Below are 72089 nucleotides of genomic sequence, written 5' to 3' on the forward strand. Positions count from 1 at the left end.
TGGGACGAGCAAGGAGTAGGGTATGGTATTTAGCATAACTGTTTGGCAAATCTAGCGAATGCGAAATGAATCTATGTTTGAAAAAAATAAGACATATAACTAGGGTCTGTAACAGCTTAACCTCTGATTTCCTTACCAATGTTACTGTATTTTAGATAAAGGTAAAGAGGAGGTTGAAACAAAAAAGGGGGATCAATGGTCGCTGCCATTGGCAGGTTATCATAAAGTAAACCCGGATGGTTGCTGGAAGAGTACTGACGTGGCTAGTGGTGGGTGTCTTATCTGCCGTGATGATGGCAACTAGTACGTTGGATATTTCTTCAAATTCCCAGCACATGCAGAGCTAATGGTACTAAAAAAAGATCTGGAGCTGGCTAAAGAATTTGGTATCAAGAAGCTTCAGGGTTGAGATGGATGCCAAAATCGTTTTACAAATGATTAAGGAAGTTGAAGACTATAAACTACACACACTTGGCATGCTAATTCAAGAGGTAACTTTGCTGCTCCCTTAGTATGATGATGTACACCTCCTTCATGTCAAGAGAACAACTAGCCTAGTGACTCATAAGCTTGCTAAGTATGGACTGAAGATGTCGGACCATCAACAACCCATGTTGTACCTCCAATGTTTGTTAGGGAAGATTTGCAAAAAGACTTAATGGGTGTTACAGTCTTGGATGGATAATGGATCTTTGCAGACTTTGTTCTTTTGTTAAACTAAACAAGAAGATATTTTGGTATTTTGGGTTTTGGTTAGCGATGCTAGCTTGCTTTATTTGTAGTACTTTGGTTTTCATGGCGATTATATCACTTGCTATGACTGTTGTCATGAACTTTATTATCGGTTAATTTAAGTCCTTTTTCGGTTCTTAAAAAATATTTAACGCAAGTTTAGTTGAGAGAAAATGATTGCAAAAAAAAAAGCTTAGTTTCGACTTTCGAGCAAATATAAAGTAAAAGCATGAGCATGTTTGAGAGAACCGAAGAGCGCGAAAGAAAGAAATTATCAGGTTCATTAGAGAAGTTCAAAGAAAAGAAGAGATAGCGTGGTGATTTTAAAGTGAGAGGGGAGGGGAGCGAGGTGCAGCAAGAGGAAGAAGAGGGGAGTGAACGAAAGAGAAGAGAAGTGTAGCAAACAAGAGAAGAAAGGAGGTGAAGGTTGCGCATGCGATGACTGGAGGAGGTGAGGTGTGGTACAATGGCTGATTTCCGGCGAGGCGCTGATTCAGAGAAGGAGGGAGAAGCACAGTCAAGGGAGGAGAACAGAGAATGGAGATAAAAAATTTTGTACAGATTTCCAAATTTAAGATAGATACTAGGTGAGAAATCAAGTGAAATATTTGAGGCTTTAACTACGGTAGGATTTATATACATTAAATATAGTGGCCCCAAACAGCGGTAAACAAAGGACAATCTGGAATTAAATTATTCTTGTAAGGTTCTCTTTGTCCAAACAATAGGCTTCATACAAAAAGACTCAAATCATGAAAAATAATATGTAATTTTCCTATGCGGAATACATGAATAACAAAAGACAATGAAGGGAGTATGTTTTTGTAAGCTGGCTGATAGATGTGCCGCACACCTAACAAAGATAATTTCTAACTAATCCTCCTGACTATGTAGTACGTAAGTCAAGATCGAATCTACAGAGACAAACGATATCAAACACTAGATATCTTGACTCAATCTAACTAAACACGTGACAAACAACAATGGTGAAAAATGAGGCTAGACTAATAATAAGACTAAACTATTCAACTAACAATAATACATGAGATAACTCAATTAATAAAGGCATCTAAAATAAATTACCCACTAGCAATACATGAATAGTTTTCATCCCAATAAACACAATTAATTGTCAAAAAAGAGTAATGCACCCTAAAAAATAACAAAAACCTATCCTGAGTACCTATGGCTACTCTAATTAAGCAATCATACCTATTTTCATGGAATCATGAAAGAAACAGACATGAAACATGGCTTTAGAAAAAATGATACTAATCATATCTACTTATTTCCATAGAGAAATTCATACTCTTGATTGAATAAAAAAATCCATCTCGATTCAATTCCCATTGGAAAATAAAACATAAATAATCAATTCAATATCACATATCCCTAGTATCATGATGAAAATAAACACAAATCAATCAAGTATGGAGAATTAATCACATTAAATTGGGATGAGGGGGAATTCATGCATCAAACATTATTAGGGTTCAACCTAACCCTAGATTATATAACTACTCACACACTCATAATTGACCTAACAAAAAAATTGTGGAATAAAAAAAAAAAGATACAACAATAAATAGAGAGAAAAGAATTACAAAAACTAAGTCTTTTCCTTGAATAAAATCGATCCAAAGTAGCCAACAAGTAGATCTCAAAGTTCAATAATGGAGTTTTTGCTCTCAAAGCTCTCTAAAAACTGATGAATAAAACCTAAGTATTGTAATAGTACTTCTATAAGGGTATTTATAGTTTCCTAAATTAATAAAACAACTTAATTAAATCATGTCGGAAAGTAGATCGACACGGACGTGTCAAATATGACATGAAGGTATCGACCTGCTAGTACAAAACAGTCGCATGAACAAAACACTACTGGTTCCGGAAAAATTGGGCAACATAGACGTGTCACATATGACACGGACGGGAAATTTACAATCAGGAAGTATTATGACTTCTGGAGAAACAGGTGAGACGGGAGTGTAAAAACTGTCACAGACGTGTTGCCTTGACAATTTGCTTCCAGAAGCTACTGCTTGGCATCCAGCAAAACAACTCTAACTTGTCAAATATGACACACCCGTGTTCACCTCCTTCAACACATGTTCATGTCAAAAAGCTAACTCCAACACCCCATAAGAGATTAAAAATGTTCAATTAACCTAAAAAGTAACTCAAAAACAAGAAAACACCTCGTGAAATGACATGGAACTAGATATAGCCAAAAGAAAGCAAGAATTAGTCCTAAATTCTCTAAACTAAGCTAAATGAGACATCAAAATGCATGTAAATTATAAACTCTTATATACTTATCAAACTTCCCTAAGCTATATAAACGCTTGCCCTCAGGCAATTCAAGATAAGATGTAGGGAAAAGCAAGATAAAGCTCCTCAAGCATAATACACAACAGGGTTCTCAAGTCAATCTTCAATGTGAAAAACGAATCATGAAGGGAATAGGCACGAAACTATTCAATCCAATTCCTAAATCTCACAATTGCGACTCGATAACCTATCTTACCATTTTGTTCCTACAAGCTTGCCTTGAAACATTCATGTTAAGTCTCAATTTAGTCGTACACACAACTAATGTACATGAAAGTGGTACATCACTCAAGACTCAATTTAATTGACCCTACTCTACCATAAGCTTGCATATTTTCTCACTCCCCACTGTCATAGAACATAACTACATGCAAACAATTATGAGCACTTTGAATAAGGTTGTAATGAAGGCTCAAGGCATGGATGTGCAAAATTCGGGGAAAGTGGTGTTCATAGGGGAAAGTGAAACCTTTCTAGCACCTTTGACATCACTTTTAAGACTTGAAACCCAAACACACCAAGTTGCACTTCATTTTTGCAATTATCAAACCAAAACGCCTCAAATGAAAACTCCAAGTCCCTTTTCTTATAAACTAGAAACAAGTCACAATCTTTCTTTTTCATTTTTTTTACATATGGATACACACACACACACACACACACACACATCAATGGGAGTTTCACAAAGTAACTATGAGGATATGAACTAAGGATTAGATCATACCAAACACAAAAACAACCTCCAATGTCACACATCAGCCTCCTCAAAATACCTTCACAATTCCGTCGGTAGGACAAAGTAATAGGCAAGAGATGTGGTTACTAAAAAAGATAAGCTTAGGCTCACAAGGATGACAAAATAAGGAAATCGATATAGGTAGCATTAGATTATGTAGCTTGAAAATAGCAGTTGTCTGAATCAAATCCAATGCATAAGCAAGTCAAACTAGTCTCAAGGATAATCAATGTAAGTTCTAGAGAATAGTAGCCAAAGAAGAGCATCATACATGAAGAGAAGGACTAATAGATGTTAGTCCAATTGGCTTAAAGGTCCTCACTAGGTAGATATTTGGCTGTCAATCATAGTGAAGTCTCCCTTAGGAGGATCAAACCATCTTACCACAAAAAAATTGAATCACAACAAGCAAGGAGGGATAAAAAATAGTTCAGAGTCATTCAAGTCATGCTAGGACTCTAAATAAAGAAGAACATGGAAATAAGACTAGACTAGTGTCTACTATTAGTAGAGACGAACCCTAATTGCATCCTAGAATGTAAAAATCTAGCACGACAAAATCCTAAAATGCCTAAAATGCACAAGAAATGGAAAGTAAATTATCTCCCCAAGTTAGCATATCACAATGTCCTTAATGTGACAAGGAGATGGGAAATACCAGAACTACTAGGAGGCCATCGAACATGGCTAGTCTAATTTTGGAAATAGAATGGAAACCCTGAAACTCAAATACCATCAACAACAAAGATTGAAATGGGAATCAACATCAAGATTGTAAATGGGGATCAACATCAAGGTTAGATTGGGTGTGATTTTGGAAATCATACCTTAGAGACTAGACCTCCAAACGCAAGTCACTAAAACCACACTATAAGGAGGCTAGCTGCTTCTCCATAGAAGAGGAGGATGAGCAAGTAACATCAGTGGGAATGGGAGTGGTGTCACCGGGATGCTCATCCATGGGATCCCCATGGGGGTCAGCTACAGGTTGTCACTCAAAATTAGGCTGGAAAACTCAGTTCTCAAGATGTTAGATAACAGTCGCATCCTGGTTGGGAAGATAGGTATATGGTCGATGACTGACCAACCAAATATACCAAGAGACGTTATCTTGCTCTTAATCTAATGTATAGCTCAAAGAGAGCTTAAATTAAGACGCGACTCTCTAGGAACAGTTGCCAAGCCAGAGAGATCATTTCCAAGATACAAAGCAAGAATAATAATATACCCTCAATAGTACTCTCCCCATTACCTTTTCTCACATCATCTAAATGGTCCATAAGCAACATACCATGAACAAGACGACAATCACCCTTAATCAGATGCCACATCAAATGCAGTTCATGCAAAGAAACAACAAAAAAGCTTTCCTCCGGGAAATATAGTACTAATAAGTAGGCGGTGAACATAATGAAAGTTGGGGTTAACAATCCCGGTGGGCTTAGAAGACAGGGTGTCATAAGCAAATCGGGAGGTAAGGAGGCGCCAGAAGTGCCCTACATTAAATCGCGGGAATAAGAATGTTAATTCGGACTAATGGACTTGGCTCTATGTCCAACAAAAGCTTTGATGACTTGCCAAATAGAAAGGGAATGGTCATTGCCCATCATCTGAAATTAAATCTTCCTAGGGGACTTATCCGTCGCTTGATGGACATGTAGGGCGGGGAGAATTCATAAGTCAAACAGGAGTAGGTCGGCGCATGAAGGTTTAGCCAATTATCCAACTCATAGAGTGTAATAAATGTCTGACATCATTCTCAATTCAAAGGGCTTCTGCAACAGTTGGGTCAAAGAAATAGGGTAGGCCTAAGGCGTTGGAGTAAGATATAGACGTAGTTTTGCATGTATTCTTGGTTCGTGAAGGCAATGCCATATGAGTCAACAACGGGTGGAGCAAAAGGGGGGAGGGTGGTGGAGGTGGTGGGGAGCGATTTCGAAGATTGGTGGTGGATGTGTTCCATGGTTTATTTATCCTAGGACCCATTGTGAAACCGTGACACAACAATCATATGAAAGCAACCCAACAACACATAATAAGCGAAGGACAAGTAAACACAATTTGACCACAAAACCTAATATCAAGCCACAAGGATCACCAAAGAGTAAATTCGAAACTACACAAGGTAGTGAGGAAAAAGGGATGTTACCAACAATATCGTGGGAGTAAATCCCGCAATTAACTTTCCTTGATTCCAATGTGTGTGAATGAAGTGGATTGAATGACCAAGGTGCTTCAATTTACTTCATATAATTTTTCCCCAAAATCCTTTCTAGGGTTTGAAGAAGGATGTTAGAAGAGAAGTGGAGATTTTCAATGGAGTAGAATAGAGATGTGATAAAGAGGAATGAAGGAGAAAGTTGGGAAAATTGGTGAAGAGAGAGATAGGAGGAAACAATGGAGTATTGAGGAGAGATGGAGGAGGGTTCAAAAGAGAGAGAAGGGTCGAAAATTAATAGGGCAAGAGAGAAATGAAAAATTGGGCGACCGCGTATAAGTCGACACAGACGTGTTCCCCTACTGTTGCACTTGCAATAGCTACTGCCTCCATAATTTGTGAGCGACACAAATGTGTCTAAACTGACACGTTAGTGCAGACCTAAAGCAGCACAAATCATAAAAACAATTATTTTTTATTATTAGAAAAATAGACTATGAAATTTAAAATCATAAACTAAAGTAAAATGGAAAAGAAAAACAGAGATGGATGAGTGAAAGAGAGAATTAGGTTGTCTCGCCAAAAGCGCTAGTTCTTAAGGTCATTAGCTCGTCCTCCTCAATTATCAATCTGATGAAGGGATGGAGAGTATGATCTCAACTCTCTCACCAATGGTATCTCTAGGTTTATAATGTTTCAATATGTGGCCATTTACCTTGAAAGTGCCATCTTGTCAGTTCCATAATTTCACTGAACCACAGGGGTAAACCTTACAAACCTTGAATGAACCAGACTGTCATAAACGAAGTTTACCATGGAATAACTTTAGTCGAGAATTAAGAAAGACAACTAAATCTCCTTCCTTGGAATCTCTTCTCACAATGCCCTTGTCATGCCGTCTTTTAGTATTCTCCTTATACAATCCAGAAATCTTATAAGCATCAAGGCGAAGTTCATCAAGCTTATTGAGTTGAAGGAATCTCTTCTCACCCACTGTTTAAGAATCGAAATTGAGTCTCTTAATATCCTAAAACGCAGAGTGCTCTAACTGAAAAAAAAAGATGACATGTTTTACCATAAACTAGGAGATAAGAAATGGTGCCAATGGGGGTTTTGAAAGCTGTTCTATAAGCTGAAAGTGCAACCGTCTTCTCTAAGATGGTTTTAATCTCACGGTTGGAAATCTCCACTCAGCCACTACTTTGTGGGTGATAGGAAAGTCCCACCCTATGGTGCACATATTACTTCTTAAGCATGTATAACTTCAAATTTCTTCTACAAAAAAGTTTACCTACATCACTAATCAAAACCCGTGAAATGCCAAAGTGAGGAAAAATAGTTTTCTTGAAGAATCTACTAATCACACGAGCATCATTAGTGGGAGAAGCAAGGGCCTCCACCCATTTAGAGACATAGTGTATAGCAACCAAAATTATTTGTTCCCATAAGAAGAAGGGATGGCCCCATAAAATCCACGCCCCAAATTAAACATCAAATATCTCAACTTCAGGATGGTGTTGAGAGGCATATCATTCTTACAGGAAATATTACCCGTCCTTTGACATCCATCATAAGAATGAACATAATGGTGAACATCCTTAAACAGAGTAGGCCAATAGAAACTGTACTGAAGAATTTTTGATGAAGTTTTATTGGTACTAGCATGGCCTCCACAAGGTAAATCATGGCAATCAGAGATAATAAGTAGTATCTTATTTTTGGAGATACACCTTCTAATTCTGCCATCTGCACAAGATTTGTAAAGAAATGGATCATCCCAAAAATTATCTCCTCACCTCCTTGAAGAATTTTATCTTTTGCTGCAATGAGTAGCCTTGAGGAATAGTGTTGCTAGCCAAATAATTGCCTATATCAGCATATCATGGGATATCGTAATGGCTAAAGCTATAAGTTGCTCATAAGGAAAGGTACCATCAATCGGAAGATCCTCATCACCTTCACTATCAAGGACAAGTCGAGAAAGATTGTCAACAACAACATTTTTGGTCCCTTCTTGTCCCGAATCACGAAGTCAAATTCTTGTAGCAAGAAAAATCATTGAATCAAGTGGGTATTAGCATCTTTCTTGGTCATCAAATAATTTAGTGCTGCACGATTTGTGTGAATTATCACTTTTGATCCCACCACATAGGATCAAAACTTGTTCGTAGCATGCACCACTGCTAGCAATTCCTGCTCAGTTGTGCCATAGTTCATCTTGGTCAGAGTAAGAGTCTCGTTTGTGTAGTAGATCCCATGGTTTTTCCATCCTTTAATAGACCCAAGACTGCCCCCACTATACAGTTACGAGCATCGCATATAAGAGAGATTCTAGTCAGGTGATTGAATTATAGGGGTAGAGATGAAAGATTCTTTTATCCTATGAAAAGCCTCAGTACAAGCATCAATAAACACAAAAGGGTCATATTGGTCTAAAAGTTCAGTTAGAGCTCGAGCATTTTTTTATAATCTTTTATAAAATGGTGGTAGAACCCGCATGACCAAGAATACTTCTTCCTTCTTTAACATAATTAGAAGGAAGTAAATGCTCAATGACCTCTATCTTTGCTATGTAGACTTTAACGCCCCGATGAGAAATAATATGACCCAAAACAACTCCCAGTTGCACCATGTAATGACATTTTTCCCAATTGAGAATTAATCAACTTCTTGAGAACCTTTTGTAATTTAGCAAGGCAAACATCAAAGGATGTTCCATAAACGAAGAAGTCATCCATAAACACTTCCATAGAGTTCTTAATAAGACGTAAAAGAATTGCCATCATGCAACGTTGAAAAATGGCAGAAGCATTACATAATTCAAATGGCATCATTCAATATGCAAAGGTGCCACAAGGACATCTAAAAGTATTATTTTCCTGGTCACTTTGATGAATATGAATCTGAAACAATCGTAATATCCATCCAACCAACAGTAAAAGGAATGTTTTGCCAACCTTTCCAACATTTGATCAATGAAATGGAGGGGAAAATAATTTTTGCAAGTGGCCTTATTCAGTCTCCTAAAATGAATATAGTTCATGTGCCCCCCTATCAGAGTACTAGTTGGAATTTTCTCACCTTTTTCAGTCTTGATAACAGTCATGCCTCCTTCCTTTGGGACTACTTGTACGGGGCTAATCCAATTACTATCAGAGATATGGTAGATTATACCTGCATCAAGCAATTGAAGAACCTCTTTCTTGACTACTTCCTTCGTATTTGGATTACGTCGTCGTTAATATTCTATAGAACAAGCATGTTCGTCCTTAAGAATGATTTTATGCATGCAAAATGAGGAATTAATACCCTTAATATCATCATTGGTGTAACCAATGATATTTTTATATTTCCTCAAAACAACAAGTAGTTTTTCATTTTGAATGTCATGAAGCTCAACAATAATAATAATAGGGTAAGTGTCATTGGGACCCATAAATACATATTTCAAATTAAAGGTAAGAGTTTTAATTCTAACTTAGGAGGCATAGTACTCTCCTTGGTTTCAAAAACAGCCAATTGAAAAGCTATAGTCATACGTCTAATCCTCCAAGTAACTAACAAACTCAATATCTCCTTGATAGGCTTTCCAAATTCAATAGCTCGTGTCTCCTATAGAAGTTTCTTGCATTCTTTGGTCTCCTAATCTTCCTCATCAGCACTACCCATCAATACCGTTTGTAATGAATCATCAAGTTGCAAACCGAAGGCCTTGGCTTCTATCACCTTGTTAAAGGCACCCATTCTATAAATGGTTTCTCCCATTGAAGGAGAATTCATGGAGCTGGCGAGTGTGTACTGCATCTTCTTATCACGCACTTCAAAAAGGTCATCTCACCCTTATTCATGTCAATTATGGCTCCAACAGTGGAAAAAAGGGTCTCCCACTCTATAAATATGTGTGGGTTTCAATTCACCCAGGTTGAGTTTCTTGCAAATTGATGAAAGCATGAGACTTACACTAGCCCCAAGATCACACAAAGCATTCTTCTTAGCAACATCACCAAGTTTGAATAGCTGCCTGGATCTTCTAGCTTCTCTAAAAGCTTGTTCTGCAAAATAGCACTACACTCAGCTGTTAGTAAAACAGTGACATTCTCTTCATTCTTTTATTAGAGAGCATGTCTTTAAAAAACTTAGCGTAAGAAAGCATCTCAGAAATAGCATCCAAGAAAGGGATGTTTATGTGCAGGAAACTTCTTCTACTTCTTTTCATGTTTTTCATGTGCTAATCTTTAAGGGAACGGAACAGGTGGCTTATATGGTTCAACAAGGATCGCAGTGGGTTCCTTTTCCTTAGTCTTCTTAGCTTCATCTTCCAACATCTTCTCACCATGACCTTCTTCACTCAACTTTGTAACCTTTTATGCGTTTTTCTTTTTTTGCTGAGTCAGCTTCTCTATAGGCTCTTGTAATTTTTTACCACTCATCAACGTGATGGCATAGATATGCCCCTTAGGATTTGGTTTAGTTTGCCCATGAAGTTGGCATGAAGGTTTAGAGAAATGACTAATTGGATGGGCAAGTTGGGTCAGTTGATTCTCCATCAACTTATTATGAGTATTCATTTGTTGGAGAAAGTTGCTGAAGAATTCATTTTTCTTTGCTTGATATTGAACTTGATTTGCTTGACAAGAAGCTAGATTTTCATAATTATCTAAAGAGTAGATCTAGAGGATGATGAGGAAGGGTTGAAGGTGATCTTTGTTGAAAGCCAAGTGGTGGGGTAATTTATGTGTGGAGGTCGAGGCTGATTATTTTTATAGGAGACATTTGGATGATTCATCCAAAATGGGTTATATGTGTTTGAGTATGAGTTGTTTTGTGGTCTTATTTATGTGTTTAGGAGGGCATTGACTTGCTCAAATATCACCCCCATGGTGTTGTATTGACACTCATTCAATGAGTGATCCAACACTTCAAATATCTCATAAACATGTCATATAGGTCCGCTACTCAATAAGTCAACCTTAGTTGCCAAAACTTGCACAATGCTAGTCAAAGTAGCAATAGCATCAACCTCATACTTACCTCCTCTTTTAAGGATACATGAGATAAACTCCAGTCATTCAAATAATTTTTGGCAGCCATACCATCCAACAATATCTTAGCAGCTTCCGGAGTTTTTGCCATGAATGTATCGCCAGATGCGGCATCAATAGAGCTTCGAACATCATGCTTCAAACCATTATAGAGTGTTTGAATCAATAACCAATCGGGAATACCATGGTGTGGGAACTGTCTCTATAAAGCCTTTCTGCCTCATAAAGATACTCCAATTCATGTTGTTGAAGACCAGACATGTCATTTCTGAATTTTGAAGTTCTCATAGGAGGGAAGTATTTTTCGAGAAAACCTTTTGTCAGTTTTGGCCATGTGGCGATCTTTCTCACCTCTTCATCTTACAACCGTATTTTGCTTCATTCTTAAGAGAAAAAGAAAAAGCACAATATCAAATCAAGTCATTAGAAACATTTGTCAGTTTCAATGCATTACATCTCTCTAAAAATTTAGCCAAATGATCAGTAGGGCTCTCTTTTGGTGTTCCCAGATAAGAGTCATGTGAAATGAACTGAATAAATCTTGGCTTGAGCTTGAAGTGTGTTGCAGTGGTGGTTGGCCTGGTAATAGTGGTGGTTGTCTCATCGGGCATAACATATTCCCATAGAGACTTTGGTGTTTCGTCTCCCATTATTGGTTGTTGTTGTTGTTGTTGTTGTTTTTCCCTTTGGCCTCCTAATAATAATAATACTTATAAAAAAGGCCGGATTTTGTAGTTTCCTAAATCAATAGAAAAACTTAATTAAATTCTGTCGGAAAGCAGAACGACATTAACGTGTCGACGTCATATTACCAAACAATCGCATGAGCAAAACACTACTAGTGACATAAAAATAGGGCAACACAGAATGACACGGACGTGTTGACCTGTAAAACTGCAATCATGGAGTATTATGACTTCTGGAAAACGAGTGACTCGGATGTGTCAAAAATAACATGGACGTATTACCTTGAAAACATGCTTCTAGCAGATACTGCTTGAGATCCAGCAAAACAACACGGACGTGTCATATCATCCGTGTTCACCTGTTTCAGCACATGTTCATGCCCAAAAGCTAACCTCACTCCCCACAAGTGATTGAAGATGTCCGATTCACTTGAAAAGTAAGTCAAACACCACAAAACATCGCGAAGTGACATGTAACTAGAAAGAGCCAAAAGGATGCAAGAATTAGTCCTAAATGCTCTAAACTAAGTTAAATGAAACTTAAAAATGTATCTAAATTATGAACTATTATCGACTTATTATCACCGACCTATATATTATGCTTCTCTACCTTATCTTATATGCTTGTGTACTCCTGCCTATACATTGGTTATAAATACACTAGTCTTATATGTATGTGATGCGTGAGAAATCATATAAAGTATTACCTAAAAGCATAATAGTTTATTGGATGAGGAGGAAGAACCATTATTTTGTTTAGAGTTTGCATTTTCTTTTCATTTAAATATTGTAAATTTTGTGGAGCAATTGATCATGGAGATAGAATTATGCCAATGAATTAGGAATTAAAAAAAAAAAAGTAAAGTTAATATTGTTGATTTTGAAAGTTAATGATTCCACTTGAAGTAGACACTTTATTTGTATATATGTTTGTGGGTTTGTGTTTTTTTTTTTTTTTTTTTTGAAGTAAAGTTGTGATGCTTTTTATAAGTACTTGGTGAATCCCCTTCTCTTTCCTTATAGAATAGAAATAGGATTGTCTTGCGGTTTCATTTGGTGTACTATACGTGACATAAATCAAACCAGATAACAATAATATGGTTTCACATCTAACCTAATCAATTTACCACTCATACTAGTTCATATCTAATTAAAGACTTCAAATAAAGTCAATATTATATCTTTCCAAAGATTAGAAGAAGGGTGAAGAGATAGAACTAATAGTTTATTTGGGGTTTTTTGTAATTTTTTTTAAAAAACATTAAAAACTGCAAAGTTCTGTGCAACTATTAATTATGAGAGGGAGTTGTGCCATTGAATTAGAGATAATGTTTTTTTTAAAAAAAGTAAGTTGATAATGTTGATTTTGAAAGTCAATGTTTCCACATTAAGTAGTTAGTTTATTTCTGATTTCGTATTGTTTTAGTTTAGTTGAGATATTGTTTTTTCATGAGGCTATTGTGTTCCCCATCTCTTCCTTTATAAAATTAAGATGATATAAAATAAGTTTAATAAGTTAGTCTTGCACGCCTCAAGTACGTGTGGAAATTTTGTTGTTTGGTATCCACACAAATACCTTCATTATCTTCCAAGTTGGTTTTACCTAACCATGAGCCACAAATGGATTCAAAACTGTGTTGCTACCCACCAACCTTTCCTTCAATGTGCTATTAAAAGACTAATACATCTTTGGTTTAGATTTTCCATAACAGGATTCTAAGGGAGGCAAAGGGTTAGTTCTCATTGCAACAACTTGGCTCTTAGTGCCATTATATGTTTAGTTTCCATCACTTCCATAGTACAGCTAGTATATTCTATATATTATATATTATATATTATTTGAAACTTGTAACAGGTGAACGTCTAGTTATCTCTTCAATTACTTACCCAAAAACATGCTCGGTTACAAACAATTTTTGCAGCTAGCTCTTTGTTTATACTTCCTCCCTATTATGCAATACTTGTCATTTTTACTTTTTTATATATATTTTTTTTTTTTGACATCGAAGTAACATACAAGAAGTAAAACAGACTCCTACGATCCTAAAGTTGAAAAATTATTGTTTCGACACCAATATGCTAATTTACGCGCCTCAACAACTTGTAGACTCGACACCTTACTCAAGAAACACGACAAGAAACTACTTGCTTTCAAAGATAATCTTTCAAGAGTCCAGCGGATGGTGATGTCATTAAGACTGTTTGTTCGTAAAGCTTGAACCAAAGCATGGGACGAGGTGCAAAGCTTAACGCTGTTGTAGCCCGTGTCACTAGCCCAGGATAAAGCGCGAAGGCAGGCCAACGCTTCTGTTTGAACGGAAGACGCGGAATAGCAGAAAGCACCATGTTGTATAGTGGTACCATTGTCTCCCATGATGGTTTTCCAGGCGATTCCATGCCGATAATTCCCTTGAAACTTAGTGCCTGCAACATAAATTATTAGTGAAAAAGCACTATCATGTTGTTGTCCCATGTGCACACCTTGATACCCCGGCGGGTAGCCCGGATCAAGGGGATTTCGGGTAGGATCATACTTTTTTATATTAATGCAACAGTTCATACATAAAAAAAATTATTAACACAATATCTAACTTTCGACTCTCTACTAAATCTCCATGTCAAATGCAAATATTGTAATAATTTTGTAGTGAAATATATAATTTTAAAAAACCCAGCCTGCCAGCACTAACCATATAATGATATATATATATAAATTACAAATATAGGAAGATGACATAATTTTGAAAAAGCTAAGAGTTATGTTATTTTGGATGCCCAAAAAGGAAAAAACAAAAAGTCGTTGAGTATTGTAGACACATAATCGTGTTTCGCCATTCAAGAGTCCAATGATAAAACATACCGCGGTATTAGTTGGCGTGGCCTAATGGAAGAACAATTCGAATAACCAGGCATGTTGTGCTTTGAAATAATATTCTAAATTCCAATGAATTATCCATGATGATTAATTGTAAATTAAGCCTATAAAAAGAATTAAGTCCATTTTTAAGAGCTCAATTTAATATTTATTGATTAAATAAATATTTTCATAAATGATTTTATTATCTTTAATAAATACTTAGAGCATAAATCATATTTTGCATCCCGTAAAATTCAATATCCAGATTTTTAAGGATAAAATAGTATCATCAAAGCACATGTTTTGATTATACTGGAATATGCACCGAATGCGGCGGCCGCGCTAAGCGTGCCACATGCGTCCAACGCATTAGCCAGAACTCGTCAGGCTCGCCAATGAGCGCCTGAGTCCTGCGCCTGATGCACGTGTTGTGAGACCGCAAATTTATTTTCTATCCTTTTAAATATGGGTTTACACATGTTCAAACCTTATTGGGCAGACCACGTCAGGTCAACCAATCACCGCCTGATGCATGGACCTGCCCTGCCACGTCAGACTCCACCTGCCGTAGTAGGTGCGTGCGGCGCAGTTTCTCGCTGCCTATAAATACGTGCTCATTCCCGAATCAAACACGGCTTTTCATTACGAGTATTATTTTACGAGCACAAAATACTTACGATTTCTAATTCCTGATCATACTACGATCCTGGTTCCACAATTGATCCGCCTGAAATCGTTGAAGTTGACTAGGTCAAAGCTAGATCCGAAGAGCTCATATTTCTCGATGAATGGTGATTAGCTTCCTTGCATCATGTGCAAGTTTATCAAAATCGTATCACACGATATCTCAAGAGGGAGGTCAAACCTTGAAACATTAGAGTGGGTATCTTAATGCTCAAGGCATTAAGGAAAATCGTGTTAGATTTCTGAGGTAAATTTAGAGCTACCTAGGCTGGTCCATATATTGTCCAAATAATCCTATATGGAGGTGCAACCCAACTTATTGACATGACCGACACTAAATTTCACAATCTAATCAATCTTTTTTTTTTTCTTTTTGGCAATTCAAAATTTTTATTGACTACCAAAAAAATATGGTAAGGGGTACAACCAATCTGCAATATCACCCACTGTATAATAAGCTCTACAAAATGGGAAGCACCAACTATAGAACATTCTCTACATGGAGGCAAACAAACTGCCTACAAGCCAAAAAAATAGGATTTAGTAAAGTAACAACTTCCTGTCATCCTCTGTACATGAACAAGCAACCTGGAAAAGGATATCCTTCACAACCTGACTGCTAGCTACTGTTCTCCCATTGAAAATCTTGTTATTTCTCTTTTTCCAAACAGCATATACTATTTTAGTAAAGCACATGGTATATAGTCTAGTAGTTCTAGTGCTACCCCTATCTTTGGCAATGGCATTGCTACACTTCTTCTCAAAAGTACTCCCCTGACCTACGTAAGTACAAGCTAAAAACAGGAGTTGGATGGTCTCATCTGCACTATCACACAGGCTAGAAATTATTCTACAAGGAACATTCCAGGTGGTCAATATGTGAGTTGTAGCAAGTCTATTCTATAAGGCCAGCCACAGAATAAACTTGCTAATTGGAGTAGCCTGATTGTTACAAATCAGCCTCTTCCAATTAACCCTTTGATTATCTCCTTGAAGAAGCTTATAAGCTTGTTTGATACTGAATTTTCCATCCTTAGTGATGGCATTCCAATCACCCAGATCATTCAACAGCCCTCTACTGTCAATAATCTTCCTGAGCAACCAAGAAGAGTTATTATTGATGTTCACAGTAGAGTAGTTTAGCCTTTTGATGGAGTAAGCATTCACCCATTTAACCCACAGTCTATCAGATTTGAAGGCAATAACCTATAGTAACTTGAGCATAGCTGCTTTGTTCCAAAGAGCCATGTTGATTAAGTTCCAACCTCCACAAGATTTTGGATCATAGAGCTTATTCAAAGCTACATGAGTTTTTTTTACTCTATAGTGTTGGTTGTCCACAAATATCTTCTACAAATGTCTTCAACATCCTTGATGACTTTCTTTGAGAAAGGGAAGATATGTCCCCAGTAGTTTGCACACTATTAAGAATACTCCTTACGAGTTGGAGTCAACCTGCATAGGAGAGCAGCTTGGCCACCCATCCTTGAGGCCTAGAGGTGATTCTCTCAATCAAAGGTTTACATTGTGAATAATTGAGCTTTTTAGCATTTAAAGTTATCCCTATATACCTAAATGGTAGTGTGCCAATGTTCATATTGTAGGCCTCTACTAGATTTGTTGCTTCTTCATAAGTAACACCAAATAGATATATGTTACTCTTCTCAAGACTAGAATGATGCCCTGATGCAGCAGAAAATTTCTCAAAAGCTTGAAAGATTTTAGTGACTGAGATGTGATCTTCTCTAGAGAAAAGAAATAGGTCATCAACAAAGATCAAGTGAGTGAGCTGCAATCTTTCACACTTAGGATGTAAATTGAACTCAGGATTGGCTTGAAGTTCTCCCAAACATACGCTTAAATACTCCATGCATAAGGCAAAGAAAAAGGGGGATAGAGGGTCTCCTTGTCTCAGTCCTTTCTTGGCATTGAAGGGTGTAGAGGGTTTACCATTGACTAGAATAGAATAGTACAGTTCACACTTTGAACACGGGTCATGACCCAATCATTGAATTTAATAGGAAACCCAAGGTCCCCTAGCATACTATATAGGAATGGCCACTAAACGGAATCATAGGCCTTCTTGATGTCAACTTTAACGCAGCATCTAGGAGACGTTCCTTTCCTAGTGTAGCCCCTTATCAACTCGGTGGCGAGCAGAATGTTATCTGAAATGTGCCTGTTAGGCATAAAACCAGTTTGTGAATCAACAACCACTTCATGAATGACCCCCCTGTAGTCTATTTTTAATAATCTTAAAAAAAAATTATAAATGACCGTACAACATGCTATAGGTCTGGAATCCGTAGCTCGTACTGCATTTTCCACTTTGGGTATTAGAGTGATGGTTGTAGCATTGAGAGGCTTGTGTAGAATAGATCTATCAAAGAATTCTCGCACTGCTCCACATATATCTTCTTTAATTACATTCCAACTTTTCTTTAAAAAATAGGAGTTGAAGCCATCAATTCCACGTGCCTTAGCATCATTAATATTTGCCAAAGCACTATCAATTTCATGCACAGTGATAGGCTGAATCAACAGAGAACATGCTTCATGACTAAGCCTGAGCCCTGATCTTATAGTTTGCAAATCAATGGCATGAAGAACTGGAGCAATGGTACCAAGGAGGTTTTTATAAAACCCCACCAGCTCACCTTGCACATCATCAGGCTTTGTTAACACCTCATCCTGCTCAGTTTATAGAAGAATAATGATGTTCTTTACTTTCCTTACTTTTGATGTATAAATAAAGCTTAGAATTGGTGTCCCCATGAGCAATCCAATCAATCCTTAATTTCTACTTCAATATAATATTATCTAGTCCAGCCCAATGTCTAAATTGGTTATAATACTCCCTTTCTTTAGTTTGTAACTGATCATTATGATGAATATCAGGGTGAGCTTGCACTTGGATTAGCTTTTGTCTGTATCCTTCAGCTTTTTAACCAAGCTTTAAAGAAAGAGCTTGCATGAAGTTCTTTAACTGCTTTTTTTTACAGCCATTAACTTATTACATAGCTTCTGCATCTGGTATTACCCTGTTGTTGAGTGCTATTATGCACTTACAATATCCAAGAAATGATCATATTGAGTTAAAATATTATGAAATTCAAAAGGCCTACCTCCTCCAGTGTCATGACATTCAAAATCAACCAGGAGGGGGGAGTGATCTAACACCTCACTAGGTAGATATTGAACAATAATTTCAGAATATTTATGCTCCAGACATCATTCACATAAGCACTGTCAATTCTACTAGACACTATGTCTGCTCCAATACTATTATTAGACCATGAATAAAACAACCAACTATTAGGAGCTTTCATGACATGCCCTTCCATAATGAAATTATTAAGATCTTGGGTTTCACTCTCTGTAACTGGGGAGCCATTAATTCTATCCTGAGCATGAGCAACAGCATTGAAGTCCTCTATGATAATAAGGGGTTGACTACAGTCAGTAGTAAACTGCAGTAGTTCTTGCCAAAGAGTCTTTCTATCTTGTATGGTGCGAAGCCCATACACAACAACTATGTGAAATTGAATGCTACCGGCCATATTTTCAACATTCATGATTATAATTTTCTCAGACTTAGACATAACTTGAGCTTTAACTTCACCTAGTTTCCATCCAAACCAAATCCTTCCCCTAGGAGAATGATAATTATTGTCCTCCCACTGCCAGGCCAAACCAAATTGTTTCCTAGCTTTAGCCACATTATTGCTCCTAACTCTTGTGTCATATGAGCAACACAACTGATGCCATGTTTATTTAAGAACGTTTTAACCTCTTTTTGTTTTATAGGATCATTAAGTCCTCTAACATTCCATGTAGCCACTAACATCAAGACAAATAAGGGTTAGATCCCTTAGCACTCCTAGACATACCCAAGTTTTGACCACTATGATGAAGGCTAGCAGCTCTAGCAGTTTGAAAAGCAATTTGTTTCCCCTTATCCTTGGATTTCCTAGTAACCACTTTCTAGGATCCTTCCTCCTCATTATCATGGGTGTAAGTATGAATTACATTACTAGGGATAGCCACAGGTGTAATCTCTCTACTTAGATCTACTACAATACTAGGATCGCCAGTTACCCCGGCATCTACTAGTATTGTAGGATCACCAGTAGGATCTTTTGGACTGCAACATCTCCTTCACCTGATACCTATTGAGCTTTTGGCACCCATTTTTGCACCAGTTTGGGCAAAGGTTTGGGCCTACCCATATTGGTCTCACAATCATGTCCCACCTTGAGGCATTTTCCACAATATGGAGGCAAACAATCATAGATAACTTTCTGAGTGAAAGTAGTACCATAGGCTCCTCTATATGCATTTCATTAGGAACCCTCTTAGTTACATCCATCTCAATAAGAACCCGAGCAAAAGATACTCGAAGAGCCTTCGAGGTACATTCATCTGCATAAATTGGCACCCCTAGCAGACTACCAAACCTACTAACGGAATCATTACTCCAGCAATGTATTGGAAGATTAGGGAATTTTACCCAAATGGGTACTATCTTCAACACTTCACTGTGAATATTGAATAGGTGACCATTGCTTCACTATAATAGGTTCCCAAAAAAAAAAAAATGTGGTCCAGCAAACAGAATAGCATCTCGTTCAATCCTAGAGTCCAACTTAACAACAAAATAGCCCTCTTCATGCTTAAAAATTTTGAGACTTTGAAGATACATTCCACTGTGCTTTTATATAGGATATCATAGCTGTTAATGTAGGGTTTTGCCTAAACATAGAATATGAGTGAGTTAATCCATATATAGCTTAGCTTAAACACTTCAACTTTATCAACTTTAGCAACAGGGTGGCTATCCAACAAGGTCGGAGTAATAAATTTGAGACCCATACCTTTTGCAGAGATTTTACTCTATGCTGTGAAGAGCTTCTATTTCTGCATCGCAACATTTTCCACCGATTTGGGGATCAAATTTGATGGTTGAGTTTCTGGGTTTTCAGCTTCATTTGGAGTTAGTATTCCATTGGGATTGTCACTAACACTTACTTTTTTTACCCTCTCATTAATTCGAGACTCTTCCCCAGGCTTTTCTCGTCCCAGAGAACTTTACATCGACCCCGTCGTCTTCTCTTTTCGTCCCATGGAAATCTGGGCAGCGCACATTAGAATATCACCTTAACATGCGCCTTGAGAGCTCAACGAGTATATTATTTCGAGGAAAATTGAATTGTTGGAGGGAAATGTAAATATCTAATCAATCTTGATCAACTCAAGATATTTATGTGTAATACACAACCAATTCCTGGATTGGTAAAAAGTAATCGAATTCTTTAGCATGAACTATGTGCGGCCTGATTCATATTTGGATACGTAGGCCACCTTATTCAAGGTTCAGTCCTTTCAATAATTAAAACCCCCTTCGGTACATGGTACATCCGAGTCTAAACTTAACTTGTTAAAATAGATGAGCTAAGTTCATTAACCTACCCGTAACGCTTAGCACATCACAGTACTCCAAACACATATCAGTTGTGACAAGCGCAGTGCAGTGCGCTCGACACATCCTATCGCATCTAGCGCACTGTCATGCAATACAATTGTTCTTCTGGCATTTGCTACGATGGTTAAAGTGCATCAATATATATTTTTGCAACATAGATAGGCTGACTTCGGTGTAAATAAAAATAAATTTGTTTTTATTAATAGAATTTTTTAACAAGAATAATACAAACTTTTGTCCGTTCTCTCGTAATATTACAAACTTTTAATAATACAAACTTTTGATCAAAAATTCCTGCAGTAGGGGGTTAGGGGAGGAGGTAGAAAGAAGAAAGATCATTTTGTAATTTCTTTTTAACCTGTTTTACCGATTACAAGTCAACTTCAGCTACTAGAGGTATTTTCATGTAAAGCTTGTATTATTGCGAAAGAACAGGCAAAAATTGTATTATTGTAGTTAAAAAATCCTTATAATATTGTTGAATAAAAATAATAACATCAAACATAAGTTATAATTATTATAACATTACTATGTGGCAGGCAAGCCTTATTAAAAGTAATAAATTAACATTAAAACAATAGCTTTAGTCTAGGAGACATTGTTGCAACTAATCCTTCTTTTCTTTACCCTTCTTAGCTTCTCACGCTTCCTTTCCTTGGGCAGAAGTTTTTCCCTTTTCCATTTGTAGCTTTAGTCTAGGAATCTTCCTCTTTTCCCATACTACCATCGTTAATTTCTCTTTGCACATAGGAGCGACTTTCTGTCGAGATGTCTTTTCAATGTCAGTCCTTTCCCTAATGATTACCCCTGCCAAGCGTAGTCTTCTCTTTGTCGATGCTACCCATGGCTCCAGTCTCTCCTGTACTGGTATTACCTTTGGCCCTAAATGACCCTTTACCGAAAACGTTTTCGCAATAGGTTTTTGGTCATTCTTCTTTGTAGATGTGTTTACATCTGGCTTTTTCCTCCTATCATTCCCAGTCCTCAAAGTTTTCACCACCGTACGTGGAGTAAACTTCCATTTTTTGGCCACTTTCAGCAGATTCCTTACCCCGTCATCTCCTTCCTCATTGCAGGGTCCTGCGTCAGCATCCATGGTATATAACTGTTTGACACCTTCTCCGATTCTAGTCTCTCCTGCGTATACTATATGAGAAGCTCTCCCTAATATTTCTCGCACTTCCTAATCCTACTCCAGGTTAGACCATATATCTTGGGAGCAATAGTGTCCTCCACAGGAATTAGTTGGCGGTAACCATAGTGTGTAACCGCCCGCACTTCCGAGCTGCTAGCTAATCACACTTAAGATACGCTAATTATAATTAACGCTTAATCACCTCGAATTATATTTACTTGCAGCGGAACCATAACCTAAAGAACGATCCTATACCTATGGGTCAGGGCCCACAACATAATAACTTCAAAACCAATACGTGATTTATAATACTTTACTCGAAATCCCAAAACAATACAATACTTAATATCAAATGAGAACTTAATATTCAACAATTATATGCTAAATATAACTTCGAATCTCTAATTTAATTTCCATCTCTTAACTGAAAACTCTTTCTCTTGATTCATCCAGAAATCCGAACATACACCTACAAATTACAGACGAAAATACAAAACAAAAACAAAACTAAAATAAGCGAAAAACTCAGTAACTTTACTTCAGCCCGTCAAAATGGTTTTTGTTCGTAAAAATTTTCATATCAGAAACAAATTTGGTAATTGTTCGAAAATAATTCATCTTTTAATTATATCGCTCGCATAGCTCAATTACTTAACACAAATCGCTAGCAAGTACAGGCTTATAACATAACATAACATAATATTCGACCTTATCTGGTCTTAACTCATATACGAATCATTTTACTCCACCTGTACCTTGCCCACTATTCATCTCAGTTCATAAACTAAGCCAGCTAAAACAATTTTGAAATCATTTTTACATTATCTTACTCAAATCATATTTCTTAAATATAATAATATCCGAACAATTCCAATAACATAACAAAGTCATATATATATATATATTCACAAATTCATACATGAAGATGCATCTATAACCATGGCCATGACTATAATTGATAATACGATATCAAAAATACAACAAACACACACGGGCATTTAAATAAATTCTGCTGAACATAAAGGTTACCTCAAACCCAAGAACAATTATATGCAATCTCCATGAACATTTATGATAATCTTGATCTTCAACTCCAACTCGAACTCCAACATAGTTCACCCAACACAATAACATAATGAACAACCATTCTTCAAATAGATCATAATCAATCTTAAACCTTATGAGCTAATTATGATTTTCTAAATGATACCAACAATTTTCACTATAATTAGATCAACAATTTCAATCACTCATACTTTTAAAGCTCTTCTTTGGACTATTATAACTTATATATACCACCCATGCCATAATCTAATTCAATTCATCAATCTTCATGATAACTCAATTCACAGAGACATGACTTCCTCCTAAAATCTGATTCTGTAAACTAACTTAACAAAAGATCTAAATTTTTATTTCAAAGTTGTAAAACTTATCTCAATGTACTAATCAAGGAGTAAAGGATAATTTTTTATCTGTAGAAATTGATTTTGCTAATCAACACAAGATTTATAATTCAAAGACTAGTACAATTCCATAAATAATTAAACATATATAAACCAGAATTTAATTCAGAAATAAGAGTAATACCTTCCCAAGAAATTAGAACACACAAAGCTTAATAAGAAGGACAACATCGACAGAATTCTGATGATTGAGAATGAATGGATCACCAGCGAATCCGACGAAGCTACAACGGCAACGACGGTGTCGGAACACCAACCGGACAACAACAGCAATACCGAAGCAGAGGAGAGAGAAAATTGGACTTAAAGAACAACCAACAACAGTAACACCGAATAGCAGCAACAAAATACAGAGGAGAGAGAAAATCCAGCAACACCATTAGAAAAGTAGACGCAAGAACCACGGCGGCAGCGTCAGCCGTGGTGGCCAAGAAATTCAAGCGAGAGGAAGGACTGAGTTTGAAAAATGTGGAGGACAACGAAGAATGGGTTTAGAATGAAGGAGTTGGGGTTTTTTTATTTTGTGAAAGAAGACATAAGAACTTGACAAGTAAACACATTAGTGTCCACTCCTTGTTAAGCCACGAAAGATATAAAGGAAATGGGTTTTCTTTTTTTTTTCTTTTCCTTGTTTTTTTATTTTTCAAAATATAACTTAAACCCATATTCTATTTAGACATTAAATTTTACCTTTTTCAAAGATGTTTTACAATAGTTCCACATACAATTAAGGTAATAAAATATAATTATCTTTTAATGAAACCTGCTTAAAAATACGGTTGTTACATAGTGTCTCACTACCCTCGAAGGAAAATAGTAAGGCAGGGTGTACAGGCTACACAACTTCACATAAGAAGAATCTTCATGACATCCTACCATAGAGTCAATCCTTCACCATGGGACTACCCATCTAATGCTAAGTTCCTCATCCCCAAAGAAAAGGCTCTAGTCTTCAATAGATTTCTTAGCCAAAATCTTCTTCCTACCAATGAACCCCTTTTTGTTATACCACTCCATGTTCTTTGGAGGATCAATCCGCCTCAAGTGCTTTATCAGCCAGATCTACATCAACAAATACAATAGTATTTTATTATTGCTTCCTCGCGAGTAATGCAAATACAACATTATATTATTATAGCTTCTTAACGAGTAATAATACACATATAACACTATTTTATTATTGCTTCCTAAGGAGTAATAATACACCTACAACACTATTTTATTATTCCTTCATACAGAGTAATGATATATGCAACATTGCTTTCCAACAAGTAATATCAAATACGACCTACTTCATATGCGCCCGACGCGATATGTCGCATCCAGCGCACGATGATGTTCGATCTTTTTGTCATTTTATTTGTTTTTTTCTCGGGGTTTGAAGACCATAATTCCATTATTCGATCTCGATATATTATTAAAACAAATTACAAGGTATTATAACTTCACGTAAAGTCATAATATGTCCAATCATACATGGAAAATTATATTCGTTAGTGCAACACTAACAAATTAGTTTTACTTTCAATAGTAGGGGGCTCCCTGAAAATTGCCCTTTTGGATCTTTATTCACAACATCTAGACCAATAATCATCTCCCCTACACAAAGTAGCATTGGTGTCCGCCCTACCTACAGTTGCCTCGCTACAATAATCAGGGAAGAAAAGCCAGCACCAGTATTCACATGCACAAATAGAAAACGACTAAGCAGGCATATTACCAATACCCACATGCAATATGTCTACCTAGACTTGTCAGTATAGGACTATAAACTGCTGCTAGTTTGGTTAAATTCACCCGCCTCCCATACACTATTTCCGATTGCGATTCATCTTTCATTTTTATATATTGCTCAAAATTACTAAAGAAATAATCATCCAAATTAGGGACACATGGTAATTGACTACGAGGCCAATCTATTATGGCACCAAATTTCTCGAGGAAAATAGTCAATTTATGATTCCCAAAGGAAAAAAAATGATGGATAATATCCTAGAAATTCACAGCTGTATAAAGGAAATTATAATCCAGTCTGTAAACCTTAGGGATGCCAGCACATACAGGTGTCCCTTTTCCAGTTCTTGTTTCTCCGTATTGGTCAGCGCAAACAGCGACCCACTCAACATTGGTTCGAACGCCACAAAGAAGAGTAAAATGTTTGCAGGGAAGTATTGTAGAGAAAAAATTATGGCGGGAAATAATACTAACTCCCATAATCCATTCTAATTTTGTAGAATTACCTTCGAAATAACGCATGCAGTATTCTATTTATAATAGCTCCGCGTCCCAACCCTTAGCGGATTCAGATTTTACATAGTAGACGAAAACCGCATCAAGCACTAAAAGTTGCGCCCTGCATAAGCTCGTGCGCCAGCCGTACATCCTCCCTAGTGATATTGTTCTGGACTCTCATGCATACCAAATGCTTTTTATTTATTAGTAATTAAGATGACATTAAAACCCGAAAAAAACTACACTTAGAGGCTGGATTATCAGTATAGATTCTGAAGGACATCACCCTATCCTTGGTTTTTAATCTCTTTTGCAACACTAGCCAAATGATAAACTTGTTTTTAGGGATAGAATATTTATTCCATACATACCTCCACCATTGAACCTGAGCTTGGGTTCTCGCAGTAGTCAGACTGTTATACTGTTTTTTGATGCTAAATTTATCATTGAGCATCCATTGATTACCAAGTAGTCTAACATTGGCATCCTGTTTTGCTTTACAAACAAGTTTTCATGCCTAGCTAGCTGAGCTAGGGGCCACATGTGTACTCCAATCACCCCCCTTGATATAGATGTAGCTCACTCACTTAACCCACAAATTCTCTTTCCCTTGAGCAATATGCAAGCCAGTTTATTTATCGCAGCTAGATTCCAAGTTTCAAGGTCTCTAAAACCTAGCCCACCTGAGATCTTAACCTTACACATATCCTTCCAACAAACAAGCCTAGCTTTACTGTCATTGTGTGTCCCAGTCCATAGAAAGCACCTACACAGAGGTCACTTCATGAATTACAGCCTTAGGTAATACAGAGATCTTCCCCTAGTATACATGAATACTCATTAATACACTATGAACAAGTTGACTACTAGCAGCAAAAGAGAGATTTCTCAAGCTCTAGTATCTTATCCTATGTATTATTTTATCAATCAAAGCCTGACAATCATGGGCTTTAAGTTTCATGGTAGAGATGGTAACCCCCAGATATCTAAATGGCAGAGTCTCAGTAGTGAAAATACTCACTTTAGTGACTCTCTGGATCTCTTGGTCACTCATACCAGCAAAATAACCTTCAGACTTATCCTTATTCACTTCAAGGCCAAATGTATTAGAGAACATCTGCATCCCTTGTAACATGGTGTAGATGGACTTGAAATCACCATTACAGAAAAGGAGCAGATTATTTGCAAAACATAGATGTACTAGCTTTAACTCTTTACACCTTACATGAAAGCTAAATCCTTCCTGCTCCCCAACATAGCAGGGAATCATGTCAAGATAATCCATGCAGAGTGTAAATAATAAAGGAAACATAGGGTCCCCTTGTCTCAGACCTCTATGACTTTCAAAAAAACCACAGGAGGCTACATTCAACATCATAGAGAATCTTAGAGACCTCACACACTCCATAATTAAGTTTACAAAAAAAGAAGGAAAGCCAGTCCCCTCAAGCATTTGCTGGACCAAATTCCAGTTCACTGTGTCATAGGCTTTCTTGAGGTCCAATTTCATCAAGCAACCAGCTCTTGTATTCTTCCTTTTGTACAACTTCACAAGGTCTTAGCAAATCATTACATTGTTAATAATGCTTCTCCCAGCAACAAATGATGCTTGACTGGGAGAGATAATATCAGTTAGGATTCTATTCAGCTTTTCACTAATCAGTTTTGTAATACATTTGTAGAGTACTGTACAACAGGCAATTGGCCTAAAATCACTCACATTTTTAGGGCATTTTATTTTAGGCACAAGAGTTAGAGTGGTGACAGTAATCACCTTCAGTAGCTTCCCAGTTTTTAAAAAGTCAACAATTGCATCAATAGCATCATCACTCACCACCTCCCAGGAGTGTTTGTAGAACTTGTTGTTAAAACCATCAGCCCTAGGAGCCTTCCCATCAGGAATACTAAACAAAACCCTCTTAAAATCCTCTTTAGTGATATCACTATTTAGGATTTGTAAGTGCCCCTCAATCAGATGTTTCCCTTTATGTATGAGTGCTTGAAGGACCATCTGTTTTTGCTGTTTACAAGCAAACATACATTGATAATAATCAAGGAAGGCCTGCTCCGCTTTATCCCTCTCATTCACCTAGCACCCCTTCATAGTGTGTATGGCATGAATCTTATTTTGGCACCTCCTTTTAAGAGCTTGATAATAAATGTGGGTGTTTTCATCCCCACACCTAAGCCAAGCCAACTTCGATTTCTGTTGTAAAAGTGAATTCATGTTCTGTTGAGGAGCTCTAGGTCTTGCCAGAGCCTCTATTTCTCTAGCAGTCAAACTCACATCATCCATCTGTCTATGCATCTTCACTGAATATCAGCCAGTTTCGCTTAGCTTTTATGACATTAGCTTCAACATCTCCAAACCCTTCTTTAAATTGTTCATCACTTTCAGCGCCTGCTTGAAAAGCTTCAACTTCTCACAAACTCTAAACATAGGGCATCCAATAACCTGCTTTATCCACTCATTTCTGACAGCATTCAACATAGGGGGGTGAGTACGCCATATCTATACTAATATATTAAAAGACGTGCGTAAACCAGGAACAGTGTCATGTGGCGCTCTCCCTAGGGAGTTTTAGTTCATGTAATCCATGTACAATGAAAAAAATTTAGAAATTGCATAGTATAGGTTTTGATCCCGTCACCTCAAGTTCATGTACTAAAGTTTTAACCACTAGACCAAGTTGTATTTAGTGATATCATATCAAAGTACAATATTAATAAATGAAATTTTTCTTACCCGGGGAATAGTCCGGGCCTAATAACTAGTTATGACATCTAAATGGTGTTTTCTTTCTTATCAACATTTTTTTGGTCTATTCAAAATCCAACCGCCATCCCCTTTGCTTCTCATTCTTTTCTTTTATTTTTGTTGGGGGAAACTTTTTTTCTATGCTTTTTCAAAAGCAACAGTGTGTGGATTAATTAAAAAGAAACGAACTAAAAAAAAATGTGTAGATTAAAAGGAAACAAAGGAAGCATATAGTTAAAGAGCTTTAGTATATACGTGTTGCATTTATATTGTCCTAAGAGATTGGGGATATTTTCAACTGCCTAGCAAAATGAAATTCCTAGGGTATAGGAAAATAGACTTGTTGAACTCCACTTTTAATTACATAAAGCTCCGCATGTTACTTTTGGACCCATTGCTGATGGTTAAAGTGCAGGTGCGCAAGTAAGATACAAGTATACAACATGGAATTAAGGATCTTTTTCACCACCAAAAGATAAAAATTGAAAAGAAATGGAACTTTTTTTGGCCTTTATCTTATCTTCCCTTTTGCTGTTTCACCCAACTATGAACGGGTGAAACATGCTCTTTAGATGTATAGCTTGTGTCCTGAGCATCTACGTATAATCACATGCCGTTGCCACAAAAGTGTTGAAGCCATTGCGTGAAAAGGCGATATCACTACTATAGTTATCTTAGCTTTCATTGAGTATTACTTTGGTTTTTTTTCCATTAGAGGCTTCAAGTTCGTGTAGTGATAAAATGTTTATCATGAACGATTATCACGCCCATTTACAACCATATATTATTAAAAAAAGGTTTTATATGACGCTTCTATCAGGAAAAAAAATTGTCTCATATTTTTGTGTATTTGAAACCCTTTTTATTGTTAAACTAACCCGTGTTTGTGTGTTTGAAACGCATGTTTTTGTTTACTCAATCCCTGTTTGTTAAAAAGTAAACATGTGATCTATGTCATAAAGCAAAAAGTTGCATTGATTTGTGTGTCCCATTCAGCTTCCCCCCCCCCCCCCAAAAGTACATTTGATTATTAATACGAACCCATGTTTGTGTATTTGAAACCCTTGTTATTGTGAAATCAACCCGTGTTTGTGTGTTTGAAACCCATGTTTTTGTTAACTCAATCCCATTTTATAATTGTTAAATTCCTTAATATTATATTGACTTCATTTAATTGTTAAATTACCACTTTACCCTTTTTGTAGTTATTAAATTACACATTTACTCTTGTGAGTGGACGGTGATAACCGCTCATGATGAGTGTTTTATCACAACTCTCCAAGTTATGAGTTCAGTTCGATGTATCCTCGAAATAACTTATTTAAATCAAATTAACTAAGGTGATATTCTGATGCTATCTAATCATCTTTACGTAAATATACGCACTACGCAGTAACTTTCAAAATGAATTAATTAATGTTAAAACAGTAAATCCTAGCTACATCAAATATGTATTATTCTCCTTCTTTAGAAGTACTATTCACATAATATCATTCTAGGATGCATGCACCATAAAAAGAGAATATTTATAGTACATCTGGGTGTACCATGTTTATGGTACACCCGAGATTATTTTCTCCAAATGAGCAAAATGAGCGAATGAGCAAATGAACAAAATGAACAAATGAGCAAATTAAATGAGTAAACATTTTTACCTATTTAAGAAAATGAGCAAAGACTTTTATTACAAAATGAGCAAAGTGAGCAAATGAGTAAAAGAGCAAAGTGAGCAAATGAGTAAATGAGCAAAATGCCCATATGAACAAATTTGGTGTCAACTGAGTACCTAAAAATTCTAATTTATTACAAAAATACCCCTAGGTGTACCATGAGTTAACTCCATAAAAGTGTTGCAGTAGCTTGTTAAGATGTTTCATATTTTATGGTTGACTTTCTCAAGCTCTTTATTAATAATATACTTCCGTTCTTTCTTCTTGTTCAAAGCTTCTTTGAAAAAATAGTCTAAACTTGAAATATCATAACATTTTATGAAAAGTCTATATTTGGAAATGATGTATCAAATTGGACCTATCAAGAGCTCACATGAAAAATATATATATTTGTATACAAAAAACTTATAATTGGACGCGGTGCACACTAACTTAGTGTACATCGGATTGGTAATTGTTTTCAACTTCATATACTGAGTTTTATATAGATATAGTGAACGTAGATACAATATAGAGGATTTTATTAACACAAAACATATAGTGACATTATATGCAATATAATAGAGGATTTAATTTTAATGTTTTATATGCAAGAAAAAAGCGTAGGTTGTATAGTGTATATATATCATGATACGGGCATTTAACATATAGAACGATATAGTGAGTTTCTGCATGATATAGTGAGTTTCTACATGATATAGTGGATGGTTCATAAATAATGTAGTTTCTACATGATATAGTATGTTTCTAAATCATATAGTGAGTTTCTTCATGATATAGTGGAAACTGAATGATATAGTCGATTGTTTAGAAATAGTGTTGTTTTTTCCATGATATAGTATGTTTTTGAATGATATAGTGAGTTTGCATTATACATGATATAGTGGGTTTATGTATGATATATTGCATTGTTAAAAAATGATACGTGTTTTTAATCTGATGCATGCTAATATTAACGTGAACTGGGTCCACGTGACTCAGATGGATGGTTGTGATGTTTAATAGTTAAATATGGTGCTTCCTATTTGAGATATTCCAATAAGGAAAAACAAAAATCAATGAAAAAGGGAAGGAAATTATCAATAAATGTTGAGATATACATAAGTTGTATGTTAATATTATCTTTTTTGGAATATTCCTTAATTTGTAAAAATAGTTTCCTGATGAGTTTAGAACTCCAACTCTTGTGTATATGCCACAATACGTGTCATAAGAAACACACACAAAATTATTCGTTCAATCTCCTCTTGTACATGGTATTAGTCTAGGTTATCCTTCCTTATCAGTCGTTATCGCCTACAATGATGTCATCCCTCCACGACCACCCAAACTCGATGCCTCCTCTCCTTATTACCTTGGTCATCAAGACCGTCCTGGAGATTTTCTCATACTCACCCGCTTGCGTGACACCAACTACGATGATTGGACGACCGATCTACAGACGGCTTTTGAGCGTCGTAAGTTCTGTTTCCTCGATCGCAGCATCGCCAAGCCATCTTCTCCGTGCACCGCAGCGGACTGGGCAGCCCTCCAGGCCATTTTGGTTTCGTGGATGATAAACACCATCACACTGGAGGTCAAAATTATTATTCCTAAATTCCAAGACCCACATCATCTTTGGAATGCTCTCAAGGCACGTTATTCCGCCACATTCGTTGCTTGTAGTTAATGCATTAACGAATATCGGAGCGTCTGTCCGATGGCCAAGAAAGAGTGATCGCCTAGACGCGCAGAAAGATCAAACGAAATGGTGTCAATTCCATCACAATCATGATCACAAGACGAAAGAGTGCATTGCACTCAGGCATGAAGTCGCGTTCATTCTTAATAAAGCCCACCTACACGATCTACTGAGCAACAAAGGAAAAGTATCCTTCGAGCGGAATTCAGCCAAATCTATTCCGCCTGCATCCCCTACACATGTCAAGGTAACTAACGTAATTTCAGATGGATCTGATGTCTGTGCGATAACACATTCTGCATCCTAAAGCCTAGCAAGAGACTGATCCCCCTCGTCCATTGTTCCTAAGTCTTGCAGGTTTGACGACAAACGTAAGCTGGAGGCGATCTCGATCACCTTTGACGATGATGAGTATGCAACGTGGAGCATCACGACGGCCTGGTTATCTCTCTAACTGTCAGCAACTGCTTGCGACGACGTGTGTTGGTCCACGGAGGAAGCTCAACCAACATTATCTTTAAGAGCGCCCTCGAAGGTATGGGTCTTTGAGATAAAGATATAACTAAAAACTCTATCGTCTTAGTTGGTTTCAGTGGGGGAGGCCCAGCATACTGTTGGAGAAATCACGCTGTCAACCCTAGCCAAAGGCGTCAATCTGCCAACCAGGTTCAATGTCGTAGACTGCCCGTCCGCCGTGGATTCATAATATGAAGGCAGTTCCATCAACATATCATCAGATAATGAAGTTCCCCACCGAATGGGGGGTCTAAGAAATCAAAGGCGAGCAGAAAGCTACTCGAGAATCCTACATATCATCGCTCAAACCTCCCAAACCATCTATCTAGCAATTAACGGACGGATCAACGCCTTACACTCCTGACGAGCATAATACAGAGGAAGTGGTGCTCGATTCGATCTTTCCTGACCATGTCGTTCAAATAGGAGCGACTCTATCGCAGGAAATGCATGACCAGGAAATTAATTTTTTGAAAGCTAACAATGATTGTTTTACCTGGTCCCACGAAGACATGACATGTATCAGCCCCAACGTTATCACGCATAAATTCAACGTCGACCCAGAGCATAAGTTGGTGAAGCAGAAGCGATGAGAATTGGCACCTGAGCATAATCAAATTATTAACGATGAAGTACATAAGTTGATTGGTAGAGGTAAAGTGCGTGAAGTTAAGTACCCTGATTGGCTGCTTAATGTCGTAGTGGTAAGCAAGAAGAACATCAAATGGAGGGTTTGCTTCGATTTCAAAGACCTCAACAAGGCCTGTCCCAAAGATCCATTTCCCCTTCCACATATAGACGTGATAGTCGACGCGACGGCGGGACTTGAGCTCTTGACGTTTATGGATGCATATTCTAGTTACAACCAAATCTTGATGGCCCCTAATGATCAATAAAAAACGGCGTTCGTCACTAACAAAGGTATATATTGTTATAAAGTTATGCCTTTTGGACTAAAAAATGGAGGTGCAACGTACCAGCGCTTGGTTAATCAAATGTTCAAGGACTAACTAGGCGATACTATGAAAGTGTACATCGATGATATGTTGGTGAAATCAAAACAAGCGAAGGATCATATCCAACATCTTTCGAAAGCCTTCGACTTCCTTCGAAAATATGGTATGAATTGAAACTTAACCCTCCTAAATGCAAATTTGGAGCTGCTGCAGGAAACTTTTGGGCTTTGTCGTGACGCAAAGGGGAATTGAAGCTAGTCCCGATAAAATTAAAGCACTGGTCAAGATCCAATCTCCAAGGAACATTAAGGAAGTGCAAAAGTTAACTGGACGCGTTGCTGCCTTAAAACGTTTCATATCTAGGTCGTCAGAAAAATGTCATCTATTCTACGACGTGTTGCGCAAGAACAAGATGTTCAACTGGACTCAAAAACACGAGGATGCATTGCAAGCGCTCAAAGAATATCTAGCTTCCCCTCTGTTGTTGTCAAAACCCTGCGATGGTGAGACGCTCCAACTATATCTAGCAGTCAATAACATCTCTGTCAGCGCCGTCCTAACACAAGAGGCAAAAAGTCAGCAGCTTCCAACTTATTATGTCAGTAAGTCTCTGTTAGACGTAGAGACCAGGTATTCGTGTTTAGAAAAACTCATCCTAGCTTTAGTTACTGCTGTCAAGAAATTAAGACATTATTTTGAGACTCACACTGTTATCATGACTAACTATCCGATAAAGTTTGTCTTGCGATAACCCGAATTGAAAGGTCGCATGGGCAAGTGGGCTATCGCACTCAGTGGCTACGACATTAACTACCTTCCGATTTTGTGGCTGATTTTAGCCCAGAATTAGAGAAACTCGCGGAAGATGAAATCGCTCAGATTAACCATATTAACCGTGAAGCATGAACCTTATTAGTTGACGGGTCGTCTAACTTTATTTCGTGGTGCAGGTCTAGGTGTTGTCCTAAAGTCACTACAAGGGGATAAGATAGTACGAGCTATTTGTTGCGAGTTCAAAGCGACAAACAATGAGGCGAATATGAAGCGTTAATAGCATGGATGATCTTGGCAAGCGACTTGGGGTCAAAAGCACTGAAAGTTTACAGTGACTCATTGCTGATAGTCAGTTAGCTCAAGGGCGAATTTGCTGCGAAGGACTCAAAAATGACGCTTTACCTAGAAGTCGCTCAAGAAAAGAGTAAGATGTTTAATCCTTTCAATATTTTGCAGATACCAAGAGACCAAAATACCCAAACAAACGCATTGGCTAATCTCGGGTCATCCTTGAGAGACATATCTTTCACCTCCATTCCCATTGTCCATCTCGCAACATCAGCAATAAGCAAAGACAAAGACGTTACTGACCTCGTTGCAACAGTGGGAGAGTGCATCCAAACTGACGAAGAAGACGACATAGCGACCTGTGAAAATGAACTAAATCCTGGTGATGATGACACAATAATTGGAAGTCCTACTACTACGTAGGTAAGTAGCAGTTGGACAAAACCCTTCTACGATTGACTCATTAACGATGTACTCCTAGCAGATAAAGCAGAAGCGCACATATTTCGCTTCAAGGCATCAAGATATGTCATTATCCAAGGAGTGTTATTCAAACAATCAGTCGCAGGACCATATCTACATTGCATAGAAAAGAACCAGTGGGACAAAGTCCTTGAAGACTTGCACGAAGGGACATGTGGAAACCACTCGGGAGGACGTAGCCTATCCAATAGAGCATTACAAATGGGTTATTACTAGCCAACAATGAAGCATGACGCAATCAGTATGTTACCAAGTGCGACAGTTGTCAGCGACACACAGGTATGATGCATAAACCTTGTGAAGTTTTGCATCCTTCTTTAACTCCATGGCCTTTCATGAAATGAGGGATGGATATAGTTGGTAAATTACCTCCAGCCCCAGGACAGAAGGTCTTCATGTTAGCACTAATTGATTATTTCTCCAAATGGATAGAAGTAGATTCCTTTCAGCAAGTACGGGATGAAGAAGTTATTTCTTTCATATATACTAACATCAGTTGCAGGTTTGGTGTCCCGTCCGAAATTATATGCGACAATGGGTCGCAGTTTATTAGCGACAAAACGAAACATTTGTGTGATGAATGGGCGGAAGCATTACCAGCTATCTTATGGGCAAATCGCACAACGACACGCACCGCGACAGGAAAAACACCGTTCTCACTAGTCTAAGGATGCAAAGTTGTCTTGCCAGCTGAGGTAAGTGTCCCAACTTCTAGGTATGGTTTAATGACAGAACAACAGAACCGTGACGAACTACTGAGCGACCCGGACTCTATAGAAGAATTGCGAGACACAACGCTAGTACGCATGGTGGCACAACAATAAGTCGTTGCAAGAATCTTTAATAAAAACGTTCAAGCCAAATCTTACGTTGAAAGTGACTGGGTGTTAAGAAAGGTATTTCAGAATACACAAGAGCTCAATGCATGTAAGTTGGGTCCAAAATGGGAAGGTCCCTATCAGATCAGTAAAGTAGTTGTCAATGGCACTTACCAATTGACTCGACGCTACGGGAGTATGATTCCACATAGCTGGAACGCCATCCACCTCAAAAGATACTTTTTCTAGCTAAGCAATTTATGAGGTTTCGTTTTTCTTTTTGTCTAAAGCCGATAAACAATGAAGTTGTCGTCGCATTATCGTTGATAGCCAACGACATGATTTCACTGTGTGTTATTTTTTCAGTATATTTCATTTATCGTTATTCAATAACATCGGAACGTTCTAACGATGCGGCCGATGATTATTTTTTCTAAGTTCAATAACGAAGAATTAATGGTGATACAATTGACGATTTCTTTCTTTTTTTCAATAATTCCATTACGACGACTCCCTTAGATACAACACGTGCTACAAATCATGATGTTCTATGGACCTGCCTTGCTCATTGCAAGTAAGTAAATGCATTTTTGTACGTCTAAATTCACCATTTCTGCACTGGAAAAATCCTAAGGATCTACGACAATGATAGGCTTGCAAAGCGTCTAACCTATTCTACTTGAGCGTCAGATTAACAACAGAAAATAAATGCATAATGTTTAAATTGTCCAAAAAGTTATCGTCTGAACGACTAAAGAAAAATACAAAAGTTATGACCAGTCCCCTGAGTGGTCAAAAAGTACGCAAGCATATGTCACCCCTATGAGTGACCCAAAACAAAGCATGTCAAAGTATTCCAAGTTTAAAAGCAAACAAATGAAAAAACTTAGAGACTGAACATCTGGAGTTTCATCAAACTCCTTTTCAGTCGGTGACGAAGTAGGTGACAGAACGTCATGTGCCAAATCTTTCTCCGCGTCACACTTCGGAGGAACATCTGACGTAGTAAAGGCGGCACAGGAAGCAATATTTCCACCATCAGGATGGTCGATGCTCGAAGAAGAGTCAGTTGTCGCCGTCAACTCGTCTGGATCCATTAGATCTTTCATGCCTCCTAGGCATTCAAGATAAAGGTCGATGTCCTTCTGTGGCACCATGATGTAGTACGCTTCATCAACTATTGGTACATGATTTTTGCCTTTACCCTCGTAGTTATCTCATCTTCTAGCAGGTCTAGCTCATTCTTTTGAGCGTCGACTTGAGCTTGGAGTGCCTCGATCTCAAGACATGATGCTTTCTGCAGCGTCAGCCTTCTTTTTTTATCTCCTCCAGTTCTTCGCCATTCTTCTTCAATATTTCCTCTATCTTTACCATAGCCAATTGATTTTTCTTCAATTATGCGTCCTTCCTTTTCACATCTAACTCAAATTTGTGAGCCTTGTCTTCATTATTTGATGAGCCTTCAGCAGCAACAACATCTCTTTCTTTGCCATGAGAAAATGGTGTGACGCCTACATAACGACAAGTAAAAAGCAAGTAGGCAGTTGTGACTCATTTTAAACGTAAGTGGAAAGGACATAGTAAAAAAAAAAACTGGAAAATGAGCTCTAAACCATCAAACATCATGCGAGGAAGGGAAGATAAATTTCTCTTCTTTAGACCATATTGACCTTTCTAACGACATAAACTCGTTTGGCACCGTTAAAGTATACGATGGACCTCCCTTGTCCGGAGGAGTCATGAAGTCAGTTCGGCGCATCTGTGGCGCAACCTCATACTCGTAGTCCGCCAGTTAGACGATAACAGTGGTATCCTTTTTAGTCAATGGCGCAGGCGTAGCCACTTTCGATATTTCTCGTTCCCTTTTCTTCCTACGCGACATTCCAGCCAGTGTCTGGCTATCCATGGAACTCCTAGGACGTGACTGAGAAGAATCTGATCTGGAAAAATCGTTAGCACAATTGAAAAACTTCAATGACGATGAAACTTAAAGAACGAAGTAGAATTTATTTACCAGAAGCCATAAACGAGAAACTGTCTTGGTTAGCAAATAAAATTCTTTCGAATTTTCTTTCTTCTTCTGACACTTCCAAAAACTTCTCACACGGTCGTGGAGATTCGTCACAATGAGTCAGAAATTTCGGGTTTAGACCTGCAGAAGAAACGTTGTAAGAATTATGTTAATGTCACGACATGGTAATAAACGACGAAAACGTTACGAACCTTCTAGGTTCCAGCCTCCGATTACCATCTTTCCAACTTCCCCCAAGGAATATTTCTTCACAAAGACGTATTGGTTCTTCCGACCTATGTCATTCGACTGAACTCCATTAACCAACGCCTCTAGACTTGCTCTAGCATGAAGGGCTACCCTGTTCTTAGCCTTAACCTTAACTTCGTAGCACCGTAGCAAGTTGTGAAGGGTAAAAGGCTCCTCCCACGATGTCGTCACCCTGTCGATGACACAGAGAATTCTCCATGCCTGGGACATTATTTGCCCAGGGCTAATTTGATAAATCTGCATCAGACCTATAGCTATGGGGGAAAAAGGTAGGCGAAAAGCAATTTTGAAGGGATATTTGTAAAGGACCACCCAATTACTTGGGCACGTCTCTGGATATTTGTGAGGTTCGGCATTTCTGATGATGGTGTCGTTTGGTAAATTCCCTAATTCTAGAAATTTCATCAAATTTTCCTCCATCATAATTGATTGTTCATGCTCGAATTCACCTCTCTTTTCTACCACTTTTTCTTTCCCCTTTGATTTTTTACGAAATTTCCGATACTACGTCTGCTAGGAGCCATAAGTGCGACCAAAGTAAGAAAAACTAAGTAATTAAGTTCAAAAGTAGCGAGAAATTACCTGGTATCAAGGGGCAATTCCGGCAAAGTCCGGCGGAGAATTCTAAAGTGAAATCAATTGTTTGAGGAGAAAGAAAAAAGTGGCGTAGGTTGAATTATTTGGCATGGTTTTTATAGCTGTAGTTGCAATCATGAGATTTACAACGGATAAGTAATTAATTGCATGGTTTTAAGTTATCTTTAATTTTTTACACACTGGCCTTTGGTTTATCTCTGCTAAGTTTTATTAAAATCGGATGACCACTTGTTTTTTCTTCTCTATCTGTTGGCAAATGATTCAACATGATGTCGATCGTATTGATCCCAATATTTTTTTATCAAATGAAAGTTGAATGTATCTAAAAATTATTTCATGGTTCTTGAACTATCCCCATTTCAACAATTGGGGGCAAATTGTAATGGCTGAAATTCCAGGTTGACATTGACGCAATGACACAAGGACTTCGACGAAGTGACACAAGATCATTGGCATTACGTCAAAAGTCCTTGATGCAAAGACTAGGTCAACGGAATCCAAACTGATTGTCTGAGATTGAAGGAGTTGAGCTGATCACCATCAATATGCTTCGCTAATGGGAATAAAGGGGCTCCGAGGTTGCAATGGGAAAGGAAGTAGTTGAAGTCGAGCGAGTATTGTGCAGGAAGTTCCTAAGATTCCAGCAAAGATCTGTTGGAGCCAATTCGAGCTTTACCAGTAGTATTTAAGTAGATAAAAAGCCAAAGAAAATCTATCTGAACACCAAGAGAAAAATACATAAGAAAAAGGAATTCATCACTCTTGTTTTTACATATTTCTTGTACTTAGATAAAACAACTTAGACTGTATCGATTGTTGTTCACTTCGGATGACGACCACTGATAGTGGATTGGGGGACTCATTTCCACCCGCGGTTTTTACCCACCTTCATTGGGGTTTTTTGCGTCACCATCTCTCTGTGCCATTCCCCTGAAAATCCTCATTTACATTCATTTTCATAACGATCATACGTATATCTGGTTGTCGTGGTCCTTAACATTAGTTTTGTCGCTAAGGCAAAATTTAGCATAAATAGTAACTACTTATCATTCTCAACTTCAGGTTTTTTGGGAAGACTTGCATCTATGAACCTTTACTTACTTGCACGTGCTACTCTGCTTGTGATTCCCACGATCGCCATGCTCAACATCGCGAAACCCGCAAGGTACATCAATTTCTTATGGGCCTTTATTCTCCTTATTATGCTCAAACTAGGGTTGCGATTTTAACCCTAGAGCAGCTTCCTTCTCTTGACCATGTGTATCATATGCTAATCCAAGATGAGCGCGTTTGTCTCGCCACTCAACCGGCTCAATTATCACCGTCTCAGCCATCTGAGGCTGTCGGTTTTTCTGTGCGTGCAGACTCTAGCCGCAGGCGTGGCTGTGAGGACAGCCCTGACACAAATCCATGGTGTTCACTCATTGTAAAAAAATCCGGTCATGATGTTCCTACTTGATTTGAAATCATTGGGTATCCACCCCATTATAATGATGATGCAGGACGTGGTCGAGGTCATACTAATGTTGGTAGGGGTCACGGCTCTCCCGCTTGTGCCAATGCCACTACTGTTCGGCCTGCCGAGGCATGCTCAAGTGGTACAACTAGTTCTTCTACACTTTTTATGGCCGACCGATGGAACGCTCTCGCCGGTATGTTTAGTAGAGATGGGACGGGTCGGATCTGGGTAGGGTCCTCTAAGATTCGTACTCGGATCCGTTTTTTAAGACAGGATCCAGATCCTACCCCGATCCATCGGGTCCTAATTTTTAGGATCCATATCGGGATCCGTATGGATCCCACGGATCCAGGTCCTAAACGGGTCCAAAACTGATCCTATCTATTTTATCAAATTCTTCAAAAACAAATAATAAGAGATCCTATACAAACACTAAAACTGCGTTGCAAATCTTAACCAAAGAAAAATTAACCTGACAAATGACAATTCTAATTTGTTTCCAAAAAATTGGTGGGACCTTGACGAACATAACCAAAAAAAAGAGGCCAACATAGATTCACTACCAAAGAAATTGCATGAAAGAAGACTTTCCATTAAACTGCCAAAGAAATTCCATTAAACTAAGTTATTACGGAGTAATTATTAGATGGATATAAGCCACATAAGAAAAAAGCCTACAGAGTAACAAAAGGTTAAAAGTTTCATTGTAAAACATTGTGATATTCATTTCTTCTAATGTTAGATCAATCGAATAATACATGATGATGAAGATGGTGATCAGAAAATCCAAAAAAAAAAATATGGCAAAAGAGCTCCCTTTATAACCTTTATCAGAAGAGTGAAATAGGAGATGCGAGAGAGTAAGGTAGATGTTTTTCAGATTTGAAAGAAAGAGGAAGGATAAGCAATAAGCGGTTGGGTGATGACTTTGGGAGACATAGGGTTTTGATATAACATTGTATATATATTATTTTTTAAAAATGGGTAAACGGATCCGGATCCGGGTCCTAAGTAAAGACCCGATCCAGATCCGTTTTTAGAAAATAGGACCCGTATCCTACCCGGATCTGTCCGATTCAAATTTCAAGGATCCAGATCCGTCGACAACGGAATCGAATCCACGAATCCGGGTAGGGTCCATTACCCATTGCTATCTCTAATGTTTAGTAATCTTAAAATTCCTAACAGTCGCTTCACTGGTAAGTTCGATACTCGTGCCTGGATTCTTGATGTAGGAGCTACCACCATGTCATTGGTGATATTACTTCGCTATTTGATATTCATGATATTTTGTATTGTCCTATTGGGCTCTCTGATGGTAGTACTGTTGTTTCTAACCAAGAGGGATTTGGTCGCTTACCTAGCACTATTATTCTTACTAATGTGTTTTATGTCCCTCAACTTCGTTACAATTTATTATTATCCATCTCGCAATTGTGTGATAATTTGCATTGTATTGTCCAATTTGATTCTCATATATGCACTGTATATACAAGACCCTACCATGGAGCTGATTGGAACGGGGGTTAAGCAGGATGGACTTTATTACTTTGGCAACATGGATTCTGTTCAACATAGTTCCTTGTCTGGTGAAGCTTCTGTCTTGGATTTATGGCATCATCATATGGGGGATTCGTCCGCAAAAGTGTTAAATTGCTTCCTCCTTTTATTCATCTTAAGGGTAGTTTCAAAAAAGCTTGTGAAATTTATTTTTATGCTAAGCCCCTAGGGATTAATTTCCTATTGGTGAAACTAAAACTACTCACATTTTTTAGAAGGTAGAGATTTATGGGTACCATATAGACATTATGGTGCTAGATATTTTCTTATTATTGTGGATGTTTTTCCCAACTGTGTGGATATTTTGTTAGTTGATAAAACTGAAGTCTTTAGCATGTTTATGTCCTTCATTGCTATGGCCAACAAACAATATTCACAAACTATTAAAGTACTGCAAAGTGATAATGGTACTGAGTTTGCTCGTCTTTGTGATTATTTTGTTACAACAGGCGTTGTTTTTTTCAATGTTCTTGTTTGCATACCCCTCAACAAATTGGTAAGGTTGAGCACAAACATCAACATATATTAAATGTGGGTCGTGCCTTACGTTTTCAATCTCACCTTCCCATTTATTTTTGGCTTGAATTTGTCATTGTTGAAGCTCGTTTAATTTACCACACTCCTACCCGTTTGTTGCCTAACAAAAATCCTTTTGAATGTTTAACGGGAAAACCTCCTTCATATGATGCTATTAAGGTGTGTTGGTCTTTGTGTTTTTCTCACAATCATAAAATTCATGGTGACAAGTTTGCAAAGAGGAGTAGAAATGCATTTTTGTGGATATCCTTTCGGTGTAGAAAAGGGTGGCGTCTTTTTTATCTTGAAATGAAAGAGATTTCATTCTAGGGATGTGAAGTTTTTTGAGGATGTCTATTCCTTTGCTACCGTGGAATGTGTTAATATAATTTCGAAAAACATTGTTGATTTTGATTTGGATGGGATTATGATTTTGCATTTATTAACTCCTGTACTATGGATCCTCCTATAGATACTTCTCCTACTCCTCAAAATCCTTCTCCCGTCCCAATTCCTCTATTTACTGATCCCCTTAATCCATCCCACACTCAAAATTTCTCATCTGCTCCCCCCATAATCTAGCCGACTCAAATGCCACCCCTTGAAGCCCAAACACATATTACTTCGCTCGATCCAGCTGAACCGGCCCTTCCATCTCGGCCAATACCTGCTTTCGCTCAAACCCGCGTGCCTAGTTCTCCTTCAGCTGGGCCCGCTTCTTCCTCTCACTTTCTCACTCCTCCTACTGCCCCTACTGGACCTGCCTACTTAAACCCTCCACCCGGTTTTTCTTCTTATACGTCTGATGGGTCTGCCTCTTTTAGGACTGCCCCTACTGGGTATCATTTTCCTAATGCTCCTATTTCTGATGAGTCTTCTACTCTTAGTTGTGGCTTACGCACCAAGGTGTAGTCGGTTCTATTGCATGATTATGTTACACATAATGTTGTTGTTAAAAGTCCTCCCTAATTCCTCTCATTCTTGTCGCTCCTCATGTACTCCTTATCCTATTGCACATTATATCAATTGTAATTGTTTTCTGCAAATTACCATACTTTTCTTCCAGCTCTTACTTCCACTATAGATTGTCGGTTTTAAGGAGCTATGCGAGATTAGCATTGGCGAAAATATATGCAAGAAGAACTCACTTATTTTGAAAACAATGGTACTTGGACTATGCAAAATCTTCCTCTTGGAAAACGTGCTTTAGGTAGACAATGGGTCTACCACAACAAATATGATTTTAATGATCTTCTTGACAGACGTAAATCTCACCTGGGGGTTCTTGGTAATCATCAACAAGAAGGTATTGACTATGCTGAGACTTTTGCCTCTGTCGTTAAAATGATTACTGTAAGGGCTTTCTTGTTATTGTTGTATCTAAGCATTGAGAACTTCATCAATTGGATGTTCAAAATGCTTTCTCTCATGGTGATCTGAATGAGGAAATTAATATGAACTTCCCCCGATTTTGGTGCTTCTAATCCAAATCTTATGTGTCGTCTGCGCAAGTCTTTGTATGGTTTGAAACAAGTTCCTCGTTGTTGGTTTGCTAAGCTTGTTACTGTCTTCGCCACTATGGTTTCATCCGTCTTATGCTGATTATTCTCTCTTTAATTACACTAAAGGTCATGTTTAGATTAATGTCCTTGTGTATGTGGATGATCTTATTATTGCTGGGAATGATTTCTCTACTTTATAGACTTTCAAAGCCTATTTGAATGATTGTTTTGGTATGAAGGATCTTGGTTCTTTGCGATATTTTCTTGGTATTGAGGTCGCTCGGAGTTCTACAGGTCTCTTTGTTTGTCAGCGCCAACTAGACTTTGGATATTGTTTCAAAAGTTGCTCTGTTGGGTGTGAAACCTACTGATTAATCTATTGAGCCTAATCATAGGCTTGATCTTGCTACAGGGGATCTTCTTGCAAAATTTGAGCTCTATAGTGGACTTGTTGGTCATTTGATATATCTTGTTGTTACGCCCCCTGACTTAGCTTATTGAGTTCATATTCTTTCTCAGTGTGTGCAGCTCCTCGTCGATCAGGTGCATCTTGAGGCTGCCTTACGTGTTGATCATTAACTTAAAGGCACTCCTGTCAAGGCATTCTTCTTCGTGCTGATAGTGATTTGACGTTACAGCGTTAGTGTCACTCTAACTAGGTGGCCTGCTCCATCACTCGGCGCTCTCTTACTAGTTGGCTTGTCTTTCTTGGTCATTCACCTATTTCATGGCAGGCGAAAAAGCAACCTACTATTTCTCATTCTTTCGCTGAGGCCAAGTATCGTTCCACGGCCTCTATTATATGTGAGTTAAAGTGGCTTAAAGGTATACTTCTTAGTTTAGGAGTTGATCACCCAAAGTTATCCCTCTATTTTGTGATAGTAAGTCGGCCTTACATCTCGCCAACAATCCTGTCTTTCATGAGCGCACCAAATACGTCAAGGTTGACTGCCATTTTGTGTGTGATGCTATCACTGATGGTCTTATAGATCCATCTTATGTTCCTACTACAACACAGTTGGTCAATATTTTTCACCAAGGCTCTTGGTAAAACTCAGTTTGATACACTTCTTCGCAAGTTAGGCATTTTGGATCCCCATGCTCCAATAATTTGAGGGGAGAATGTTGATATATACATAGGTATATGCCACAATACGTTTGTAAATATAGTTTTCTAATGAGTTTAGAACTCATACTCTTGCGTATATGCCACAATACGCTTAATGAGAAAAATACACAAAATCATTCGCTCAATGTCCTCTTCCTTAATAAAAGATATAGTTACATATGTTTCATAAGAGATTTGGAAAAATATAAGCATCAATTCTTAACAGAAGTGTATAAATATGTGTAATTGTGGGTAAAACGTAATAAATATCAATTTCCTATAATCTATTTAAACTAATTATTTTTATATTAATATAGCGTGAAGATACGGATATGTATATCAAACTCTCCATGTTTGTTTATCTAAAGTTAAATGTGCTCATACCGAAGAGTATAAATGTAGGAGCTTTACTATTTACTAATGGTATTTACTACATATTGTGCGTATATTTTCTTATACATTCCTAAACTACCCCTACATATCACCTCACTCTCACTCTTCTCACTCTTCTTACTCTTTTCTCACTCCAACTACAACTTTTGAAGAGAACCACAACCACCACTACCGCGACACCCACCATCACCGCGACAATTACACTCATATAGTGACAGCAACCAACATGACAACCACGCCACCTACCTTCTCACCGGAAAATTGTGCAACAACTCTGCTACCACCAACACCCTCAAGTTTGCTACAAATTATTAAAATAATAAAGAGTTCAATTCCATTCTTAAATCTAGCATTAGATTAATTACACAATTAAACTAGTAACGTTTCTAGCATAATTATGCAAAAATTATAGAATATAATTATAGAAATCAAACCATAATCAAAGGAAATAAATAAAGAGGAAATAACTCGCAATAATGATTGAATGTTAATCTTATTCAAGAACTGTTCAAGCTATAATAGGCATAGCATATGCCAATTCCATGTTTGAAATCTCTAGTGATAACAACTTGTGACAGTGCTTGACTAGAACTTGTGATAACAACTTGGCAAGTGTAACGATGTTGTTGAGTCGTTCGAATGGTTCATGCTTCTTCATTTGTTACTTAGCCATCCGAAATCCATCTTCCAAATTCGATGTCAATAGAACAATACTAAACTCTCTAAGTTCTCCAAAGACAATTTCAATTAAACATCATTCAAATCAATTTCACCCTTAAAAGTTCGGAACATATAATATTAACAGTCTCCGATCTTCTGCTAAGGTTGAAATATATGCCAAAGTCAACAATTACGAACAAATACCTGAACAAAGTTCACCCAATATATGACAAAAATACCGTATAACTTGAGCGCATCAAATATCCCCACACTAGATATTTACCCGACCTCGAGTAAACTCAAAATGAGAATCATCAAATAAATCGTCACCTAAGTTATCGATACCATCCTAAGCCTCAACCATCCAATGCCTAACATCATCATTATCGCAATCTTACCAAGAATCGCTCAAAGTTATAACGTAAAGGACAATGACTCCCCCACACTTAGCTTCAAGCTCACTTAAGCAATATAAAAATGTGACAATGATAGTAACCAATAATACCAACATCAATCAAAATGTGAACTCACGACACAATAAAATATTAGCTCGCCCCAACCTATAAATAATAATAAGATGAAACCTTACCTATATCATCTTATTTCTCCTCCAACCTTATGTTTCCAACTCCGACAAATGAGTTTCAAATTACATAATTCTCTCTTTAATCTGTCATTCTACTTAAGAGCCCTTTCAAATTTTCATTCTAGTTTTACACTATTTGTTTTTCATCTTACCCGCTCAAATTCAGCCACTTTTTTTGCTAAGGTTACCCTTGGGTTTTCAACCTATCCGGGCTCCCATTTTTTCCTGAGTCGCTAGCCCTTTCGAGTTTTCAACTCAGCAGGTTTCATTTCATCACCTTTTTTTATTTTATATTACTTTTCAAATCATTCATCGTTGTTTTCATTTCATTTTGTTTCCAGATTGGAAGTAAAATAACAACATCAACACATGACAATGAGAATACCCTTCCCCCTACTTAAACTTTACATTGTCCTCAATGTGACGGAAATTAGAAGAGAAAGTAAAAGGAAAATGGGGGGAAATTGAAAATCGAGTAAATCGAAGATTGAATGCTCAAGACTCATGACAAACAATCTATCAACCTCAAATTCCTCGACAACACCAATTGAAATCTCATAAATCAACTCACAGCCCTCTCCCTTGAATCCCTCAAATAGATGAAAAATTCAAAATTCCAAGAAATTTTCTGAGTTTTGCACCTAGATTAAGAGATCAAAAAGATACAACAATCTCAACGCTCCAATTTCACCAACTATTAGCAATTGAACTCCTCCGGAAGGGCTTTCTTTTGTGGATTTAGGCTAAAAGTCGATTAAGATTTGGTTTGGTTCTTTTTAGTCACTGGTTGGTGGGTGAAAGGAAATTTGTTGTGGTGGTGAAAATTGGATGAGAAGTAATGAAAAAAGAAGGAACATAAAGGGGTCTCAAGTTGCCTCCCGAAAAGTGTTGTTGTTTAAAGTTATTAGCTCGGCATGCATAGTACCTCAAACTCAATCATTGGGCTTGTGCTCCATGTGCAACAAAGATGGCTCCATGTCACCCTCCAATTCAAGCACCTACAATACAGATTGAGAAGAACTCTTGCAATACAATGTTAGTTGTACGATTTCAAAAGGAAGCTGTAAATCAGGAGGTTCATTCTACTCTGTCAACTCCAACGTCATAACCTGCACGTTAGTTGAAGGCACACAATCCTCTACCAAGACATCATTAACTTTTATCGACTCATCAACCTGCTTAATATCAAGAACATCATGCAAAAAAGAGTTAACGATGTCAATAGAACAAAGAGGGTAATTATCATCCTTAGTCAAAGGCTTAGAATCATTAATAATAAATGCCTCTACCATCCCCTCAAACTCCATGGACGAAGATCCAACACATACATCAATTTTAGTGCAATATGTTTTCAAGAAAGCTTGCCCAAAAAGGACGCAAGTGGCATGCTTATCAAGTTCCATGTCCAACACATAAAAATTAGCAAGGAATTGCAAATTACCTACCTTAACTAACACATCTTCTTATTTACCCATAGTCTAAACATTGGATCTATCACCTAATTGAATAACCACACCGGTTTCATGCAAATTACCAAGTTTCATAGACATATACAATGACAATGGAATCACATTAATTGACGCACTTAAGTATAACATAGCTTTTGGAAACATGGTATACATATAGTACAAGGGATTGTAAACATATATGGGTCATTGCACTTTGGAGGTAAATTCTTTTGAAAGAAAGCAGAGACATGCTCACTTGCCTTCACTTTTTGCACTACCTTCTGTTTTTGCTTTCTTTCAAAGTACACAATTTAAGGAACTTATCATACGTAGGTACTTGATTCAAAGCATCAAAAGGGGAACATTTACCTCACATTTACAAAAGGTTTCGTAAATGTCTTTGTCGCGCTCTTCCTTACGAGTTTCTCTCAATGCCTCGGGAAGTGGTGGATCCGCTTCATATGGAGGTGATTTTTGGACTTTCTCCTCTTGTCAAGGTGGCAATGATTTAGAATCTGATGTTGATTCGTGCACGATCATCTTTTCCTCGATTTCTTTGTCTCGAACCACCAATTTGTATTTACTTGCAATCTCCGTTCAACTCCTCAATGTGATAGCACTCACGTTGATTTTAGGGTTGAGCTCTGTTTGTGATGGCAACCTCACTGAATCCCTAGCCTTTAACTTGGTTACGGCTCCTACAATTTGGCTTAATTGGCTTTCCAAGTTCTTATTGCTCGATCGTGGTTCTTGGAACAGCACCATGTTACCCTGCACGTTAGTCATATTTCTAGTTAAAACATTTAACATTTATTCAGCGGACATGCTAAAGCTTAGTCCTTGGCCTTGGGACCTAGGAATAGGGTGTGGTAGTGGCCTGTTATAGTGTTGTTGTTGTTGTTGATTGCCAATTTGAAGTGAGAATAACCTCTCCACCCTTACTCGGAAGTATAGGAGTGGGGACCATATCTTCGTAATGCTTCTTGGCCATGAAATCCTATAGCTTTGGCCTCTTCCATAATTTCTTCTTGCAATTGAGGGCATACATTGGTGGGATGATCTAAAGAACAAATTCCACAAGCTTTTACCTGTTGAACTCTATTATTTTTTACCATGAACTCACATATCATCGATGTGAGAGCTTGTACTTAATCATCGACCTTTGAAGAGCTAGAACCTGAACTTTCAACATTTTCTCTATGATGAATATTTATCTTCTATTGAATTATCTAAAGCATTCAGCTAGTTCTTCAATGAGCTACCTAGCTGCAATTGCAATTTTGTTGATGATAGATTCTCCACTAGAAGCATTCACCATTCGTACATCTTCGTCAGAAAGACCATTATAGACGTACAAGATGAGGTATTCATCAGAATAGCCATGATAAGAACAACTAGCACAAAGTCTCTTGAACCTCTCCCAATATTCATAGAAAGATTCATCGTAATTCTCCTTAATATTACTAATTTCCTTTTTAAATGTTGATAACTTAAAAGCTGGACAGAACTCCTCAAGAACTATCTCTTCATTTTAACCTAAGTTGAAATGCATCCTGGAGAAAGATAATATAACCAATCCTTATCTCCATCCTTCAAAGCAAAAGTAAAAGCTCCCAACTTGATTTGCTCGTCCATTGCTCCACTGGTGGCCGAGAACAGGGTGACGCGGGGTTGGTGCGTCGTGGAAGAGGAGACGGCAGAAGAAAAGGCGGTGGCAGTTGAGGCGTCCATGGTGGTGGGCGACGTGCAACAAGCCAGAGGAAGGAAAAAATTTAGTTTTTCCTAGGCTCTTATACCATGTACAAGTGTGGAGAATAATTATGTTAACCTGATTTGTTTAACCCTGGCATTTAATATATAGTTTGGTTAACCCTGGCATTTAATATATATAGTGTTTACAATACGGGCCTACGACTAGTAAAAGACCATACTATCCTTTTACATACAATGTGTTGAGCCACTATGGTTTTGATGATGACAAACTAAAGTAATAACTAACAAGGTTTATAAGTTTTATGTGTGCAAGGTTCAGTGATTCATAATGGTGCTTTCTAAAGATAATAAGTGAAGTTCCTGAGTTGGAACTCCAAGAGAAGAACGAAGTTCCTAAGTGATGATTCATGATTATAGTTCTTGTTCAAACAGTTTTTCATGATTATGTAAGTAATTTACGTTGCTTTATACTAAGGAACTACATGGAATTTAATTAATGCAACAATGGTTTTAAAAAGTATTTAACAGAGAGTTTCCAGGAAATATTGTTAATAAATAAAATAGTTTTTATTTTTAATAAAGATCCTTTCTTTATTACTGAATAAATAAAAATGGATTTCCTAAATAAATTCCTTATTTCTCTCAACTGTTTAAAACCACGTACTGTTAGTGGATTGTCCATTACTTTGCTTGTTCCTCAAGAAGTGTGAACGTGGGAAAATGATTCTACGTGGGTTACTGCTTTGCACTTAGTGGAGGAACAAGTGGAACTGGCATGAGAAGACTTCACTATAAAAAGAGAAGTCTGCCTTGTTACAATCAACTAACAGAAAACATATTTCTATTGCTAAATCTTAAGTGTTTTCTGAAAAGGTCTGTTGCACTATTAAGTGAGTTCCTAAGTTCCTTAAGTATTTGAGTTCAACGTAATTACTAGTGTTCTCACACAATTTGAGTTGTATTTTGGGGAACAAGGGTTGAGTGACTCTTGTAACGACTTAGAGTTAAGTCAGTGAGTAGAGGCTTCGGAGTAGAAGCAAGAGAGAGGAGAGTTCCAGTAATCAGAGGGGATTACTGTGGGAACTTGAGTTCAAGAGGAACTCGAGTTGTAGAGTGTTATTGTAATAGAGTGATTGCAATAATAAAGTTTTTTGAGGTTTTCACTTCTTGATAGTGTCAAGAAGTTTCCTCAATTTTATATTTCTCTATCTCTCATATCACTGTTCCTTACAGTTTTATAATTCCGCAAGAAACTTTGCCCAAAGTTACAAAGTACAATTCACCCCCCCTCTTGTACGTGTTCCATTGAAGTATCAATTGGTATCAGAGCCGGAGCTCACGAAATACAGGCAACCCTGTTGAGTAAAGTTCCTGAAGAAGATGGATACGCACGAGAAACTCGAAGAAGGATACTCCACGCAAAGGCCTCCCATGTTCAACGGAAAATTCTATACGTATTGGAAAAATCGTATGGAAATTTTCATCAAGGCAGAGAACTACCAAGTCTGGAGGGTTATCGAAGTTGGTGATTTCGAGGTAACAACGACTAATGCTGAAAACGAGGTAGTTCCTAAACCAATGACTGAATTTTCAAAAGAAGATTTTGAAAAATATGAAATCAATGCCATGGCTGTCAAAATATTGCATTGTGGTCTTGGACCTCATGAACATAGTAGGGTCATGGGGTGTAAGAGCGCAAAGCAAATTTGGGATCTCCTTCAAGTCACCCATGAAGGAACTAATGAGGTTAAGCGTTCCAAAATTGATCTTTTAATGTCAAAATATGAACGTTTTGAAATGCAACCAAAAGAAACAATTCAAGATATGTTTACACGATTTACTAACATCACTAATGAATTAGTTTCTCTTGGAAGAATTATTCCCACTGATGAACAGGTTAGGAAAATCCTAAGGAGCTTGCCTCAAGATGATCGTTGGAGAACAAAGGTCATTGCTTTGTTCGAAACGAAGGACTTTACCAAGTTCAATATTGAACAACTGGCAGGATCTTTGATTACCCACGAATTGCATCTAGGAACTGTTGTCCCTGAGAGTTCCAGGAACCAAGGATTAGCTCTTAAGGCAGAGGAACTTGACGAGTCGGAACCTGATGAAGAAGAAGCTGTCATGCTTGTCAGAAAGATGAAAAAGTTGTACAGGAACTACAAGCCTGGAAACCATGAAGGAAGGAACTCGAGTAGAAAACCAACTAGTTCCAAAACTAAAAATGGTTGTTTTAAATGCGGAGAAACTGATCATCACATAAGAGACTGTCCTCTTTGGGAAAACGAGAAAGGAAAAGGCAAAGGCAAGGAACTATCTAAAGATAGATACAACAAGTCGACTTTTGCCAAACCTAACTTCAAGAAAGCCATGATAGACGCGTGGGAAGAAAGAGATTCTGAAGACGAAGAGGAACAACCCGATGAAGAGACTGTAAACCTCTGTCTCTTTGCAAAATTAAATGAAACTGATACAGTTCCATTTAATGAGGTAAATTCCACTACTCTTCAATCTTTTTCCAAAACCAAATTAATTGAATTATCGTTGAGAACAGTAGATGATTATAGAGGACTTGAAATATTAAAAAGCCAAAGTGATAAGGCTGATAAACTTTGGGACAAAGAAATTGCTCAGTTATGTCTAATGTCCAAATTTGACTTCAAGTCTAAAACTGAGTTATTTATTAATAAGTCTAATGTGTGTTCAAGAAAGGAACTCATGAAAATGTGGGTTCCTAATTCTAATAATTAGACGTTATGATCGCCTTAGTGAGGGGGACAATATATGGCACCTGTTGTTCTTTGCGTTTATCTAGTGAAGTATTTAAATTTCTCTCACTAAAAAGGCATATAAATTGTAGAGATGATTATGTTAAGTGAGTTATGATGTCTTGTTTTTCTCTAAATGGCAAATTCATCTAGCGTGTATAATGTAGAGTTTTTGTGATATGTCTTCCTTATAAATGTGTGTCACCACAAAATTGTTTCTATGTTTTATGCATAGTCATGAGTTAAATTTAAAAGATGTCTCACTGATTTCTTTGTAATATTACCCTTATTGTCCATATTGCTAATTGTTAGTCAAAAGGAAGAGGAAGTAAAAAGTGTAGTTTCTTTCATTCAAGGAACTCATTTGTTATACATTCCACCCACACCAAGTGCATTACGTATGAATGTCCAATTATTTTTCACATGAGTTGTATCATTCCCTAAATTCTCATATCTTTTATTCTACCATATATTTTTCAAAATCTCAAAAATTCCTCCAAAATAATTTCATCTCACATTTATATATATAGTTTTTCTTTTCTAACCAATTCACCATGATTCCAAATCTTTCGGTTTGTGTTCCTCCACTATCACTTTGAATATTGATGATGATGCAACAATTGAGGGGGAACAAAGAAAAGAAAAGGAAGAGTTTGAGGGAGACAAAGAAATATGAGAGAAAAATAGGAGAATAAAAGGAGAGATGTGTGAAAGGGAGTAATAGAAGAGAAAAAGTTCCAAAAATGTTCAAGTTCCTACTTCTACAAAGCTGTCAATGGGTTCTAGTAGTCCCAAGTGTGTTCCTTTAGTATCAAATCTAAAGTGAACAAAAGGAATCAGTTATTTCCTTAAATTTCAAAATAAGGAATAGACAGCTGAATTATATTCAAAGTCTTGAGAAAGAAGTAAGGAACTACAAGTTATTTGAAAGGAACGAGTGTGTGCTTCAAAGGCAAAATCACAAGAAAACTAGAAGTTTAGGAAAGGTAATGGTGGAGGAACAAGTGACCAATTCATAAATATATATCTTTGCCACTTAGCCTATACCAACCATTCCTTCACAAAATGAGCCTTTGATCCTCTCTTTTCATTCTATTGGACATTTCGTTTGTTTGCTTTTATATGGATTGCACTTTGGAAATAGTAGTGGTTTATGTTTAGCATGCTTTAGCTTCTTTAACTAATTGATTAACATGTGCATGAGGATGGCTAATATTACTAGATTGATGTTTGAGCAAATTGAAAAATTTAAACTCATGGTTGACCATTAATTATATATTTATGGTGGTGTAGTGTCACTATAAGTTTGGAAGATTGATCACTAATTCTTGAAAAATAATACGCTTTTTGATGATGTCAAAAGGGGTAAGATAATGGCAAAGTAACTTATTTATGATGGTTCATTCTCTACTTAATATGATCTTGCATTAATATGATCTTGCATTGTTATATCACATTTTCTATATTACTTTGCCTTGGTTTGTCATCACCAAAAAGGGGGAAATTGTTGAGCCACTATGGTTTTGATGATGACAAACTAAAGTAATAACTAACAAGGTTTATAAGTTTTATGTGTGCAAGGTTCAGTGATTCATAATGGTGCTTTCTAAAGATAATAAGTGAAGTTCCTGAGTTGGAACTCCAAGAGAAGAACGAAGTTCCTAAGTGATGATTCATGATTATAGTTCTTGTTCAAACAGTTTTTCAAGGAACAGTTCCTCAAGGAACAGTTCCTAAAGGGACAGTTCCTAAAGGGACAGTTCCTAAAGGGACAGTTCCTCGAGGGACAGTTCCTCGAGGGACAGTTCCTCAAGGGACATTTCCTCAAGGGACAGTTCCTCAAGGGACAGTTCCTCAAGGAACTCTCGACTGTTCCTCAAGGAACTCTCGACTGTTCCTCAAGGAACTCTCGACTGTTTCTCAAGGAATAGTCTATTGTTCCTCAAGGAACTCTCGACGGTTCCTCAAGGAACTGTCTATTGTTCCTCAAGGAACTGTCATTGCTTCTGAAGGAACTATCTACTGGTTCTAAAGGAACTGACTACTGTTCCTCAAGGAACTATTCACAGTTCCTAAGGAACTATCTGTTGTTCCGTTCCATATGCATTTGGTTTCACAGTTCCTCAGGAACTACCTGCTGCTCAGTTCCTCAGGAACTACGTGCTCAGTTCATCTGGAACTCATTCGTGTTTTAGAGTTCCTTCAAGGAATGGGACGTATTAATCTTCAGAGTTGAAGATTTAAAGGGATGACATGAAGTCTAAGTTCAAGAGTATGTACTTAGGATTTATGTAAGTAATTTACGTTGCTTTATACTAAGGAACTACATGGAATTTAATTAATGCAACAATGGTTTTAAAAAGTATTTAACAGAGAGTTTCCAGGAAATATTGTTAATAAATAAAAATAGTTTTTATTTTTAATAAAGATCCTTTCTTTATTACTGAATAAATAAAAATGGATTTCCTAAATAAATTCCTTATTTCTCTCAACTGTTTAAAACCACGTACTGTTAGTGGATTGTCCATTACTTTGCTTGTTCCTCAAGAAGTGTGAACGTGGGAAAATGATTCTACGTGGGTTACTGCTTTGCACTTAGTGGAGGAACAAGTGGAACTGGCATGAGAAGACTTCACTATAAAAAGAGAAGTCTGCCTTGTTACAATCAACTAACAGAAAACATATTTCTATTGCTAAATCTTAAGTGTTTTCTGAAAAGGTCTGTTGCACTATTAAGTGAGTTCCTAAGTTCCTTAAGTATTTGAGTTCAACGTAATTACTAGTGTTCTCACACAATTTGAGTTGTATTTTGGGGAACAAGGGTTGAGTGACTCTTGTAACGACTTAGAGTTAAGTCAGTGAGTAGAGGCTTCGGAGTAGAAGCAAGAGAGAGGAGAGTTCCAGTAATCAGAGGGGATTACTGTGGGAACTTGAGTTCAAGAGGAACTCGAGTTGTAGAGTGTTATTGTAATAGAGTGATTGCAATAATAAAGTTTTTTGAGGTTTTCACTTCTTGATAGTGTCAAGAAGTTTCCTCAATTTTATATTTCTCTATCTCTCATATCACTGTTCCTTACAGTTTTATAATTCCGCAAGAAACTTTGCCCAAAGTTACAAAGTACAATTCACCCCCCCTCTTGTACGTGTTCCATTGAAGTATCACAATGTTACTCTAATAGATTGCTTTAAAACTTTGTTCGATCAAATCAGACACTTTCAAATGATTTTTTGAGTGATCTAGTTATAGGATCAAGTAACTCAATGAGTTGCAAACTTAAAATTGATCATCTTAAACAATTAACAAGATATGATTACAAACTTTGACTAAAAAGATAAAAATTGAATTTCTTTAAGTAAAAGGTAAAAAAAATGATTTTTTCAAATTAAATCGAACTATGAAAATCGGCATTTTCTTCTAATAGATAATTTTCCAAAAAGATAAGTTGTTATGTTGATAAAACCAACTGAGAGATAAAATAATAATAATAATAATAATAATAATAATAATATAATAATAATAATAATAATAATAATAATAATTTGAGGGAAAAATTTATTTTATTTAAATATAAAGATAAAATATGTTACTTATTAAAACTTATAACTTATCACGCTTAATTCTAAAAAAAAGTTATACTTTATAACATATTCCTTTTAATTTAGACTTGTACCGTTACATATCCTACCAGGTCGTTATTCCTTGATCTGAGGTACTGCTATGTTCCTTAACTCAAGGAACGAATTGTCTCATCCTATTGTTTGCTTGTACCTTGCATTTTTTTTTATCCATATGAATCACGAAGGCGGTACAAAGTACAAAAAAGGGGAGGTGGGATTCGAACCTGTAACTTATCGTTCACAGCACCTCGATCTTAACCACTAGGCCAAGACATCCTTAATTTGTACCTTGCATTATGAAGCCTAACAATAAACAGATACTCATAAACTTCTTATCTTGAGTTCCCCTCAGGAACTACTCCTCTTTAATCTTGGAGTTCCATATCCAGCACCATCTAAATTAGTTTATTAAAGGGTCCATGTCCAGCTCAATCTCCCTAACATCCGGGACACCATGGGTTCCTCTTCTTTTTTTTATTTAATTACTATATTGCTTTGATGTGGGGTGCTAATGGATTTAGAGTGAAAAATATCAAAGGCATAGATAAATAACTACTCAAATAAGAAACATACATTAATACATGTGTTATTGAATCTTCAACCTAAAAGCAGTGACAAATAGTTGTAAAGACTAACCATAAATAGAGCAGTGGTCAGTGGGTGCAGGTTTGAGGCAAGAAGGGCCCAAGCCAGTGTTGATTATTTGCTGTAGACTGTAGAGGGTACATATTGTTTAAAATCTTAAGCTTTGATTTGAGAGAGAAAATGATTTATAATGTGCACAGCTATTTGGCGTCCTTGTCTTGAAATGCCTCGATTAGTCGATTATCGACCTGGCAAGTTTGTTTTAACATTGAGGATTCGGAAATGAGAGTTTAAAAGTCTGTTATGATTTGATGCAAAAAAAATCCCTATCTCAAAAAGATCAAAGGAAAAATACTTCTAGCCACTAAATACTGCCATACGTTGTCCTGCATAAATAATTGGACGAGTGATGTGAGTGATACATATACCTAAGTTGCACAAAGCCACAAATAGTAAAATTCATCCGGGTTTTCAGGGTGACATTCTTTAGGTGTTTGTCATAAATCATAAAAAAAAAACTTATTCTGTTCTTAAATAAGTGTATATTCATTTTTTACATAACTTAATGCATTTTTTTATCAATAATATCTTTAATTACACACAAGTAAAAGTTATAAAATTTTGATATTTTGAAAATATATATTAATACGAATCTAATACTGATTAACACTTATCTTATGTTTTCTGTATGTAGGATTTGTTCTCTTCGGCATAAAACAGCTGAACTGAACTGAACTGAACTGATCTGAACTAAACTGAACTGAATTGAATTGAACTGAACTGAACTGAACTGAAATGAATAGTGATATGTGAGAGTAAAAGTATTGTCAAGAGCTGAACTGAACTGAACTGAACTGAAAATAAGCTGAGGAGAACAGGCCCGTAGTAGCAAGAAAATAAAATCAATATTAGTTAATGAATAGTATCAATTTACGCAACGTAACAGTTATTTATTACCAGAGAAAGTATGAATCATATGAAGATGGGAATCTATTGTTCTTATTTAATATGATCATCTTAGAATTTTCACAATGCGAAGCATAAGAATCTAAATCAACAGAAAATCTAGCATTCAAGAGATCATTTTATTTCTTGGTCAGAGATGACAAACATGTCCTTTGAATTAGGTTTAGGTAGAGTCAATTTAGATCAGTCGGGTCTGTTTTACTTTGGATTTAGTTTGAAGTGAGCTCAATTGGTCAATATCGAATCCAATAAATATTGAATTGAGCCTTTTCGACTTTTGTAGTTTATTCATTCATATCAAATATCAATTCATTGCTTATTTTCATGTTTGGGATTAAATTGGATATGTAATATATGAGGATAACTCTCATTGATATTGTAACACAAGCTACATAAGGTCAAACAAGATCGATCGAGGCAATCTATCAATGTTGTTACATGGGAGGATTACATATACCTTCTTATTAATATTTTCTCAATTTCTAATTTCATTGTCATATTTCTTTATGCAATGTTCTTAAATTACTCTACCATTTTTATAATTTGAAAAGTTTTCTCTTCACATGATTGAGATCTTTTTATAATATCATTCATCATCGTTTATATAACTAACCTAAATATCCATGCCATTTACTTTGGAAATACTCCCATGTCCCTAATACCAGTATGTGCCGGTTATCTTCTCTATGTATCTCCAAAAAAAACGTTCCATTTATTTATTTGGTAATAATAGGTCTTGTTACCTTTTTTAAAAGAAAAAGGTCCCATTACTTAATTCTCACATAAACTACATATGATTCCACCATTTTATACCTTTGTACCAACTATTTGATTAGATATTAAAACTCATGACAAATCTAATATATGATGAGGGATAGATATAGCTATAAGTTCAAAAAAAATAGATGAAGTATTTGCTAATTTGAGACTTCATGCTATGCATGGGAGATGAGTGATGAGTGATGAGTGATGAGTGATGATCCATGACAAGTATTGGGCAATTTTGCTCTCTAAGGTTGTAACACATATCCATATAGTGTTTTTGTTGTGCGATATAGTCTTAGTAGTGTTTATATTGTTTTATTTTTCACAAATTCTTATATGCGGTCGGCCACATCTGTAGCTTCTCGTGTGGCCGGCCCATATATAAGCCCAAACGCATAAACATAATCCTTGCACACGCCTTTCACTATTATGTGTTCCTCTTTTCCTCCTCTCTTCTCCAATCTCATCCTTTCCCATCTCTCTCCTCTACTTCACTTATTCCAACCTCATCAAATCATCAAGCTAAAAAACTAGAGTAATTTCACAAAAGAAATCGAACTCCGTGAAAATTCAAAGCTTAATCCTAACTTCTTTCTCTCCTTTGTAAAATCAATGGCGTCGTTGTTATTGAAAAGTGTCGAAGAAAAGTGTTGAAGAAATGGTGGTTGTAATTGTTACTTGTACGTGATGATGAGTAGAGAAATGGTGGCAATAAATGCGAGAAGGAAGAAGAGGGAAGTGAGACAGCACAATAAAGGTGAAAGGTGTATCTGAAAGCTTCAGCACGAGAAGAGTGTATATATGAAAGAGAAAGACAAATTGAGGACAGAGAAAACTTTTTTCCCCCACTTTTTGCTTTTATGCTTCCTGGAATTTTGACTGGAGAATGAATTGATGTGTAAGTGTATGAGTCATACTTTCCCTTCTTATGAGTAACCTCATTTTATTATATGAGTAACCCCATTTTTATCATATTAGTAACCAAATTAATTCATACTAGTAATGTCATTTAATTTATGAGTAACCTCATTTAATCTTATAAGTAACCCAATTAATTCATACTAGTAACTTCATTTATTTATACAAGTAACTTTAATAAATCATACGAGTAACCTCATTTAATCATAGAGTAACCCCAAAGGTTCACAAAAGTAACTGCATTTAGTTTTCTTAAATCATCAATTATTTTATTTAGTCATACTTTGAAAGTAAATTAATAGTTTAAATATTTTTGAGTTGCAGTATAAAATATTTTAAAATGGATTATAGGAGCCCAACTCAACTTAAAAGCCCAATCATTGATTTTTAAAAGTTCATACACAATTCCCTAATCCCACAAGGGGTTACCTATATAAATTCAAACTAAATCCAAAATTTCCCACACATAATCATTCACCCTAATTTTTCTCTCATATCTTCTCTCTCTCTCACTTGCCCCTCCTCCCTCACCCGCCTTTCTCTCTCTTTTTCTTCTCCATGCTCCGGCCAGGCGCATCGCCCTGACGTCGCTAGCGGTCCCTCCCCTCTCAGTGTCCTTCCTTCTTCCTCTTCTTCTTTGGTTTATTTTTCTTCCTCCTCTATTTTATTTGATGTCAAGTTTATGTTTTAAGGGTCGATTTAATGTTTTTATTATTATAGTTTGTAGTTTTGATGATTTAAATATATATTTCAGATTATATAATTTGTATGGTAAAGTAATTAAATTCAAATTTATTAATTTTATTTAAGTAAAGGTTTTCAGCATTAAAGCATGGATTTTTAGGGTTTTATGAGTTGGAAATTGTAGTACTTTATTATACTTTATGACAATTGAGTACTCTAATGTTTATAATTATGCTTAAGTATGTTTTAAGGGATTTTTAACATGAACAGGTTCACTCACCTTATCCTAGCTCATTTTAGGTAAGTAATGGATTTTATCTGTGGCATTCCAAAGGAATTTTTACAACTCTTCTCCATGTCCTCAATAATTGATATACGCATAACAGCAGATTGCATGGCATAGAGTGGGTAAGTGTTAAGGACAAAGTTTATAAGAGTTGTTCTTCCAGGTATGTCAATTAACTTAGCCTGCCACCCCTTATTTTATCCTTGGTTTTTTAACATGGAAGCAAAATCCTATTTCTTTAATTTGTTGGGCGAGATAATAACCCCCAAATATTTCCCAAAAGAAGTAGTGTTAGACATTTCCATTTTCTTGCTAATTAGGTGTCTATAAGGGGTACTCAGGTTAGGAGGAAACACAATTTTAGATTTTTGAAGATTAACAAAAAGATCGGATTGATGATCAAAGTTTTGTAACACCTCCATTGTAACTCTAGAGTTTTCCACAATTGCCTTTCCAAACAAACAAACATCGTCTGGATAGAAAATATGTGAAATGTCAACATTGTTTGTGACTTTAAAGGGAATACAACTCTTATCCAGGACCTTTGTTTGCATTAGACAAGACAATCTTTCCATACAAAGTACAAAGACATATGAAGAAAGTGGATCCCCTTGCCTTATTCTTCTTCAAGGGCAAAATTGATTAGTAATTTGCCCATTTCGTAATATATATAGAAACTCTTGGACTGCAAATGCAACTCATAATTAGTCTAGTTAACTTAGAAGGAAATCAAAACAGCTCGAAGGTTTTTTTTATGAAGCACCACTTAAGACTATCATAGGCCTTATATAGTTCAATTTTTAAGGCCATAATTTTCACATTCTTTTTAGCCTTTTTAAAACTATGAGCTACTTCTTTAATAACTAAAATATTATCCAACATATTTCTATTGGGAACAAAACTCGACTGAATGGGGTTGATTATACCCTCCAGAACAGGTTTAATTCTATTGGTCTTTGTTAAAATTTTGTAAATAGTGTTACAAAGTCCTATGGGCCTTAAATCTTTTAGTTCACTAGGATTATCAACTTTTGGGATTAAAGTGATGACGGTCATTAATAGACTCTGGAAAACTTGTTGACTCAAAACAAGAGATAACCAGATTAGTAATAGAATTCCCTACTACATCCCACTGCCTTTGATAGAAGATTGGTTGAATGCCATCCGGTCCTGAGGTTTTGATAGGGTGCATACCCCTAAGAGAAAGCCACACCTCTTCACCTGTACATGGTCTATTCAAACTTGCTATAGCTACCTCACTGAGGCCTGCCCTAAATCCAACTACCTTACTAGCAAGAGAGCTAACTTTAGTTTTGGCAAAAAAATTTGACAAAATGATTGACAATCAAATCCTTAACCTCTTTATCCTCCACTAACCACTCCCCTTGATTGTTTTTAAGAGTAACTATTTTTGCTCTGCTTGCTTTTATTTTAGAGAGAATGTGAAAATATTTAGTATTCTAATCCCCAAACTTACGCCAGACACAGCCCACCTTTTGAGCCCATTCAATCCTTTCCATCTTGAGGATGTTATTATAATCCAATAACAAATCTTTCTCTAGAGATTCGAGAAAGGGAGAGTTTTTTTTACACAAAGCAATTTGAATACCATTAAGTCTCGCTAAAATCCTTTTCTTTTTATTGAGGGTTGCAAAATAATGAGATTTAAGCCAATTTTTTTATCTCAACAGTAAAAACATCTCTACATCTCTCGAAATCCAAAGAGTTAACCCCCCATGCTGTTTTGAAATTAAGGAAAGGAACTACGTGAAAGCCAAGACTCTTTGCAACACAAAGGAAATTTTTTTGAAAGAGTTGCAGTTTGTAAACAGTTAATCAAAATTGGGCAATGATCCGAGAAAGTTCTCAATAAATGTAATACATGAGTGTTTGGAAAGTGAGTTATCCATTCTGAGTTTGCTAATGCTCTATCAAGTCGTTCTCTAATCAAGTGAATACCCTCTCGACAGTTGCTCCAAGTGTAATCAGGACCTTTGTATTTCAGATCCATTAACCCAGCACTATCCATCCAACTCTCCATATTCCATCCTTGTACATGAGTTACTTTTCTCCCTCCCAATTTCTCTGACTGATCAACCACCTCATTGAGATCCCCTACCACCATCCATGGAGTATTATGAGGAAGGGGGTTATCCATTAACTCCTTCCAATCTCACCTCTTTTGCTGGTGCATGCACCCCTGTGATGACCACTTTTGAAGAATCAGGGCAAATCTTGAAAAGAGAGTGAAAGTACCATTCAGAAGGTCCCACAAAGTTTATTAGTTGTACACTACTCCTCCAAATCAACCAAGTTCCCCCTTTCCTGCCAACTGGAGGAATAACCTTATATCCACAAAAACCCATTTGTTTCATCACTTACTTAGCTCGATCTTCTCCAGCCTTTGTTTCAAGTAAAATCACAATTCCCGGATTATGAATATGTAGTAAGGATTTCAAATGTGGAACAAACTCATTACTTCTGGCTCCTCTAATATTCCAAAGTAATACAATCATTTCTTTATATTTAGGTGTTTTATTAAGATCCCAAGGCTCACCATCATCAACCCCCTGTCAATTCACCTGCTATATGTCCAGCTGCCAATCTCTCCATTCCTCCATTCTTCCCATCACCCATATGTCCTGTTCCAACAATGGAGTTGCCATAGCAATTATCTCCGATTATATGTTCCTCCCTCCGATATATCTGTCTTCCATTTGAAAATTAAAGATTGATAGCAAATTTTAAGACAATGTGACGTTTAGACTTTCGCTTTGAGATAGGATGTGAAATGATGGTGGTTTCTTGAAGGCATCGCTAGAGCACTTGGAAGAGCTTCTGAGGGTACTAATTCTTCCCTGGAGAGCTCCTGTTAATGCTTTGTTAGGTAATCAATTGAGGATTTCATCAGGGCAATCTTTGCCTTTGGAATTGATTTCGTTTTGAGTAGTGACCAAAGTTGAGGGGTGGGAAAGGATGGAAAGAGGGTGAGAGTGTGAGGGGTCGGAATTTTGGTTATGTAATGCCAGTCTGCAAACCGAAGTGGAAGCATTTTGGTTGTGTTTGAGTTTTGGGGAGTTAATTGTATCTTCCTGCGTGGAGGAGGAAATGATGAGCTCTGGTGAGGTTAAAGAGGGGGTTTTTGTGCTAGAGGCTTGATCACTATTATGGATGAGAGCCTCTCCTTGTTCTAGGGATCTAAGTTGGATATCTAAGGTGTTAGGGGAAGAGCTTGAGTTGTTTTCATGGTGGGTTGCATCTCCAAGTTCACTTCTAATGGGGATGAGCATTCCTTGCTTTTTCTCGCTTCCTTTGGTGTTTCCTCCATTCTGTATTAAACTATTTTGTTTCTTAGAACTTGCTCTTTCTCTTCATGTAATCTCTCATGTTTCCTCTTCCTCTCTTCCTTTATATTCTGCTCTCTTGGTTTGTAATGAGCGGAGACGAATATCAACCGTTTTTTTAGCAGCTCTTATTTCTCTTTTTAGATTTTCGCTCCTTTCTTCCCCAATCACTTCTTTTTATTTTTATTTTTCTCTTTCCCCTAGTGAGGCAGTTAACTGGTTGTTCTCCATTTGCCTATCTTCCTTACTTGGCAATAACTTCCAATAAGTGCCTCGATTTTCCTTCTCAGTATTTTTTCCACCGTTGATGTCTTTTCTGCTGCTTAAGCTTTCCTTTCTAACCTAATTAAGTCTACTTCTCTTACCTACTTCCTCATCATTGCTTTTTTTCAGCTCATTTAATATTGTTTTGCCTTGAAAATTTCTCCTGCCTTTACCAACCAATAACCACGGACCATATCCATCTTCACCTAATTTTTTCGATATATCTGAATACTTGCCCTCTCCAGATTGGGAATCAAAAATTTCTTTTCTGCTCGGATCTTTTATTTCTGCTGATGAAATAGTAGTCCCACTGCCTGCTTCTTCCTCCAACAAGTCAGTTTCTAAATTCTATTTGCATATTAGTTGCTTTAGGCCTATTCATGTGACACTTGTCTTTTAAATGCCCTATCTTCCCATAAGTGAAACATAAGACCCCAATATTCTCATACTCCACGCGCTGCCATGCTGCACCAACTCTTACTTTTGTGACCAAAGGATTTACCAACGATAATTCAATACAAATTCTAAAAAAACGTCCCTTAGTTATCTTATCAGTATTATAGTCAACATTTATCGGTTTACCCACCTTTCTAGCTATCGCAAACAAAGCATCTTTTTCATAGTATTTCATCGGCAATTCCGGTAATCTGATCCATACAGAAATATTAGGAAAAGCATTGGTGGAAGCTCGAAAGTTTGGCTTCCATCTTGTGAGCATCAAGTAATGGTTTAAGATAAACCAAGGTCCTCCAAAAAGTGCTTTTTCGAAATCTTCCAATAATGAGAATTTGAAGAAGTAGACATGGTGGCCTACATCTATCACTTCCAGTCCTCTTTCGGATTCCATATTCTGCGAACTCTTTGAGCCATGAATTCAGGTCTCACTCCAATTTCAAGACATTTTCCCATTAATGTCATTTGTCATGGTTTCCTTAGCCTCTTAAGCTCCTCTTTAGAGAAACTTACCACCCTATCATCAGAGGGTTCCAGTTCCTCCTCATCCTCCTCCTACTCCATGGAGGTTAACATTATTTTTCTTGCTTTTGAGAACCACTAAGAAGACCCAGCAACTATTTCACGGAAAGATGGTTTTCCACTTTTATGATTTCCATTCACTTTAGCTTGCTCCTTTCCATGAGATGAGTGGTGATCTTGTTCTATTTCCATATTTATGGATCCAGATATTAATTTTGATGGGTGCCATTCCACCTTATGTTCTTTTCCATCTCATGTTGTTCCATATTGATTTCTTTTGTGGTACCCTCCTGCAGTAAGGGTTCAGGATCTAACTCTTATAACATCCTGGCTATCTACACTATGCAATCGCTTGAGAGTTACACTTGATTAGACAAACTACCTTGAAAGAGCATGCAGCTCAAAAACAAAATCCACTAATCCTAAAAAAAGAAAAGGGTTTTTCTACATAGTGCCCATGCGTTTTTCGAAATTCTATGTTGTACCCAGCCTTTTTGAACTCTCCACATTGTACTCCTAAACTTTCTAAACGTCACACAAAATACCCTTACTAATAGAAAATCCTACTCCAAACCTCACTTAGTTTTCAATCTATCAGATCATATTTCAAACCTCAGTCAACTAACAAGGCTAAAACATCCTACTCTATCCCCACAAGGTAGTTTTAAAATATCAAATTTTCATCATTTTTACTAATACATAATTAAAAAAAATTATCAATTAAAATTTTTCATTCAATTTCGTATAAGTTACCAGTGTTGCATTAATTTTAGAACCGACAAACTAATATATATGGAGATGAGACAGATCTCCCATCTTCGATGTTATCGTGAAGACTTCACCCCGTCACCCGCCAAATAACATCCACGGAAACTTAGTACTGTATAGTACTTGGAGAGGACTACTAATATGGGAGTGTCTAGTTGTTTACTCTATCGTCCACACCATCAAATTTGCACACAAACATAAGTTGGTGGTCCATAAAATAATAAATGGGTGTACCAAGATTTCAGCTCCGTATAAGGATTAAGGACCAAGAAAGGAAAAAAAAAAAAAAAAAAAGGCCCACAAAGGATAATATGTAAGGCCCAACTACATAAAAGCCTATCAAGGACCACATTTGCTTCAAGTCTGCACATGGAGAAGCAAATGGCAGACATGAAAATTGAAAAGCAACAACAAACAGCAACCAACCACCTCTTGTAAGCAAGTCCTATCGTCACGCCTTTAAAATGCTACTATTTTCTGAATGCACCAACTCATATAATAATATTGTGATCATGAAAATTTACTTTAACCACAAATATCTTTCATAATATGATAAATAAAAATTATAAAAACTATATCATTGGGTTCGTCTTGAAATATACTATAATAACATTATTTTTTTTTAATTTTCTATTGAGAGCAATGAACGGTCAAAGTTCGACCTCGAACATCGTTCGTGCCTTATATTTTGAAATGGAGGGAGTATAAGTTTTGAGTTTACCTTATATCAATCGGCAATATGTTTACTATAGTTTATCAAGCTTATATATTAATTAAGTAGATCAACTCCGTCCCGCCATATGGTATGAATCAATAGAGAACAAACCTTTTCTTCAGCACGAATTAATATTATTACATTCCAATTCTTTATATGGAATACGATGATATTTCAAGTGTTTTTAGGTTGTGATTTGTGAGAGAAAACTAGCAGAGAAAACATTCCAACACAATCGAAATGGCTTATATCCTCCATCTGCTTCTTCAAATGGGACATAATACATTAATGTGTTCATCTGTTAACAACGCGAGAGAAGCTATTCGGAAAACCGTTTTCCAAAAGTTATATGAGAAGGGGGCATTTTGGAAAATTTACTTATTGTGTGCTACATAAAATTTCTCCCATTTGTTTGGTAGAAATCAAGTTATCAATTTAAGTCTTCTTTTTCCATTTATAAAGTGTCTTATGACTAGAGATAGTGACTTAACATTATACAACTAAGCAAACATAAACAAGTCGTAGGTACACCAAGATAATAGAGTATGGAATCTTAGGGTTCATTTTATGAATATAATCTATATAATATGAAGCTAATTAATGTGTGAAATCCTTATCAAACAACTGTGCCATTATCTAAAGCTAATATATGAAGTATTTTGTAATTCAATATCACATCATTTTTATATGGACCCGTTGAACTATATAGTGATTGTGTTGGTTAATTCAAACACTGCCTGAGGTTAAGCTCTAGAGTATGATCTATGCAATGCATAAAAATATAGAACGATTGAACATGATGGGAATAATGGTCCTAAGGCATCTAATAAATCTTCCAAGACAACTTGAGCCAAATTATGTGGAAGGAGAGATTGAAAGCTATGAATCATGAACTCAAACTAGGAACACATATAATGCTTACTCTATTCTCTTATTTGTTGTTTTCACTTTTACTTTTTGGTATTTTTCAAAAATTAAAACGACTTCATTATAATTTATTATTTATGAATTTGCATTTAAAGTACACATAATGATTTAATTTTCTACAAATTAGACTATCATATAATATCAAATTTTATGGTCAAATTCATTCTTTAATATTGTGAAAATAAAGTGAGAATAGCAAAAATAATACAAAGAGTATTTATTTTAGTTAGAATAGCAAAAAGAATGCGAAGAGTATTAATTTTAGTAACTAGTGAACATCCAATAACAGTGACCCTAGGACTTAATTGGTCTATTCATGGGTTTCCTATGCCAATAGCAGAATGATAATGACCAAACAAAACAACGTACGAAAATTTCCAACTTGAAAAGACAATGGGACACAGCACAAGGCAAACAATTAGGAGAAGCCAGAAGCAAATAAACTAGATACTTCTAAGTAGATGTTCTAACGAATTATGGGCGGATCTAACGTGGGTTTAGTGGGTTCAGCTGAACTCGTGGAATTTTGGAAAAAAAACAAGAAAAAATCTAGAAAAATAAAATAAAATAAAAACAGGTTAAATAAAAGTAAGCGCGTATAATTTAGTATAGAATAAAGATAGCTTAGTGGTTTTAGTGTGCCATCATTAACCCCCAGCCTTGGCCTTCCTGAGTCAGAACCTTCTTCCCCCTTTTTTTTTGAAAATTTATTTTCCCCCAATAACTTACTCTTTTCTGACTTTCTCTAATTCTCTCTCCTCTTTTCTCACTTCTCACAAAACGTAGGGTTTAGAAATCAGAATTCGGTCAGTCACCGGCGGCCGGCCTCTCTCCTCTCGCACTCTGAGTCTTCGACGAGGCGACGACTGTTAATGGCAGCAGCTTGGACCGCTCGACGCTCGTAGAGGAATCGTCGCACGAAGCCAGGAAGCCACTGCCACGAAGCATTTCTCATTTCTCCTCTTCTATCTTCGCACAGTCGCACGAACCACGAAGCCACTGCCACGAAGGCCGAAGCATTTCTCCTCATTTCTCCTCTTTTGCGAGTCTACGACGAAGTCACGAAGCCACTGCCACCATGCCACGAAGCCACTGCCACTCGAATTTATTTAGGTAATTGACTACTTTCTTTGCTTAAACTTTCCTTTACCAATTCATTTAGTAATTAGTAATCAAGCAATACTTGGATAGATGGTTATTTACGAATTAAATTAATGAAATGCTTGAATGAATTGAAATTATTTATTGCCTTATAATTACCATGTGATAATGGAAACTCTCTTTAATGGGTGAATTTTTCTATTGTTATTGAAGTTTAATTTGAATTTTGGGTAATGTTTTTGGTTATGGAAATTTACTTTGTTGAATTGAATTATTCATCATTAGAAATTAGAGATTTAGAGTATAATTTAGTGATGTCGAATTCAATTTAGTGATGTTGAATTGAATTTGTGAATGATGGATGAAAAGTTCGAAACATTTTTGGATAGATGCTTTCAAAATATGAAAACTCGTAGAATGATTTTTTAGTTTTTTTCTTGTAATTTAAGAAACTATTATCGTATTTATCGGTTGTACTTCTGAACTTGAATTGATGTATTTTATTTTTAAGCAATTTAAATTGGTCTTTTTTTTATTTAACGTCTCGTTAATTCCGAACCCACGTGGGTGAAATCTTGGATACGCCACTGTAACGAATGCAATAAAATAATAAAGAATTAGACAACAATCGATACAAGAATTTAACGTGGTTCAATAACAATATGTTAGCTATTTACATAGAGTAGGAAGAACATATATTATTAGGTTTAGGAAAGAGAATACATATTACATAATATATAAATTAATTATAGGATTTATATAATACTCTACAAATTAACCTAAACATGTGAGACTAAATCTGTGCTTGTTAATCCTAGAGGCGGATAATTAATTCAAGCCATAGTTCAACAATAGACTTAAAACCATGGCTGGATCTTTTCTTTTCTAACCTAGGAAATTCATCTATGATACAATTATTAACTTAGCCTAGTGATAAATGTTTGTTTGCCTTTCTCCCAAATGACTTCATCTTCTAAGTGGGATTGATTCACCTGTGACAAGTGTTGTCAAATAAGATAATTATTTGGGTTTTTTCACCCGGTACCCCCGTGATTTTTCAAAATTCATGGGGTAGCCCTACATTTAAAAAATGCACCAGGTACCCTTACTATTTCAATAAAATTCACGAAATGCCCTTAATGAGTACTAACGGTGTTAAGTTTCCGTTAGTCATAAAGGTTAATTAACCCCTTAAGCTCCTCTAATCCTAATTAAATCCTAATTAACTAACTAAACCCTAACTTCTAACCTTACCCTAACCCTAACCCCTTACCTTCAAACTCTAACCCCACGACCACCCAACCACACCACCACCCCACCACCACCCAAGCATTACCATCTCCCCTCCCCCTCCCACCCCCGTTGCCTTGCAGTAGACTCTCTCCACCACCCCCAACAGCCCCACCATCCCCTTCTTTTCTTAACTCATAATCAAATTAAAATACCCACTTTCTCTCTCCTCTCTCCTCTCGCCTCTCTCCTCATCAATAGCGCCAATGAAGCTCCGCCACTCCTCTTCCTCCTGAGCGCAATCCAGCACAACATCGTCATCAAATGCGCGTCTTCTGATGCGCAAAATCATGCGAATCAGTGCCAATTTGACTGACTCAAAATTCTTTAAAATAGTTTTGCTTCATTTTTTTCATTTCTGTTTTTGTTTTGCTCAGGAATAGTAATTTTGGAGTTATACTTCCACTAATTGAATTAAGGATACTTTTAGAACTTCGCACATTGAATTGATTGGACTTCAACGGTTGTGCTGATGCTCTTGTTGTTGTTGATGTTGTTGATGTCTGCCGATGAGGGGAGGGGGATGCTACGGGGGAGGGCAGAGGGGGTGTTGTAGGGGTTGTGGAGGGGGTGGGGAGGGGGTCTGCTGCAGGCTATGGTGTGGGGAGGGGAAGAGAGATGGTGGTGGTTGGGTGGTGGTGGTTTGAAGTTAGAGGTTGAAGGTTAGGTTAGGGTTTGGAGTTAGGGTAGTCTTAGATGTTAAGATTTAGTTAGTTTTTAGGCTAATTAGGGTTTGATTAGGGTTAAGGGGGTTAATTAACCTTAATGACTAACGAAAACTTAACATCGTTAGTCATTAAGGGCAGTTCGTGAATTTTATTGAAATAGTAAAGGTACCTGGTAGTATCCCATGAATTTGAAAAAACCACAGGGTTACCTGGTGAAAAAAAAGTAAATATTTTTATAGTATCTTTTCAATAAAATATACTCCCTTCGTTTCTTTTTAATCTACACACTTTTCTTTTTAGTCCGTTTCTTTTTAATCTACACACTGTTGCTTTTTCTTTTTTTAGTAACATATCACATCTATTTTCTCTCTCACTTTTCAATTTATCTCTCATACTTTTGTACTTCCTCCTTGGTTTTTCCCCAAAGTAAAATCAGTAAATTAAAAAGAAAAGGAGGGATTATATATCTTGTATCATACACCAACTAGAATTGTGCAGAAGTATCTCATTCTTCCAGTCGAATCCAATGAATCTATCTAATAAAAGGTTCAGTTTTCCAATCTAGTTCATAATTCTCAAACAATTACGATCGAGTGTCTTGTAAAATAATCAGGTTCTCAAATTGGATTTATCAAATATTTCTTCCAAATTCTTGACCCACTTTGAATTTCATATGAAAGGTAAACTTTCTTCATATATATAGAACTTTCTCATTGCTTTATCTGTTGATTCACCTCACTTTTTTTAAGTTATCCTTTAAAGTTCATGTCCCCATTCATTGAGTAATGTGGTAAGGAGGATTGTTTACACAATGTCTCTACTCAATTGAACACTTTTCAAGTCATAAGTGTGATGAATAGGTACATGACAACCATCATCACAAACATTGGTAAGTTGTTAACTAGATCATTTGTTGGGTAATGTGTGTGCTTGGACTTCGTTGTGAGTCTTTGTTGGTTCTTAAATTGCATTATGGGCCAAGCACTGGATGTGCTCGTCTAGGCACAAGACTTCGTGTTTCCAAATGCAGATATATGATCCAGTATTTGGACAAGCATTTGATATGCTCGTCTAACAAAATTCACATTTATGCTAGATTTGGGCAAAAGCACGATTTTATGTATGGGAGCAAAGGCACAACATAATTCGACACAACAACCTTGTGGTTGATGTCGTGCCTGGGATTTGACTTTGGGTCTGGCTAGCCCAACATAACACAACACAACACAACACAACACAACATGGGACTACCCTAACTAATCAGAACGCTTTATAACTCCTGACTGTAAGAAAACTTGGAGTGGTAATATTAACCACATCTTTTTAAGAGTTGATAATTTGATATTCCTGGACCCTAGTAATCAAAAAATTTAAGAACAAAATAACAAAATCAATAGCCAATGAAGCAATCGCATATGTTAAGGCAACATAAAATTAAAATTACCCTTCCCCCCGAAAAATAGAACAAAAAAAGAGGGAACAGAAGGAGGCACCAATTAAGGAAAACAAGAGAAAAATAACAAAGGCAAAACCCGAGTGTCAACACACCATACTCGTTCACTGGAGGATTTCTGACTGTCCTATGCTAGCTTAATGGAGTCGTAGCCTTGCGCATTTTGAACCTCGTGATCACTTAGATCAACCTATGTTGAGACAGCAAACTTAATGTATCTATGCCGACATTGTAGCTGGCTGCTTAGTCTCCTCCTCTTGGAGAGACGCGTAATAATTAACCAATACTTTCTATCCTCCAGGACACATAAAGCCATCAGGAGGGTTCTCTCCGGTTCCTGCAAAAGCACGCATCTGAAACATCACCCAACTTAAATTAAGCGCACAAAACTACACTGTAACGTCGAAAAATCAGTTAATACCATGATCTTTAGCCCTAAAATTTTCTAGTAACGCCCTAAATACGGTATTTTTATACCGTATTTATACACTTACATTTCTTTTCTCTCTCCTCCCCTTGACTCACTCCTTAACCCCTCCTCCTCCAATTTCAAAAGTTCCCGCCACACCACAACCACTACTACAATCTTCTTCTCCACGGCACCACCACCGCCATCGTACCCCGACACACCACCATCACCGTTTTCTTCTCTCCTATATTTTTTCTTCACTTTTAAAAAAAAG

General features: G+C 36.8%; 1 long non-coding RNA gene across 1 annotated transcript; it reads right to left on the reverse strand.

Annotated features, from left to right (window-relative positions):
• Positions 1 to 22169: 22169 nt before the first annotated feature.
• On the reverse strand, positions 22170 to 23434 carry LOC125491955 (uncharacterized). Its single transcript, XR_007268482.2, has 2 exons — positions 22873 to 23434; positions 22170 to 22312 (listed from the first exon to the last, which is right to left on the reverse strand). It is a non-coding gene; the product is annotated as an uncharacterized LOC125491955 (long non-coding RNA).
• Between the last annotated feature and the right edge of the window lie 48655 nt (positions 23435 to 72089).

Source organism: Beta vulgaris, chromosome 1, assembly GCF_026745355.1.
Source record: "Beta vulgaris subsp. vulgaris cultivar EL10 chromosome 1, EL10.2, whole genome shotgun sequence".
NCBI classification, from domain to species: domain Eukaryota; kingdom Viridiplantae; phylum Streptophyta; class Magnoliopsida; order Caryophyllales; family Amaranthaceae; genus Beta; species Beta vulgaris.